Source organism: Gossypium hirsutum, chromosome D09 (genome assembly GCF_007990345.1).
Source record: "Gossypium hirsutum isolate 1008001.06 chromosome D09, Gossypium_hirsutum_v2.1, whole genome shotgun sequence".
In the NCBI taxonomy this organism is placed as follows: Eukaryota; Viridiplantae; Streptophyta; class Magnoliopsida; order Malvales; family Malvaceae; genus Gossypium; species Gossypium hirsutum.
In genome coordinates, this window is record NC_053445.1 from 44,494,279 (window position 1) to 44,555,226 (window position 60,948).

General features: G+C 32.4%; 5 protein-coding genes and 2 long non-coding RNA genes across 12 annotated transcripts; 2 read left to right on the forward strand and 5 right to left on the reverse strand.

Moving 5' to 3' along the window:
* Positions 1 to 20,832: 20,832 nt before the first annotated feature.
* On the reverse strand, positions 20,833 to 21,915 carry LOC107908171 (thaumatin-like protein 1b). Its single transcript, XM_016835422.2, has 2 exons — positions 21,826 to 21,915; positions 20,833 to 21,728 (listed from the first exon to the last, which is right to left on the reverse strand). The coding sequence occupies exon 2, from the start codon at positions 21,718 to 21,720 to the stop codon at positions 21,046 to 21,048; it is 675 nt and encodes a 224-aa protein (XP_016690911.1). The 5' UTR covers positions 21,721 to 21,728; positions 21,826 to 21,915; the 3' UTR covers positions 20,833 to 21,045.
* Positions 21,916 to 25,281: 3,366 nt separating this feature from the next.
* LOC107908741 (splicing factor 3A subunit 2) lies at positions 25,282 to 27,844 on the reverse strand. Its single transcript, XM_016836001.2, has 7 exons — positions 27,486 to 27,844; positions 27,221 to 27,390; positions 26,683 to 26,759; positions 26,522 to 26,587; positions 26,243 to 26,317; positions 26,081 to 26,155; positions 25,282 to 25,889 (listed from the first exon to the last, which is right to left on the reverse strand). The coding sequence occupies exons 1-7, from the start codon at positions 27,635 to 27,637 to the stop codon at positions 25,476 to 25,478; spliced, it is 1,029 nt and encodes a 342-aa protein (XP_016691490.2). The 5' UTR covers positions 27,638 to 27,844; the 3' UTR covers positions 25,282 to 25,475.
* A 2,055-nt stretch (positions 27,845 to 29,899) lies between these two features.
* Positions 29,900 to 32,667, forward strand: LOC107908742 (ras-related protein RABC2a). 5 transcript variants are annotated; one of them, XM_041100827.1, is made up of 7 exons: positions 29,900 to 30,118; positions 30,405 to 30,530; positions 30,629 to 30,697; positions 31,207 to 31,272; positions 31,534 to 31,655; positions 32,052 to 32,186; positions 32,320 to 32,667. In XM_041100827.1, exons 2-7 carry the CDS (start codon positions 30,479 to 30,481, stop codon positions 32,425 to 32,427), a joined length of 552 nt encoding a protein of 183 aa, XP_040956761.1. In that variant the 5' UTR covers positions 29,900 to 30,118; positions 30,405 to 30,478; the 3' UTR covers positions 32,428 to 32,667. The 5 variants fall into 5 exon arrangements, with proteins under 5 accessions (XP_040956761.1, XP_040956762.1, XP_040956760.1 ...); XM_041100828.1 differs by having other exon boundaries at positions 29,938 to 30,156; positions 32,058 to 32,186; XM_041100826.1 differs by having other exon boundaries at positions 30,005 to 30,156.
* A 7,766-nt stretch (positions 32,668 to 40,433) lies between these two features.
* LOC107908172 (uncharacterized) lies at positions 40,434 to 41,059 on the forward strand. The gene is made up of 2 exons (XR_001686924.2): positions 40,434 to 40,518; positions 40,816 to 41,059. It is a non-coding gene; the product is annotated as an uncharacterized lncRNA (long non-coding RNA).
* Positions 40,725 to 42,630, reverse strand: LOC121220934 (uncharacterized). The gene is made up of 2 exons (XR_005918204.1): positions 42,261 to 42,630; positions 40,725 to 41,416 (listed from the first exon to the last, which is right to left on the reverse strand). It is a non-coding gene; the product is annotated as an uncharacterized lncRNA (long non-coding RNA).
* An 802-nt stretch (positions 42,631 to 43,432) lies between these two features.
* On the reverse strand, positions 43,433 to 44,956 carry LOC107908743 (zinc finger protein ZAT5). Its single transcript, XM_016836004.2, has one exon. It carries the CDS (start codon positions 44,374 to 44,376, stop codon positions 43,510 to 43,512), a length of 867 nt encoding a protein of 288 aa, XP_016691493.2. The 5' UTR covers positions 44,377 to 44,956; the 3' UTR covers positions 43,433 to 43,509.
* An 8,469-nt stretch (positions 44,957 to 53,425) lies between these two features.
* On the reverse strand, positions 53,426 to 58,722 carry LOC107908745 (serine/threonine protein phosphatase 2A 57 kDa regulatory subunit B' beta isoform). Of its 2 annotated transcripts, none has more exons than XM_016836005.2 (2): positions 57,108 to 58,722; positions 53,426 to 54,229 (listed from the first exon to the last, which is right to left on the reverse strand). In XM_016836005.2, the coding sequence occupies exons 1-2, from the start codon at positions 58,263 to 58,265 to the stop codon at positions 53,909 to 53,911; spliced, it is 1,479 nt and encodes a 492-aa protein (XP_016691494.1). In that variant the 5' UTR covers positions 58,266 to 58,722; the 3' UTR covers positions 53,426 to 53,908. The 2 variants fall into 2 exon arrangements, with proteins under 2 accessions (XP_016691494.1, XP_016691495.1); XM_016836006.2 differs by lacking the exon at positions 53,426 to 54,229 and adding an exon at positions 56,342 to 56,662 and having other exon boundaries at positions 57,108 to 58,711.
* Positions 58,723 to 60,948: the final 2,226 nt, after the last annotated feature.

Genomic DNA, 60,948 nt, shown 5'->3' on the forward strand with positions numbered 1-60,948 from the left:
ATATGTGAATTTTAGTAAGATAGGGTCAGAACTGTTTTTGGAGTCCCCTGTTCTGAGTTTAGAAAATAATTACAAATTGTACAAAAATGGTTATGAGTTGAAATTTACATGCTTAGATTCCTTAATGAGTCTATTTTCTATAGAAACAAGTAAGAACTTTATATGAAAATCCTATAGTGAGAAAACTTATTTTTAGTGACTAGAGGTCAGGGCAGTCTGGTGGTGACACAGGGGAGACTTTAACTAATAAACTGTACTAATTTGCTGAACCAAAAATTCTAAAAATTTTATGGTGAGTATATATACGAGTCTAGTTTCAGGGAAAATTTACGGGATTAAATTTCGAGTTCTGTAGCTCAAGTTATAATTAATTTAGTAACTGCTGCGCGATTAGACAGATTTGCTGCGAATAATGAAATAAATTTTCAAACCTAGTTTTTATGCTCCGAAATGGTAAGATAAGCTAAGTAATGCCTCGTGCTCGACTCCGGAAACGGTATCGGGTAAGGGGTGTTACAAACTCGGCTGCCTGCGCCGCTGTAATACCCCCTACTCGTATTCGTCGTCAAAATAGGGTATGAGGTATTACCAGATTTTATCAAATAAATTTTTCATATTACGAGTTAAATATTATTCATTTATCGAAACATGTCATGACGTCCCTTAGATGGGCCTCCGAAGCCCAAAACATACATCGGGACCAAACCGAGATTAAATCGAAACCATAAGAAATTTTTCGCAAAATCTCAAAGTTTTTTTTTGAACTCAATATAACCCCTTTATAAATATCTAATCTTCCCTGCAATTTTAAATCGATACCAATCCAACACAACCAATCCATTTCAACATATTTTCAAGATAGATTTAACGTATTCATAAGATAACCTCATCACATATCAAAACCAAAATTTGTTAGCCATACCAATGGCTAACCATACATTCATTTCACATTAACATTTACTTTACTAGCTTATACATGCCATTAATTTTCAAAATAAAGTTTCTTTATATACCGAGATCTTGAGGTTGATAGTGTGATGCGTCTCCGACCAAATCCGACCTCTGAGCTCTTAACATTACAAAACAGGGGAAAAGGAAACAAGGTAAGCACTTTGTGCTTAGTAAGCTCATGTAACAAGAATTATACTTACCTAATATTTTCAATATAATGCAATAAACGTTCATACATCCATTCAATGAATTATTCTCTTAACATGCACAAACTCAACATTTAAGTTAGTTCAATAATTTCCATGTATCAATAATATATATACCATGATTGATGAGCTCATCAATTCCATGATTTCCATTCCCTTGTTATTTTTCCATATTTATCCCGTTGAATTTCTCAGAATTTCGATGGATTTTCAGAGGTACACTTTAGTGTACAAATCCGGGTCCGTCAATTCATATTCATGTGCGCACATTTCCATTTCAGAGAGCACACTCTCGCGAACCTCATCCTTACAGCGGGATTACCAGTCCAGGCTAAATCCCCTGTAATATAAACTCATCGAGTATTTGTAACACCCCAAACCCGGTCTAAATGTTATGACTGAATCTAGCGATGTCACATTGTAACACCCCTTACCTGTATTCGACGCCGGAATAGGGTACGAGGCATTACTAGAAGACATACATTTGCATACGTATTAAACCGAGTTACAAAATTTCATCCGAATTAAAACTTTTAAATTTTTAATGTGCTTTTATAATTCTTTACAACATATCCTTGAAATATTATATTCATAACAAATAGGGCCTACGAGACCCGATATTTACTCATGTAATTCAAAGATTCATTTCCATTTCATTCAATTCACAATTTCTCATGTTCACAATTCAAATCAATTTCTCAATCCAATATATATTTCAATCATCTAAGAATATAATTCAAGTTACACGAACTTACCAGGCTAAATTGGAGAAATACCAAAATTCAGGGACATTTTGATAATTTTCTATTTTCCTCAAATTTTCACCCAATCTTGATATAAAATAATATTTCATTCAATTTATTAATTTAAATAATAAAAAAATTCATTTCATGCAATTTGGTAACTTTTTGACATCTATACCAATTTACCCTTAAAATATTACTTTTATTCAATTTAGTCCTTGAATCTAAAACATGCAAATTGGCCATTTTTGATGAGAACTCATGCTAGTTGAATAATCATTTATTTTCCTCCTCATCCTCTCCATTCCACATCCTTAATGTATAATATGCTTATATGTAACATTATCTATAATTCCACCATTTATTTATATATTAATTCAAAGCTGTCCACTTGAGTCAAGTCACTAAATTATTTATATCTTGAGCTACGGAACTCGAAATTAAGATCCGATAATTTTCCCTGAAACTAGACTCACATATATTCTTACCATAAAATTTTCAGAATTTTTGTTTAGCCAATAAGTACAGTTTATTCTTTAAATTTCCCCTGTTTCACTATTCGACAGTTCCGACCCCTCTTTACTAAAAATTAATTATCTCATTGTAAAGAATTCGAATGATGTTATTGTTTGTTTCTTTTGGAAATAGACTCATTAATTATTTAAACATATAAATTTACGCCCCTAATTATTATTTTTCCAAATTTTTATGATTTTCCAAAGTCAGAACAGGGGAACCCGAATTCATTCTGACCTTATCTCACAAAATCAATTATATCTCATGATTTACAATTCCATTACTTACACAATTTCTTCTATGAGAAACTAGACTTAATAATATTTAATTACATATTTTATTCATACTCTAATTCAATTTAAAAAATTTATGGTGATTTTTCAAAGTTAACCTACTACTGCTGTCCAAAACTGTTTTAGTGCAAAATGTTGATTACTAGGTGTATAACTCCCTTATTCCCTTTCTCTATAATATTTCTCATCACTTTCACTTATTTCTCTTCACTAATATATCAAGAACTTAAGACCTTATATAAGAAAACTCTACTATAAAATTATTTCCAAGCTTTTTCAATAATATCAAACTTAAAAATATATTGAAATCTTGATGTTCTTACCTTGTGCTATTGATTTCAATCTTTAACTTGATTTTCTCTCTCCTCCAGCTTCTATTTCTTGAATCTAACTTGATATTCTAGCTTCCCATTGCCTCCTTATCAATTTTCTCTCTTGGTGGCTATGGAAATTTCTTTGATTTCTAAGTGAAAATGGTAAATTTTTTGTGAGAGGACCAAATTGTAAAGAAAGGAAAACTTCTTTCTTTTCCTCTCTTCTCACGTTGGTTGCATGGAAAAGATGATGATTTTTTCATCATCTTTCCTCCCTTTTATATTAATCATTTAATAATAAAATAATACTAAAAATCTTAATAAAATATTAATTAAATAACATTTATCTAATTAATTAATTAAAATATCACAAACATCATCATTACCTTCTAGAATTTTCTCTCTCTCTATTTGACCATTTTTCCCTTTATAATCTTTTGAAATTCCATCCTTGAGTCATCATTTAATTTGGTAAAATTGTAATTTAGTCCCTCAAAATTCTTCACCTTTTCAATTTGGTCCTAATCCATCCATTTTCCTTAGCTTCTAGATTATTCCACTCTTAAAATATTTACACTATTGGTCCTTCAAATTTTTTGTATTTACACTTTAACCCTTCAAATTTTGAGTATTTACTCTTGGGCAACAAACTTTTCTCACTTTTGCAATTTAATCCTTTCTTAAATTAATATGTCATAATATACTACCCAATATTGACATAACTCAATATTACCCTTTTTATCACTTTATTTCCTTATTTTACTATATCAAGGATATTATCTTACTTTCTTACTGTAGTAATTTTCGGGGTATTACAGTATTGTCAGGATTACCAGTCCAGGCTAAATCCCCTGCAATGACAATTACTCTAATGAGCTTGAATCTAAATTACCAATCTAGGCTAAATTCAGACCCTAATTCGGATTACCCGTTCGGGCTAAATCCATTTTTCACATATTCTTTGGAAGGGCTATATCAGGATAGGATCACCTGTCAGGGCTAGATCCTTTTTACCGTCAATTCCTTTTCAAAGATCCATCAAATTTTCCTTCCATTCAATCGGGATTTCTTCCCCTTTTTATCAAATATATCAGTGTTTCATCAATTTTCATACAATGAACATTCAAATCATATTCACATCAATAACAAACATTTCAAGCATTTAAGAATATAATTCAAGTTACACGAACTTACCTCGATACTTGTTCGTAAACAAAAATCTACTAATCCCGAACTTTTTCTTTCCCTCGATCTAGCTTCGTATTTGAATTTTCTGGATTTAAATAAATAAATTTAATCATTAATCTACTACTTTCATGTTCATATGTAACATTCTCTATAATTCCATTATTATTTATAGTGCATTCAAAGCTGTCTCACTGCGTCATAGTCACTAAATTATTTATATCTTGAGCTATGGAACTAAAAATTAAGATCCGCTAATTTTCTCTGAAACTAGACTCACATATATTCTTACCATAAAATTTTCAGAATTTTTTGTTTAGCCAATAAGTACAGTTGATTCTTTAAAGTTCCCCTGTTTCACTGTTTCACTGTTCGACAGTTTCGACCCCTCTTCACTAAAAATTAATTATCTCATTGTAAAGAATTCAGATGATGTTCTTGTTTATTTCTTTTGAAAAATAGACTCATTAATTATTTTAAAAATATAAATTTAAGCCCCTAATTAGTTTTTTCCAATTTTTTATGATTTTCCAAAGTCAGAACAGGGGAACCCAAATTCATTTTGATCTTATCTCACAAAATCGATTATATCTCATGATTTACAATTCCATTGCTTACATTGTTTCTTTTATAAGAAACTAGACTCAATAAGATTTAATTTCATATTTTATTCATCCTCTAATTTGATCTCTAAAATTTTTGGTGATTTTTCAAAGTTAGACTACTGCTGCTGTCCAAAATTGTTTTAGTGCATGATGTTAATTACCATTTTTCCCTAAGCTTTCAATAAATGATAATTTCATCCCTACTCAATTAACCTCTCAATTGAGCTGGTTTTTCTCAATTAACACTTTATCCCATCACTTTAAACTACTTTATAACCTTTGGAAATCAGAATTTTAGCACCAGACTTTAATTCCAAACCTTTTCACAATTAGATCCTACAAATAAATTTCTATTGAAATTACCTAATAAAATCATATCATAAACAAATTAAAGCTTCAATTTCATGCTATTTCATCATAAAATTCCAGCACATATTCATAGAAACTTTCAATTTCATTCATAAAATCAAAAACTAATGAATTTAGTAATATGACCTAGTTGTAAAAGTCTTAGAAACACAAAAATTACAAGAAAAAGGCAAGGATGAACTCACTTGGTGAAAAAATTATGAAAAAAACAGCTTGAATAAACCCTTAGGACATTTTTGGCTGATGAGAATGCAGAAAAATAAAGAGAATTCTAGATATTCCAATTTGGTTCCATTTTTATGTTAGTAAAATTTGTTATTTTCCCATTTTACTCTTATTTCACCAATTCTCCTGATTTTTCTCAGCTTATGCAGCCAAAAATATCTCCTTTTGGGCTTATTTTCAATTTATGTCCCTCATTTAACAATTGAGCTATTTAATCCTTCTAGTAACTTTTACACTTTTTTCAATTTTGTCCTTTTCACTTAATTGACTACCCAAACATTAAAATTTTCTAACGAAATTTTAATACCATATTACTAACATTTCATAAATATTTATAAAAATATTTTTGACTCAGTTTTACGAGATCGAGGTCTCGATACCTTGTTTTTACCCAATTTCTTCAATAATTTCATTTTCTAACTAACCACTAAATCGGTAAAAATTTTCTATCTATATTTTCATCCGATTTTCCTATCATATCAATATTCATGCAAAAATATTAAAATAAATTTATTTTTAAATCGGATTTGTGGCTACGAAACCACTATTCCGATAACCTTGAATTTAGGCCATTACAGCCGCATCGGGGTTTATCCGAGACATGTGTGCCCCAGGATTATTGTGTATCACAATACGACGAATCTGGTTTTCGACTGAAGACGCGTTAACGTTTCCATCCTTATTCATGCCTTCATTGTCAATATCATCCGGGACCTCGTCCACGTCAGGATCACTCTCACTATCGACTTCATGATCAGCAGGATCACTACTATAGTATACATCATCACCAACCACATCAGTCTCGGGTGCAGCATTAAGATCAATATCGATCACGTGTATAGTTGATTGACTATCAACATACGATATCAGAACCGCCATACACAGCTCTTGAACTCTATCTTCTTCACCTAATGGAGTAGGATCTTCAGTTGCCTCCACACCAGCTAACTCAGTAAATAACTGAATCGATGCATTTTGGTTGCTCCGAGTCCCACAATAAAGAGCGACCATTGTCTCCACGTCTTCATCGTCTACAAGTTCCATTTCGGTAAATTTTATTGGATCCGTCAAAACTGGAAACTTATAGAAAAGTTTTGATATTTTTCTCCCACAACGTCTATAAATTTTTTCACTAATTTTTTCCTTCATATCATCAAACGAGATATTTCTATTAAATCTCATTGCTACTTATTTGCGACATTCAAATATACATCCCATGATTGTCAAAATTTCTCCATCGAAATAAACGCATACAAAAAACTAATTCTCCATCTTCAATACTAGATCTGTTAAAAAAATTTTCAAAATTCTTAAAACAGTTTCGAAATGCAAAAAAATTACATAAAATTTTTAATGCAAAATTTTTCATTCAGAAGCTAACAAAATTAATAGTCTAACAAAATAACTTTCAAATAATAAAATTACTAACAAGACTCTACATTCTATTTAAAAAGAAATAAACCAAAATACCTTATCCTTCTTGTTTTCCTTTCTTTTTTTCTTCTCCCTATCTTCTTATTTCCATTTTGCTAAATTTTGTGTCTGTTCCTCTGCTAAATTTTATGTCTGTGCTCATTTGATTTTCAGGGGTATATATAAGGGAAAAAATTAAGCAGTAGTGGGCCCCACCATTCGCACCTCTGAGTTAGGCACAACTAGTCGCGCCTATCAGATAGGCTCAACCTGTATTTTGTATCTATACCCGGGTTATATACTGATCTGGGAAGAAATTAATAATATTTTATTAAACGAGAAAAAAATATTTTAATATAAAAAATTGATTCATGCTTGTCAAGTAGGTACGATTAAAGAAAACGTACCATTTCGGTAATTAATCTAGCTGACAACTTATTTAGGTATTTAATTTTTTTAATATATTTGGGTAAAAAACCCTTATAGATAGTTAAGATAAAACATAAAAAAATTAATTCTATAAGAACTTTGACTATTACAGTGAAATATTGTTAAAGCGGGTGGCTGTTATAGAAAGGGCTAATTGTAGTACAAATTGTTATTACACTGTTATATAATTTATTTATATATTTTTAAAAATTAATTATTATAAAAATTATCAATACTATAACAAAATTTTAGAGTAACAAAAATTAAAATCAAATAATCATATGTAATATATTAGTCCAAGAAAATAATTGATAATACGATTACATCATATTCAAGTTTATCTAATTACTCTAGCATTTCACATTTGTTGCGATATTCCCTCTTTCACATTTAATATACACTCATTATCATCATCTTTTGGTCCTTAACTGAGTTATTCATCAAAATTTGTATCCTTAAGACTATAAAGATATTCTTCCATGGATCATCTCAATTCTACCTACGAATAAAGTTATGAAGTATGCAACATATGCTAATACGATCTAACCTTTTTTTTTTATGCTTTGAATGTCCCACATTAAAAAGTTCACGAGCCATCTCTAGTGCTCGTGTCTACCTCCATTCTCTTAAATTGTATCATATCCCATGATATGGCGCAAAAAAACACATTGTTTTTGAATTACCATCTACTGTATAATATTTGAGTTTATAGTACAAAGAGTCTATAGTTTTGATTATAAAATTTTATATAAACTCAACTTAGAGAAAAACTTAAGCTAAGTTATAACCCTTTTTATAATACCTAAATTAGGTTTAAATTAATATAAAATTTATCAAAACTTTTTTATAAAGTGTCCAATAATTTTCAGTACACTCCTTATAAATAATATAATATTTTACTATAACTTTAAAAAATTAATTTTAAAAAATAAGTAATGGCAAAAAATATATATAACTTTTTTTATATAAATAAATAAATTATTTTTTATAACATATAACATCGTATATAAGTTATGTTGATATTTTTTTTCCATAACTTTTTTACATATAAATATATTATAATATTTTTATAATTGTAAATTATTTTTTATAATATAATCTGTTGTCATAACTTTAGAATTTTTTTAAGATTTAAATAATATAATATTTTAGCTATAACTTTATAAAATACACTTAAATTATTTTTATAATATTTTTTTAGGATTTGTAATATAATTTTAGAATTTTTTTTATCATGATCATCCCAAACACTGATACATAGTCATACTTATAATATAATTTTTATAACTTAAAATTGTATAAAAAATATATTTTTTAAAATTTATGAGTGTTTGGAGGGTAAATGGGTTTGTCTCTCCATAAGAATTGGAAAATATAATTAAAATACTTCAATGACACCCAATTCAGTGAGACCCACTAATTACAATGTTTACCCAAATAAGTCACCATTGTGTAATTACAAGCAACTACACTCAAATCCAATTATCGAGTGGTTTTCCAAACACTAGAAAAATTTGTTTTAATATTTGTTAAAACAATCATAACTTCGAAGTAAAAAGCAAATCATCACTGTCCATAATTAATCTATGGAGGGCTCTCTCTAAGATTTGGCATGTATTGCACGAGAATATCTTCTAATTTGTGGGAATGGGAATAAGATTAAATGTTTGAGTGATAATTGGATTTCGGGTGTTGAACCTTTAGTTAATCAGATTTCTTCATATGATAATTAGATTTCTTAAGAATCTCGTAAATGCAAATGGCTCTTGGAATTTGGACATGTTTCGAATATGGATTCCACAGAAGACTATTAATCGATTGTTAGTATACCCCTTCCGCAACTGTCATCGGGACCTAATAGAATTGCCTGGATGAGTACCTCAACAGGATCCTTTTCTGTTAATAGTGTTTACCGGAGAATAAATGAGCGGTCTTGGGATCCAAAGGATGCTTCTCGGAGTATCTCGTGGAAGTACAAAGGGACCCAAAGAGTTAAGTTCTTCATTTGGCTTGCATTTAAACAAAAGCTACTCGCTAACATGAAACAAGTAAGACGTGAGATTGGGAATGGCAATTTGTGTGCAATATGTGGGTACGACTCAAAGGACATTCTTCACGCCATTAGAGATTGTTCTAGGGCAAAGGAAGTTTGGAATCAAGTAATTTCGGTGGATAGGAGCGGTATCTTTTCTAGAAGTTTGAAGGAATGGCTTGAAGACAATTTGTAGAACCATCATAAAATAGTGTCAACTGGTGTGGAGTGGAATAGCCTTTTCAGTTTGATTGCATGGCGTATCTAGAAGAACAGGAGTCTCTTTATATTTCAAGGCATGCAATGGCATGCTAGTAAGGTTATCAAAATTTTGCATAGTTGGGCCAAGCAGTATGTTTCTTATCACAATGAAGGTTTGGCAAAGTGACAACAAGTTAGAAGGGCAATCCCGTGGATGAATAATTGGGTTCAATTAAATTTTGATGGTGCTGTTAAAATAGATTCTGGTAAAACTGCTTCAGGAGGTGTCTTGCGAGATTGGGAAGGTAAGTGGATCTCTGGCTATAATAGATGTTTGGGTAAATGCTCAGTTTTTTTATGCTGAACTATGGTGAATTCTGGATTGTTTGACTATTATGCTGAGGAGGAACTTTGAGAATATTTTGATCCAGACTAACAGTATGGAAGCAGCAAAAGCTATTCATGATTGTTTTGTCATCCTTGAATTCTACATTGATTAGGCACATACGTCAAATGTTGGAGGTTGGTAATTGGTTTTTGCACACTACACCAGAATAGGCTTTTAGCAGCACTTTTTGTGGCGTTTGGAACAAAAGCGCCACAAAAAATCGAGCATTAGCGGCGATTTAGCCAAAGCGTCGCTAAAGGTAGAGCATCAGCGGCGATTTTCCGGAAGCGCCGCCTAGAAATAGGAATTAGCGGCGTTTTATATAAAGCGCCACAAAAAACCTAAGAACAACGACGTTCGTTTTTGCGATCTTTTAAACCTTTAGCGGCGCTTTTATCTAAGCGCGCTAATACTTGGGTCTTTAGCGGCGTTTTTATCTGAACGCCGCTAATGCTCTGGCCTTTGGCGGCGTTTTTATATAAGCGCCGCTAATGCTCGGATCTTTAGCGGCGTTTTTAACTGAGCGCCACTAATTCTCTTGTCTTCAACGGCGTTTGTAGCTAAGCGCCACTAATGTATTTACCTTTAGCGGCGTTTTTGTTGAAGCGCCGCTAATAGTAACAAAAATCTTATAAGTTGAAATAATTAATATATTGTTCTATTTATTATATAGTGGTACAATTTACATTTAAATTATAATTAACAAATAATATTGATTAATATAAAAAGTTTTTATTAAAGAGAAATCGTATATATATAACAGCTAACTATTTATTACTAATTTTCAATTACAGTTGATTTAAACTACTTTACGAGAGAAAATATATTAAATTATGAATAAAATAAAATATAATAAAACTTAAATTGTTGTATTGTAAAGAATAAATTAAAAATAGAATTAACTTTTCATAAGAGTAATAAATTTTGGTAGTATTGTTCGACTAAATAAATCAAAGGAATTAATATAATACACCAATTTATACAAAATATATATATTTTAACAATTAATTATTGACTATATTTTATGATTATATATATTAAAGATTTAGGGAATTTTTTTTATGGACGGTATTTTAAGGAGTACGGGTATAGATTTAAGGTTTGGGATTTAAGGTTAATTTAGGGGTTAAAGGTTTAGGGGTTTGAGATTTAGGGTTTCAACGGTCATGTTAGGGTTTAATTTAGATTTGTTTTTGATTATTTTTTATGGTAAATATATACGTTCTTATATATTTGTAAAATAGATCCAGAATAAATTTAATATATTGAATATTATAATAGGTAGATCATGATCACTTTATGCATGTCGATTGATAATTTATAATTTGAGATTTGTTAAATGATACAATTAATTATCTTGTATATTTAAAAACATTTAACCCAAATATTTAACGGCCATTTGATATTTTTGATATATATGGATATATATATAGTTATTAATTATTTAATTTGTATATATAGGACCAAAATAATCTTGGTATAAATAAATAAACAAATAAATAAGTAGGTAATTATGTATTTGTTAAATAAATAGGTAATTAATTATTTAAATGTAAGACACAAAAAAAGAGAAATTTAGCGGCGTTTCTATATAAAAACGCCGCAAAAGGTAGCCTTTACCGGCATTTTAGTCAAAAACGCCACAAATATTGCAATATACGACGTCGTTACGTGTTAGGGAATCAGTTTCTATTGTGGCGTTTTATAGGTAAGCGCCGCTAATATTCTTGAAACTCTATCAGAACGGCGTCGTTTCAGTTGAATGATGTACTCTATTACTGGCGTTTTTCGGGAAAACGCCGCAAATATGTCTACAATTTTGTGAAAACATCACCGTTTGTTTGTGTAATTGAAAATTTAATGTTTAGGGGTTAGGGGAATTTAGGGGTTAAGGGTTATGCTTTAGGGGTTAGGGGGGTATGGATTTGGGATTTAGGGTTTCAACGGTTATGTTAGAGTTTAAGTTTAGATTAATTAGTTTTATTAATTTTTATATTAAATATGTTCTTATATATTTCTAAAATATATAATAATAAATTTAATATATTGAAATTATGAGTACATAGTTTAAATTTATTTATTTATCAATAAAATTAAATATTATAAATTTCAAACTTTATACAAAAAAATAAATATTATAAAGATAATATTACAAAAAGTTTTTACTATTAATTATTGTTTAATCAATTATAACTATTTTATGATTATTAAAGATTTAGGGATTATTTTGGATGGCCATGCTATTTTAAGGATTAGGGGGTATGGATTTAAGGTTTGGGATATAAGGGTTAGGGGTTTAGGGGTTACGAGTTACGGGCTAAGGGTTAGTGGTTTAAAATTTAGGATTTAAGGTTTCAGGGGTCGGATAAGGGTTTTAGGTTAGTTTAGATTAATTTCTTTAAATAATATTTTAAAAAATCAATTTAAAGTACCAATTGATATATTTAAATATTATTTTAAATAGAATTAAGTTTAATAATTTAAAAAATAGTTTGATATATTTTATATGGATGGATATGTTTAGGACCAAATACATAAGAAATGAAATAAAAAAACAAAAAATGATAAAAAAAAATCTAAAATTTACAAAACGGCGCCGTTTTCGAATAGTTAAACTTTTAGTGGCGTTTTAGGGGTTAAACGCCGTAACTGTGGGAAGCAGTAGTGGCGTTTGTTCAAGAAACGCTGCAAAAGTGTCTTTAAAATTTGAGTAAATGACGCCGTCTGTCTACACGATTTTTAACTTATAAAAAGTTTAGAATTAATTACTTGAAACGTCACCGTTTGGCTTGTTGTACATTAAGTAGTAGTGGCGTTTTGGTGATAGCGCCGGAAATTTTGGAATCAATAGCGGCGTGTTTTCAGTAAACGCCGCAAAAGGGTATTAAAACAATGTCTAAACGGCGCTGTTTCTGTATTCGAATTTTAACTTAGCATTTTCTGTATATTAATTCAACGGTGCCGTTTCTGTTAATTTCTAGTGGCATTTTCGCGGGAAACGCCGCAAAAGTGACTTAAAATATTAGCTAAACGACAGCGTTTAGCTTAAGCAAATTATTTTTTAATGGCGTTTTTTTTATAGAAAATGCCAGAAATATGCATTAAAGCTTTATTAAACGGCACCGTTTCAGATTATAACTTCAACTTTTAGTGGCGTTTTTTGAAAAAGCCGCAAATATACAAGCAATAATGGCGTTTTCCTAAGAAACGCCGAATGGTGTCTTAAAATTTTGGCAAAACGACGCTGTTTCTGTTCATCGTGTTTTAACTTATCATTTTATCTCTCTATAAGGTAGAACACAAACAGAAACAGAAGCAGAGAGGACAAAACGAAAGCGATAGAAACGAAAGAGAAAATACAAAGGAAAAAAGGGAGAGGAGAACTCATAAATCATTAGAAACGATGCAACAGTTGAGTCAATCTTGACAGGATACTATCAAAGTTACGGAATTTGTGGTTAAAAGGTAAGCTTTTTTTCTTTTAAAATATTGTATCTTGATTTAGGGTTTGGGTTTAGTGGAATTTGGGAATTTGGGGTTTAGAGTCCAAGTTCAATCACCAAGCTTTGGCCAGTTTGTTTGGGAATTCGGGGAATTTGGGAATTTTTGCGTGTCTAGGGTTTGGGAAGAAGTACCGATCCTGTGCTTCCTTTCTAGTTTGTTATTCTCATTGTTGAAGAGTTAAAAATAACAGTTGTTCTTATGTTCAAGTTTTGTTCCCCAGAATTAACACTGAATTTGGCCAACTGTTAAAGAAAGGAGAACTCAAAATTATGGATTAACCATTTGTTACTGCCTTATTGATCAGTTCGTATTTATGTAAGTTTCCTGATATTATTTTAATCAAAATATTCAAGTTATTCGCTCGATTGATTCACACAGGACAACAATTGATTGATGAGCTGTATGTATTTTCTTCTCAAGTCAAACAAGTTTTTTACTCAAAAGATCCAACTGATGGGGGTTGGTACGTTGTACTCCGTAACATCCCCAAAGACTTGTTTGACATGGGCAGTGGAAGTAGAGATGACATTGACGATAGAACACAAAGTTTGCCATTTCCAGAACAGAACTTAAACGAAAACATCCCTAGTACTAGTACACAATTTCAATGGGTCCGCCAGGATACGGATGAAGATATTTACGAATTATAATGTAGTAAGCTTTTACGATTATCTAATTATATTTACGAATGATGATATTTCAACTATTTTATATGTGATATTATTGTTGTAATTGTATACTATGTTTTCAACTAGTTTATTTGTATTGCAGATAAAATGCCTAGAAAAAAAGTGCGATCGCACCGCATTGTTCAAGGTACTCCAAACTCGGCGGAAACAAACAGCACTGAACAATAGACTGCTATTGGATCTTCGAATGTTCCGGTTACACCTGAGGAACCTATAGAAGTTCAAAGTAATTTAACATTTAATTTATATGTGTGTTGACTTCTTGTTTATTTTTTTTAAATTTCGTATATTACAATACTTTTATTTTTCAGATGAAACTGGTGGGACACGGAGAGTTCGCGGACGTACGGTACTAAGCGATTTATACGAGCTAGATCCAGTCGAGCGTGTCCAAGTATCCAGTAATAGCTTTGGTCAGCCTGTTGGATCAGAAGCTCGCCTTTTAGCAGGATACATGGGCATTCTAGCACGGAATGCAAATATGTTGCCAATTAACTTCGAGTCATGGCATAAAGTGCCCGAGAGTAACAAGAACCAAGCTCTCGATAACATTAAGGTAACAAAACGTGTATGTCATTTATAATACTTGGGTTTAAGTTTCGTTTACATTTACTTTCTTAAGTTGTGTTTTTTGTAGGCGAGATTTGCTCTAGATGTCTCCGATGCTTATGTAAAGAAGGCATTGGGAAAAATATAGAGAGACCATAAGAGCACTTTAAAGAAAGACTATTTGAAGACAAAAACAACACTCGACGAGAGATTACAAAATGTCCTACCGGGAATGTTGAGGTACCAGTGGGAAGAGGTCGTTAGATTTTGGACTTCGAAGAAAGGAGAGGTATGTGTAACTTATAAAATTTTGTAATTATTTTAGTGTATAGTATTTCCTAATTAACGTTCTAATAATTTCATAATGTAGGATCGTGAACGAGTTGGAAAAAATAGTATGCAGCAACAAAAATTCACTCACACAGTTGGGTCGAAAAGTTTTGCGTGTGTAGCTCATGCAGAGGTTGTAACAGCCCGATTCTAGGCCTAGTCGGAATAGTGGTTTCGGGACCACAAATCCGACGAGGGAAAATATGATTATTATTATATTTTTATGATCTACAATTTCACGGAAAATTTTCGTAAAAATTTCGTTCGAAAATTTCGACGTTTGGGCACTCAATTTAGTCAAAAGGACTAAATTGTAAATAGTGCAAAAGTTGAGTTCTACATCTTAGAGGTGTCTAATTGTTATGAAATTTTAAATTGGAGGTCTTTATGTGGTAATTAGACCATTAGTTAGTTGATGGACAAAAATAGACATAAGAAATGGGTGAAATAGATTTTTTTCTAAATGGGGGCATTTTAGTCATTTGGTTATTAAATAGAATTAAATGGGAAAAAGATGGCAAAATATGCTCATCTTCTTCATGGTGAACGAAATCAGCAAGGGGGAAGCCATATTTAGGGTTTTTAAGCTTTCAAGCTCCATAGTAAGTGATTCTAAGCCCCGTTTTTAATGTTCTTCGTATTTTTGGAGTCCCGGTAACTTGGTTTAGCTTATTCTACCATTAATTCATGTTAGGGTTCATATTTGGAAAAATATCCATAGGTGAAATGTGTTTATTTTGCTGTTTTATGGTGGAATATGAAGCTAGAGATTATGTTAAACAACTTTTGCTAAGCAATTTTAAGCGAAAACGGGTAAATAGACATAATCGGTAAAAATAATTAATATTCAAAAGTATGTGTTGGAGTGGGAATTTGATGTTTCCATAGAAGGGAAAAATGTTCAGCATGTTATAAAACTTAAGAATAAGTGATGAAGTTTAATTTCCGAGCTTGGGGACAAAAGTGTAATTATGCAAAAGTTTGGGGGCAAAATTGTAATTTTCAAAAAGTTGGGTGGTGGATTATTTTAATAAATGTGGACTTTAAACGAGTTACATTTGCTATTATAGATCAAGAAAGACGTGAAGAGTATATCAAACGAGGAAAAGAAAAGATAGTGGAGTAAAGTGCAAAATTACGATATTTTGCACCGAGGTAAGTAAACACGTGACTTAATGTATTATTTTGATATTATTTGATATATGTTGAGATTTATTTGGAATTAAAATAAATGTTTGGCAATATCCTAAAAATGTTGTTAAATCGGGAAAGGTGATAAAGGGTTGCAATATATGGGTTATGGGTTGAACACTCGGAATAAGCCGTAGTATGTTGTATATAAAAGGGGTTGCTGTGTGCTGATTCCCCGATTTATGGGTGGTGCTATGTGCGTGATCCACCATATCTTTGAAATGTGAAAGGGGGTTGCTATGTGCTGATTCCCCCGAGGGGTTGCTAAGTGCTGATTCCCCGGTTCATTGGTGGTGCTAAGTGCGATATCCACCATATCTTTGAAATGTGAAAGGGGGTTGCTATGTGCTGATTCCCCCGAGGGGTTGCTAAGTGCGATATCCATTGTATATTTGAAATGAAAAGGGGGTTGCTATGTGCTGATTCCCCCGAGGGGTTGCTAAGTGATGATTCCCCGATTCAGTGGTGGTGCTAAGTGCGAGATCCACCAATAACGGTTAACATTCCGAGTGTTCAACGAAAAAGTGTGGAAGGTGAATATTGCCATATGGTGGAAAATTTTATGGGGTAAATATTGAGTTGGACACTAAATCGATCCATGTATGAGATGGGAGAAAATATCAAAAACGAAAAAGGAACGATTTAATTATAAACTGTGTTGAACAACAGCAGTTGGGTAACTTTGAAAAATCACCATAAATGGTGGAAAATGAATGGGAAGCTGAATAATATATGAAATTGAAGCTGGATGTGTCTATTTTCATATGAAAGAAATAGAATAAGCAAAAGAGCTGTATTTTTGGAGATATCTGAATTTTACTAAAACAGGGCTGGATTGATTTCGAGATCCCCTGTTCTAACTTTGGAAAATTACCAAAAATTGTAAAAAAATAATTATGGCATGAAATTTATATCCCTGGAATCCTTATTGAGTCTATTTTTATTAGAAACAAGAAAACCCATTTTTCAAATTTTTTACAGAGAGTTAAGTAAATTTTAGTGAGGAAGGGTCAGAACCGTTGGGCAGTGAAACAGGGGAAGGTTTAATGAATAAACTGTACTAATTGGTTGGGTTAAAAATTCTGAAATTTTTATGGTGAAATGGTATATGAGTCTAGTTTCAGGGAAAATTTACGGAACTCAATTTGGAGCCCTGTAGCTCCAGATAAAAATAAATTAGCGACTATGACGCAGAAAAACAGCTTGCTGGAAATTGCCTAAACAATAAAGTTATTCATGAATAAGTTTATATTTTGGTGTAGTTATGGGAGTAATTACTTATTTATCATGTGTTTACTTACTAAGCTATATGCTTACTCGATTTTATTTTTCTCTTGGTTATAGTGACTTCCAACAACTCGGAAATTGGAACGAAGTCAGACAATCATCTACACTATCCTTCACATTTGGGGTATTTTACTACTAGTGTTCCGAAATTTTATGGCATGTATAGACACTTTATGTAATGTGGGATCATCATGTAAATATATGTTATGGTTCCCTTTTAAATGTAGTGTTTATTAATAGTTAAACTATGTGTGTGTTTATACAAATGAAATTGGTTGGTATATTGGAATGTGTTCTAAATTTGCAGGAGGTTTAAGCAAAAATAAGTAGGAATGCTGTCGAAAATTTTTAAAAATTTAGTAATACCTCATACTCTGTTCCGGTAAGGAATACGGGTAAGGGGTGTTACAGAGGTATTTTGAATTTTTTAATATTGGCAGATATTTATTACTTTCTATCAATTAATATTTTTACTATTGTATTGTAGGAACTGTCGTCTGGTCAAAAAGTTGGACGCCTTCAACTTTTTGACATTACACATAGGAAGAAAGATGGAAACCCTATGACTCCTGAAGCGGCAGAAATTATGGTACGTTTGCTTAATACAATTTCACTTGTTTTAATTATTTATAGTGTTTATTTTCTAATGATTTATTTCATTTATTGTAATGCAAATATTTTTAAGTTATGGTGCATTGGGTTTTTTAATATATATTGCGTTCCTAACTATGTGATTTATTTTTTAGGAAAAATTAAAGGATAAAAAGGCGGAGTACGAAGCGATTGCTTCCAGTGATAGTTCTGTTCGTATTGACGACATTGATAACCGGATTATCATTGAAGTTTTGGGTCCTGAAAGGTATGGCCGGGTTCGATTTCAAGGATCTTTTGTTAACCCATCCCAATATTTTGGATCTAGCTCGCAACAATATATGCCTTCGGGGAGTCGAGCTGAAGCTGAAGTTCAGAGATTAAGAGACCAGATGGCTCAGATGCACGCTACAACAACTGAGCAAATTACACAACTTAAAGCGGAGGCAACATCGAGAGAAGCTGAGGTTCAAAAAAGATATGAAGAACTCCAGCTACAACTTAAAGCAGATGCAGCAGCGAGAGAAGCTGAAGTTCAACGAAAGTATGAAGAACTCCAGCAGCAGCTTAAAGCAGATGCGGCAGCAAGAGAAGTAGAGGCGGCAGCGAGAGAAGTACAGGTTGCAGCAAGGGAAGCAGAGGCTATAGCGAGGGAAGTAGAGGCTGCAGCGAGGGAAGCAGAGCAGCGTCAAAAGTTCGATGAACTCCAGCAGCAACTTCAGAGTATGATGAAGATGTTTCAGCAGTCGCAACAGCCGCCGTCTTAGACTATCGTGTAAATATACTTCAATTTTGACTTTTTAACTTTTAACATTTTTGTAAGAATAATACGAATTTTATTTTATTTATTGATATTTATTATAATATTTGTTTAATATATAGATTTATTACTTTTGGCTGGTTTAGATATGATTTCTTCTGATTTATTTTTACAGGAAGGCTGAAAATATAAAAAAATTTATTTTACAAATCTGCCAAATTTAGTGGCGTTTTTCAAAAAAACGCCACTAAAGGTGTTGGCCTTTAGTGGCGTTTTTGGTAAAAGCGCCGCTAAATATAAGGGTCTTTAGCGGCATTTGTGGAAAAAGCGCCACTAAAGATCATGGTCTTTAGCGGCGTTTGTGGTCGAAGCGCCGCTAGAGATCAGGGTCTTTTGCGGCGTTTGTAGGAAAAGCGCCGCTAAAGACCCTAATCTTTAGCGGCGCTTGTCGCAAAAATGCCACTAAAGACCCTGATCTTTAGCAGCGCTTCTAGCAAAAACGCTGCTAAAGACCCTGATCTTTAGCGGCGCTTCCACTAAAGCGCCGCTAAAGGTCTTAGTCTTCAGCGGCGTTTGTGCTAGAAGCGCCGCTATAGACCAACACCTTTAGCGGCGTTTATTTCTAAAAACGCCGCTAAAGTTAGCGGCGCAGTCATTAGCGGCTTATGTTGCGGCTCTTTGAAAAGTATTTGCGGCGCTAAAAAGCACCGCTAAAGGCCTAAAAAAGTGCCGCTAAAAGCCTGTTTTGGTGTAGTGCATATATTCCCAGAGAGAATAATGAGGATGTTGATTGTATAGCTAAGATGGCCTTTGATAGAGAAGAGGAATTGGTTGAGGATCCACCTAGGGGGATTCCTAGAGCCTTAAGTTAATGTAATCTTTATTTTTTTTTCGTTTCACAAAAAAAAAATTCTTTAATATTGAAAATTGAGAAAAGAAAAAAGGATGAAGGGAGAATTCACCACTCATATCAATCAATCAATAAATTCAAATCTGTTTTCATTACTTTCTTTTTAACCTTCTTACCAATCAAACACCAAATGAAGATGGATTAAAACTTTAGAGATTCAATTTAATGATTACTTGAAAACCATAATAGAAAACTAATTACTTGTTGAATTTTGATAAACTGAGTCATTTGCAACTTTTATAGATGTTTCTATTTATAGGCTTTCCAACATAGGTTATGGAGACGTAATTGCATAAAGATGAAATAATTTACTTCTACTAATAAATTCTTAGGGGAGGGTCAATTATGGAGTTTAAAACTAAAGATTATCAAATGAATGAATTTAGACGTTTAAATTCATTTAAATTTGAATATTAATTTTTTCAAATTTATTTTAGATAAAAGTTTTAAAAATTGTAAAAATGCTGTAATTTTTTTAAAAAAATTTCTTGCTATCTCATAACAGTTGTTTTTAAAAAAAAATCTAATTTGTAATTTGTGGTATTGATATCAATTATCAAAGAAACACATTTCAAAATTTTAACAAGTCTAGCAACATCAACAGGACCCAATAACTCTTCAAGACTCTATGCTATTTTTCGCTAACAAATAAATATGGTAAATTTTTTAATAATTACAATATTTTTTTGTATTATAATTATATTTAAATGGTATAAATCATTTCATACAAATTTCATCTTTTATTTTTCGTATTTATGTAACAGTTTAATTATTTATTCGCATGTAAATTGTGCACTACTGTGTATTTATGTATCCTGCGGTTTATGATAACAATTAAAGTATCAAATTGGTCTTGCTGGTCTTGTTTGAAGAGGTGATTAGAAATTTTTGTCCTTGTATAAAAAAACTGAAAATACAGGTAGATTTAAGAGTGTAGCTAGGGAGCTGGTAGGGCACCTACCTACTTAAAATGAAACTTTTTCATTTAGTCCTTTTTTTATTTAGTAAAATTAAAATTACACTTTGACCTCCTAAAAATAACAAAAAATTTAATTTAATCTTTTAAAAATTATAAAAATATAAACTATTTTAATAGTAAAATTATATTTTTATTATTCTGGTTTCGCCGCCACAAAGTATAGAACATAAGTATAGTTGTAAGAAGCTAAAAAAACAAAAATTGAGCTTAGATTAGAACCAACAAGGTTTTTATATATTTGTTTATTCGATAACACATCCCAGCACAGCAGATCAGATCAGATCAGTACTGATGCTTTCTTTATTTTAGGATCGAAAAGAAGAGAAACAAGGGGCTTCTGCATGCATATATAGTTTGTACAATCTATATATACTAATATGGTGGCTCATGGGCAGAAAGTGATAAGGTAACTAGGCCCACCAGTGCAGGAGAAAGTGCTAGTTGCATCATCATAAGCATAACTATAAGCTTCAGGACACTGATCCTTGAATTTCTTTGAGTAATCCGTGGGTTTACAAGTCTCGGGTGAACCATATTGACCTGTGCAACAATACTGAGGCTCATTCAAAGCTGCACATGCGCTTTTGCAACCTATGGTATTCCCATCGGATCCTTTGACAACAAAGTTTGGTGGGCAAGCTGAGTTCACATTCGCCGCACAGCTAGTGCTGGTGCAGTTTGGACCTGAGCCGCCCTGCGGGGTTATCGAAAGCGGCAAGTTAAAACCATCAACAAGGCTGACATCATAGTAATCTTGTCCTCCGTTAGCTGCAATAGTGAACTCGGCCAGGGTTGCCGGAGGGGCTCCACCTTTTCCATTGCAAGCGATCTGGTCGGACCCACAGTCCGCAGTGGCACAAGTGAACCTTCCGCCTGAGGTTGAGCATTGTGTTCGAGCCCAGAGCCTGCCTTTCCATGGGCTAGGAACGTTAAGGGAATCTTGTGCTTGAGGGTCTAACTGGAACCCAGTCTTGGGCAATTGTGGGAAATTAGGATCACCAACAAGGGTTGCAGGCCAGATAGGGTACTGACAGTTGTTTTTTACGGTGAAGGTCGCCATTTGAGCCCCTGAAACATGCAATGCAATATTGTTGAAAAATCAAATAAAAAAGTGTTGAAAACACAATAACAAAAAAACATAGTGGATTAAGTAATTGTTTATTACCTGATGAGGATGGCCAATGTAAGACCAAAGAGCAAATTAAGCTTCATCATTACTTTGCTTAAACAATCGACTGATTAAATTGCTTTGGAATGAATGGTGAAGTTGTGGTACCTAGCAAGGAGGTATATATAGCATTCAAGTTTTTAATGTTTTGCAGTAAAGGTCCTCGCAAAACCAAATTATTTCTTTAATCACCAGACTTTTCAGCATGAAATAAACAAAAAAGACAACAATCTCAAACTTTGAAAATAGGGATGATTATTCAGATTGATTAACTGTCAAACACTTCCTTGACTTGCAAGATCAAATTACGTAAACCTTTTGTTTTTTAAAGTGTGCTGACAGAACAGGTGTTTGTTTTGTATATCTGTTTTTGGTGTTATATTCCAATGGAAACAAGCATTATATCCTAAGGTTATTTGGATTGGGAGTTACTGCAATACTTTTTCCTCTTTATCCACGTACCGAAATTAAAACAAGCACTGTACCCTAAGGTGATAGACTTTTCTCTTTTAGAAATTAAATGGGTTCAAATTAACGTGAAGACTGGGGGTGCAAATACTTTCATGCAATGTGAGTGCAAATTCATGTTCACGGTGGTGTAAAAAAATATGGTTCAGAATTACTCCATAATTCCGATCCTCTCTAAAATACTGTATCATTTGTATCCAAAACCGAACCTCGTGAATTTGGAGCAGTGGGAACAACTTACGTTTTTCCCCTTCACCTGCTCCACACTTGATACCTTTGCAATGTCCTCTAGTGGAGGAGACTCACATCTTCATCATTCCACATCCTCAATTTCCATTTTTTTTTTTAGGTTTTCAACGTATGGTAAGATAGTAAAACTTCAAATATTGGAAAACTATTTTTTATATAACAAATTCAATTCCGTAAAAAATCTCTATTAGGGTGGATTTGAAAAGTTATGATCAACATCAACAAAGGAGTAATAACAAAGAATAAAGTTAAATAGTTACCGCGTACCATTATCTGATTGACCTCTCAATTCTTTTAATGAAGAAAATTATTTAAATAGTTTTATAATTAAAAAAATTATAATCTTAACATTCTTAAAGCAATCTTTTTTATTAATAGATTAAGTTTAATATTACATTTTTTTGGGTAATTACCTTACCACTAATTACTTGCAAAACATTTTAATTAACAATCAAATTAATTATAAAATTTAGAAATTATAAGGCTAAAGGAAAAATAATCCCCTAAACTTTTGGGAAAAAATTAATAAGCCCCTCCACAAAAAGCACACTCAATTAAATTCTTAAATTTTCAAATTGCATCAATTGAGTCCTTTGACCAATGCTTTCCATCTTTGACCATTACAACACTGATGTGGTTGTTAACGGTGCTGACATGGTGCTCTATGTCAGAGACAGTTGTTGACATTAAAGTGTCACAACAGTAAAAATAAAAATTCAATTTTTTTAAAAATTAAAAGAAATATTTTTTAAATTTTTTACTAGAATTGTCCAAGTTGATTCATTTCAAAACTTAATTTTTTAAAATTTTAAAAAATATATTTTTTTAAATTTAACTTTTTTAAAATTTTATAAAATTTTTAAAAAATATATTAAAATTTATAAAAATATTAAATAAAATTCAACAAAGTTCACAAAATTAAAATTAATAAAAAAACTATTTAAAAGTTTAAGTCCAAAATGAATCTAGACATATGATTGTCCAGAATCACATTTCATTAAAGATGACTTTTTAAAATTATATAAAGTATAAAAATTATTAAAAATTATTTTTCTTTAAAAATATGATATGTGTATCAATGTTTTAATTCTATTGGTATCTTTTAGAATATATAAAAAAATAAAAAAAATATTTTACAAAATAAATATATAAATAAAATTTAATTTTATTAATTGTATGTGTAAAGTTTTTTTAAATGTGTATAAATTATTTTATTACATGTGTAGCCTAAAAGGTGTGTCAATTATTTTCTTAAATGTGTAGCCTAGAAGGTTCAAATAATAGGATATATTTACACTTTAGAACAAAAACTATGCACATATGATTAATAAAATTAAATTTTATTTATATTTATTTATTTACTAAAATATTTTTTTATATAGCCTAAAAGGTACCAATAGAATTAAAACATTGATACATATATAATAATTTTAAATAAATATAGTTTATAATATTTTTTAAACTTTATATAATTTAGAAAAATTGTTTTCAATTAATCTGGACAATAATATGTCCAAACTTAACTTTTATATAGTTTTTATTAATTTTTAATTTGTTTTGAACTTTTTGAATAATATTTTTATACATTTTAATAATATTTCTACAAATTTATAATTTTTTAAAAAAATAAATTTTTTAAAAATGTTTTTTTATTAAAAGATTTTAAATTTTCAAATGAACATGTTTATTCTAGTAAAAAATAAAAAAAATATTTCTTTTAATTTTTTATTTAAAAAAAAATAAATTCTTTTTGCTAACATGACACTACCACATCAACAACAATTGTTAACATAAAATGCCATGTCAACATCGTTAATGGTCATGTCAGCGATGTAATGGTCAAAGACGAAAAATATTGATCAAAAAATTTAATTGATAAAAAACATGAGGCTTTGAAAGCTTAATTGAATATATTTTTCGTCAATGAACTTAATTAATTTTTTTTTTAATTTCAAAGGTTTATATACCATTTAGCCAAACTATAATTTGTTCGTTCTTACCACGGAATTGACTAGCTTGTTTTATTCCGCACTTGGAGGAGGCGCATTTTATTCCTCCACTTCCTCATCCAATGATTCTACTTTGGAGCAAACACAAACACCCAAGTCTTCTAGTAGTTTTCCGTGAAAGAAAGCAACAAACCCAAAGTAATCTCCGCAACTGGAGGAGACTCATTTTATTCAATCAATAATATTAAGGTATAATGATTTATTTTGTTCTTTAACCTCACAAAAAATAAAAAATAAATACTACATGTATTATATATCCAATCACCTTAAAATGAATACTACATGTATGTTAACAATTAATTAATTTTTTAAAATGTAAAAATATTTTAAAACATTTTTAAATTTTTTTCTATATTTTTAATAAATTTAAAAACTCTTATTTTTAAAAAAATAATTTTATAAATATTTTTTGAATTTGTTTAATTTTAAAAATTTTAATTATTTTCTTTTGTGACATTCATACAACATATCACATCAATAAAGTTAACTTGGATTAATTTTTTAATTCATTTGGAAATAATTTGACAAACAATACAAATTTAAAACTAAAAATGAAAAAAAGAACTAATTAATTAATTAATTTTTTTATTTTGTAAAATTAAAAGACCAAATAAATTTTTATGCCTAATAATTTTGATCACAGTACTTTGAGATCTATGCGGTGTCATTTCACCTCAGAATTTTCCACATTTCACATACGTTCCGAAAACATACATCCAAACACCCATTTCAAACATTAAGGCCTTTGTTTAAGCAAATTATACTGTTGTTGCTAACATTTAAAACCGAGTACCACAAACTCAAACATACATACATCTTAAGTAGGTTTTTTTGCTCAGGTAATAATAAATCCAATTACCAGTTTAATCTGACCAAAAATGATTCAAACATGACATATCAGCACACCGGAAGCCAGGTGAACTACTGTCCCATGTTAGGAGGCGGAGGCGGCGGGTGCATACCCTGTCCCTGCATCTGATGACCAGGGAAACCTTGTGGAGGAGGGTTGGTTGGAGGCCTAGGAGTGAAATTTCCCATTGTCCCGCTACCCCCAGGAGGTGGTGGTGGGGCTATAGGGTTGCCACCAGGAGGCATAGGCCTAGGACCATTTCCCATAGGAGGCGGCGGCGGCGGTAATGAACCAGGAGCAGGAGGTGGAGGGCCCCTAGGAGGGTTTGGCAGCCCTTGAGGTGGAGGAGGAGGTGGCGGTGCTGGAGCATGAGGTGGTGGAGGCAAAGGCCTTGGAGGAGCACCTGGGGCTGCAGTACCATTGACTGCAGGAGGAGGTGGAGGTTTGTTCACCTCTAGTGGCTTGGTTTTAAAATATACCTGCAACTGCATTTTGATAATAGCCAGAAAAACAGTAAGATATTATCTACAAGATTTTTTAAAAACAAATTAGTGCATTTATGCAAGATTAGCAACTATTAATCCTGCCAAAGAGAGAGTTTAGCCAGCTAATACAGCTTCAATGATAGTCCTCATCTAATGTCAATAGAGGTAAAGCTTGTGCTAAATAAACTAACTGTGAACATTTTCGAGTCAGGATCCCAATGCGAGAAGAACTTAGGAGTGGATTTATCGATCTCAGTGCTTGGGACCTGTAAAGATAAATTAAATATATAAACACAAATGCTAAACAGAATTCAAACGAATCAACAGAATGGTATGTACTATCATTGACTTACCTTGAAAGCTATGATCTCATAGGGTTCTGCAGCAAAAAGGAGATACTGATATCTCCTATCAAATGGTTGCACTCTCTGCATCCGTGAACAATAAACATAGACATTATACTGTGCTACAGAGAAGAGTCTATGATTGAATAGAGATATAAATTCAGGTTTTGGGAAAATATGAAGTTTGAGTTTTATTGCTTTAATGGACCAAAATTACATATGGAATTGGGGGAAGCAATCATGAGAAGCCTATGAAGTCAAGAGGGAAATGAAAATACAGCGAAAAACCTGCTCATAAGACGACATAACACGGTGCCTTGGCTTTGTATTGTCTTCTATTTCAGGATATTCAATCTATATGAAACATCAAACACTAATTTTAATAAGTAAAAGGATTAAAAATAATAATTTTATGATACAATTCAATTGTTGTTGTACATGATATGCACCTGGAAGAGAAGAGATCTCTGCTTTGTCTCCGGATCATATTGCTTTGTCACACGATATCCTGGCCTACCAATTTTGACTGCACAGAATAACAAATGAGCAATCTTTCACAAGTTAAGAAACAAATGATGAGATCCGACAAACAGATATGTAAACTGTTCTTCTTGAACATTCCATTCAGAAATAAAATCATACATCGAATACAACTAGGTGGTGGCTCCCAAACATAAAAATGTAATTGATAGGTGAATGAGAACATGGTTTAAACTTCAATTTCTTCAAAAAAAAAAATTCAAGGCAACAAATAATTAATTGATTTAATCCGTTTCTGCATAATTTCAATTCATCTTGGCCTACAAAAGCAACACTTCAGCTGCTAATAGTACACATAGCATTAGATTCTTAATTCGTAACAGTAAGTCTGTCGATGACACTAAGTCTACATTAACAATTTACTAAAACTAACAAACAGAATTTGCTCAAAAAAAAAAAAACAACGGAACTGCAAAAAGGAACAAGGGGAAGCTGACAGATACGTGCCTGTTTTACGAACAGAAACTTTACGCTTGTGAGGCTGAGGCTGAGCCGGAGCCTCCTTAGCCTCACGCGCCGCTCTCTTTGCTAAGTTGGTCTGGTGCCGCTTCCCTTGCGTATGTGCCAAATAGTTCCCTTCATTGTTGTGTAGCGTCAGACAAAGCTTACACTCATAACTACCCAAAAACATAAAGCATTTTCAATCTTTAAAAAATAATAATAATCGAACTTTTAAGAAGAAAAGAGGGAAATTTCGTAGATAATTTAATACCTGCCGAGGTGGTTGCGCATGAAATAGGGATCTTTGGCGAGATCGATGGTTTCAAGAGCAAGCCGACGGAGCCGCTCGCGGCGGTCCATGGCTTCAGTTTGGGCGGAGGCAGCACCTCCAGAACCGGGTTTGGAGCCCCAGTCTCTGTCCATGGTTCCCGAGATTCTTCCTTCGGTGTTCCCTGGTTCTTTGTTAGGGTTTCAAATTGGGTTTTGTTTTTTCAGTTACAAACAGAAGTGATGGATCTGAAATGGCGAATAGGCGTTCGCAATCGCATGTTGCAGGTTGTAAAAAGCGGTGGCTGGTAAGGATTGGGCTCTCTTTGTTTGGAAATCCAAGCTAGGCCATAAAATAATTGGGCCCCTTAGATGTTTGCTTTTAGGTCAGGGCTTAAAAGGATTTTCTGTTCTTAAAAAATAAATTAAAATTCAAACCCTGATATTTGAATAATAGATTATATAGTAATTCAACTCATAATTTAACTTAGATTTAGATTTGAATATTTAAATATATTATCTACTTATTATCAACTTTATTTTTAAGATTTTTCATTTAAAAATTACTTTTATACTTATTAAATATGAATTTTGGATATCTAAAAATTACAAATATCCCACTTATCACTAACGATTAGCAATTTGGCTATAAATGGGCCATGCACATGATAGTGGGGGGACTGCTATTTTGCTTTAGAATTTGTGAGGATGGCTTCAGCTTTCATCCCAATTCGCTACTATTATAATCCCCACGCTTGTCTCTGAATTTACAACTTTAAAAAATGGGGGCAATTACTTAATCACTTAATCATGACATCTAATGAAACCCATCCCTCCCTGCTTATTCTTGTGTCTGCCTGAACTTAACATGCACCCCCACCTTTTATATAATTTACCTTCTCCTTTTGAAAATTTAGAATTATCAATACAAATATTTTTTTTTTCTGAAAATTTTAAGCAATTATTTCAAATATTTTAATTAATTAAATTTTATAAAATATATACTTTTAAAATTTACATCATTGAAATCTTTTATAATTCATATTTTAAATTTTTTATTTATACAAAATTTAAAAAATAAGAGATTAAAACTAATAAAAAATTGGTTACTAAAAATCAGGATACAAAAAATTAATGAGACGATGATAGAGTATAACATAGATGTTACTGCCATCCCTGCTCTAATATTCCATGTATCCCCTCACCTTCCTCACCATAAATTTACGCTATTATACTTGCTTTTTTTATTGTTAAATAAATGTTAGGGTCCCCTGCTCCATCATATATTTATTTATATGAGTAAAAATGGATTTTTCTCTATACACAGTCAACTATATTTAAAGGGAGATAAAAAAAAAGGGTTGCATATAAAGATAAATGACAAACATAATTTAATCCACGCACACATGTTAGTGCTACTCATAATTATGTTGTTTCGTATGTCAAGGATGTTTTTGCTTCAGAGTTTTACTTTCGTTTTATTTAGTTGTTTTAAAGAATTTTCTTTCTGAATTTTTATTTTTTTAGAGTTAAATGTTACGCGATTTGTAAGATTAAAATTTTAAGTCTGTAATACGTACATTTAATTATAGTTATCTATTAACTTATTATGATGATAGGACACTCAACTTTACTTAGTTATATATAATTTTGTCGATAATAGTTATCTATTAAGGGTTAGCAAAAGGACGGTGAAGAAGAGGGAGAGGGAGAGGGAGAGAGGGAGGGATGGGAAAGCAGTGATAGTGGAAGGGAGACGAGAGAGGAGGGGGGAGAAAAGGATGGAAAAAGATAATTTTGTTAAGTTTGTAACAGAAAATGGCAACTTGTTAATGGTTAGTAGTGACCAATTTATTAGTTTTTAAAAGTTTAGTGGCTAAATTGAAAGTTGAGTGAATGTTGATGTAATTGACTCATTGAATAATTATGTTTATTCCTATCCATTTGATAATTATGTCTCTATGAAAAGACATGAGACTTACTATAAAAAGAATGAAACTTTATTTGTACGACACAAAAAAAAAAATAGAAATGAATTTTTTTTCTATGCTCTCACAATCTTTTATATTCTTAGATTGTTCTATAAAAAAGTACTGCAAAAATTCTTTATAGAAATTGATATCCTTGATATACTCTGCTTAATACTCAGCGGATTATTTTCATCAATGAAAAACATAGACAATTATTTGACTTTATTGTATACTAAAGGTTCATTTGTCAGTAATTCTTTTGCACGTTTTGAAACATTGGTTAATTTTTCATAAGTTCATTTTTATCCTCATACACCATCACTAACAATGTATCAAATATTATTCCATAAAGTTATATCAAATCCATAAAGTTTTATCCCCATAAATGTTTTGCACCTAAAAATTAAAAACAAAATGGCATGCAGGAAGCTCTTACAAAATAATCTCCTCAAATTAAGGATTAATTTGTAGTAGTAATGTATACGCGAAAAACAACCAAATTTAGTTGTTAAAATTTCACAAAAAGTATGATCAACAATATACCAATCATAACAAAGATTTACATTACTTTTATCCATCAAACTTCTTTACCTGTGTAACTTTAATGTTGTGGAAAATTGTTTCAAACAGAAGCATATTGTTGCATTGTTCTCTCCTTCCATTCCTAGTATAAGTTGTCTTCCTTTAGCTTATCTTTCAAACAACGTATTGATTCTCTCTTCTCTTCTCTTCTCTATTATTAAATTTCTTTTTCACTCTACTTTTGAGAGAAAGAAAGAATCCATTCATTTTCAAACCCAAGTTTTCTTTTTCCCTTCTTTTGAAGGGGTGGTTTATTGGATACAACAGAGACTTTGAGAAAGAGAAGAAGATTTATTTTTTTTAAAGGAGAATTTTTTTAAAGTTTGGGCTTTTGTTTTTGGATTAAAAAATTCAAATGGGATCATTTTCAGGGCAAAGTAGTGGAAGCTGTGATCTTTCATTCAAGATCTTGTTGATCGGAGACTCGTCTGTTGGCAAGAGTAGTATGCTTCTTAGCTTTATTTCAGCTTCTGCAGAAGATCTAGCTCCCACTATTGGTTCGTTTTATCAACTTCTTTTTTTCTCTTAATGGATCTTTGATTAGTTTTCTTATGGTAAATATTTATTTGGGTTTGTGTTTGAATCCATGCTGTAGGTGTGGATTTTAAGGTCAAGTTGCTAAGTGTTGGTGGGAAGAGGTTAAAGCTCACTATTTGGGATACTGGTATGAAACACATACAAAAATTTCCATTAGTCTTTCAGTTTCAATTTTAAAGAGTGTCAAAATCTGTCAAGTCTAATTGAAGTCAATTGTCTTGGCTTAAAAAATTACACTTCACTTCTACACAATTATATAAAAAGAAATGTTTTTGTCAATACGTTTTGATATGATTGTCTTTTTGTGGAACCAATTCTGCACTCTGCAGCATCAATTATGAAATCCAATTTTCAGGAAATATACAGTAAATCATGTGTGGTGAAAAGAACTATACTGATGATGATAATATTGATCAATTGAAATGAGTTCGTGGGTTTTAACATTGTTGTTAGTGGCTATGTTTCTACTTTTTAGATGCAAGGAGAAAATGCTTTCTTCACATGGTTAACTGGATGTTGCTTCTTTAATCTTTTATTAGCTGTTCACCTTTTCTGCTTATAAAATTGCATTAAAATAATTGCCTTGGAACATGGAGAAATCATGCTTGACTTTTGAAACCATAATGCTTCTTGTAGCTGGACAGGAAAAGTTCAGAACACTAACAAGCTCTTACTATAGAGGTTCTCAAGGGATCATTCTTGGTAAGTTCATATTTCTGGTGTATGTATGACTTTACTCCACTTCCTTGATTTTGTTCGATGGAGCCTATCACTGGCTTGAAGTTGAAAACTATTTGACAATAAGATATTAGTGCATATTGGTATCATAAGCATTCATGCTTCTTTGTACCCTTTATTCCATAATGTAGTTGTATTCCCAAATAAATGATCAATTGTGATGCTTGTCAGTTCTGCTCAAGGTGTTGAAATTGTTGGACTTATTTCTTGGGTTTGGTTATATAGTTTATGATGTAACGCGGAGAGATACTTTCACAAATTTGACTGATGTTTGGGCCAAAGAAGTGGAGCTCTACTCTACCAACCAGGACTGTGTCAAGATACTTGTTGGAAACAAAGTTGATATGGTAAGTCTAATGTTCTCTTTCTGATCCTTAATATTAATAACTGAAGATACATCTACTCCCCTTCACACCTCACCCTCAAAAGTTAAAAGGATGTATTATTAACTTGTTAATGAGCAATTTCATCATCTTATGCGGCACAGTTTCAAGAAACCTCATGGAATAAATTTGTTAAGGAAAATCACGATTGCATTCACAAATGCTAGTATAAGGTTTTTGCATTTCTCATCATGCAATCAGTGTATATTATGCTTATGTTCTCACCTATGTTGTGTGTTTCTCTGAAGTAACGCTTTTCTTGCATATGAAAGTCGGCTCTTGATTTTCTTACTTTGAGGACTTCTTTTCGAGTTGTTTTCACTTCACTCATATAGCATCATTATAGCCAATTTGTTTAAGTTCCAGGACTCTGAAAGGGCAGTAAGTAGAGAAGAAGGGATTGCGCTTGCAAAAGAGCTTGGATCCATTTTTCTTGAATGCAGTGCTAAAACAAGGAAAAACGTGGAGCAATGCTTTGAGGAGCTTGCATTGAAGGTACATTTTTCATGATAATTGCAATAAGTGATTAGATTATAGAATTTCTTACAATCTGAACTGGTACCATGAGCAAAGAAACTATGGCAATCTATTCTCTCAGTTGTGACAAGCTATGGATTTTCTTACACAGATAATGGAAACTCCTAGTCTTTTGGAAGAAGGGTCTGCTGTAGGAAAGAGGAACATCTTAAAGCAGAAACCAGAGCAGGCTCCTCCTGGAGGCGCCTGTTGCTCTTAATTTGCAGCAAGATCTCGGCCCCGATATGAAAGCATGACTTGCATATCCATAGAAAGCTCAGGCAGCCATGTTGTTGGCTCTAAGCTTTCCCACCTTGAAACAGATTGTGAACAGTCTGCAAAACCTGTATATGATAATTTCTTTCAATTTTCTATACTGCTGCAATTTCCAATTTATCTGTCTATAGTTAATTTTATCATACTCGAATTAACTAATGTAAATTTGTTAGATTTTGATTTCGATTTTGCTTTTGTCTTGATTAATTTTTACAGTTCTCATGTTTATTGTTATTCGCGCATAATCTCTCAGCAATATCAAAAACACCCATCAAAGTGTAAAACATTATATTTTATAATTCAACAACTCTCATCATCAAATCCATTAAAAAGTTCTCATTAACTAGAACGACAATTGAATTAACAATTTTTAGATGTCAAATCAATGAAGAAAAGGTAAAACAAAATCACACTTACAGTGATCCTAGTCTTCGGGCACAAATCTGATATAACATTCACATCCTCACCTCTGGATGCATGATGAAGAGGCCGACAAAAAAGGACCATATAATAGTTGTTGACACCATTTTTTTTATAAAACGGGGTTGATTTGGATTTTAAAAACGAAAACGAAAACGAAAACAGGAGTCGCAACCAATCTTTTTTAATGAGGTGTGATCGGGTCACCTTGAAAAGTGGTTGTTTTTAATAAACGATTTAATTTTATTAAAACAACGATTTTGGTCCATGAAATTCAAAAAAATAGGTTCGGAAGTCGATTACGTACGAGGAAGAATTAACACCCTCGTAACGCCCAAAAATTGGTACCTAATTGATTAGTTAATGTCTTAATATCGAAAATCGAAAACTTTGAAGAATTTTAAAAATACGATCCTAACAACTTTTGAACGATATGGGTTGGAATTTAAGATTCTCTTGTTCCGAAAGAATATCACATTCGGCACATTAGGACACGATACTATAAACTTTCGAAACCAAGATCACCTTTTGGTTTCCAAAACCCATACTTTGAAACTTTAAGAGGGTATTTGGCTGTTTGGCTAAACGAGAAATCGAAACCCAGCACATTAGGGCACGCTTTCTCGAATTTCCAAATGCAAAATACTGTCTTTATTATTTTTTAGAAAAATCCTCATCTCGGGAAAACAACGTGTCATATCTAATGCATTAGGACACAACGTATTGAATCCCCGATAATGAGCTTTTTATTTATGTGTTTTTTTTATTAAAGAGCATTCTCGATTATTTAGATTCAACGAAGAAAATTGGAATCCAATACGTTAGGGCTCAATCCTCTCGAATCTAAACACGAAATTTTGCTTATTCAAAAGTTAAAAATTATGCGTCGAGATAAATTAATCTAATTCAGGATAGTAGAAACGAAACACGAGGTTAATATGCGTACAAAGCAATATTGAATGCGATAGTAAAAAAATAATACAAGCAACAACAATAAAATGAATGGATAAAGAGGACAAATTAATAACATGTAGAATAATAAACATATGAACAAATTAGATTGAGATGTTCTTTTAAAAATAATAATGAAAACGTGAATAAATAACTAAAATGAACATGAACAAAGTAATAAAAATATAAACATATAAATATGTACATATGTATGTATGTGGAAATTATAAAATATAAAAACAAGACAACAACGATATATGTAAATATATATATGTATATGTATATAAATTGTAAAATATATAAATGATGTATGTGTATATAAATTATAAAATAAAAAAATATATAAAAAGGTTTACATTTCAAAATATAGAGAATATATAAATAGGTATATATATATTTATGAAAAAGAAGATGTGTATGTAGATATATATAGTCGTGTGTATAAATTATAAAATATATAAAAATATATAAATATGTATATATGCATGTATATAAAAAATATGTATGGGTATGTATGTAAATATATATAAAGTTATGAAATAAAATATATATAAAGGTAGGTATATATATATATTTATAAAAATTAAAAACGTTTGTAGGTATATATTATGTGCATGTATATATTATAAAAGATATGTATATATAATAAAACTTGGGATTAAAAAGTATACATAAATATTTGGTAATAATAATAATAATAATAATAATACAATATTAGTGAACAACATTAATATAATGTAATAATGAAAAAAACCAAGTATAATAATAATTATATTCGTTACTAAAATAACAAAATAACAACGAAAAGACCAATTTGAATTCTAGAACAAAGATTTGGGGTAAAATAAAAAATAAAATAAAGAATAAGGACCAAACTGTGACGCGCGCGAAAGGATAAGGACCAAAAAGGAAAATAACCCTGGCCTTCAAAACGCTCAACTTCGATGGGGACTAAAATAGAACAAAAATAAAATAGGAGATTAAATTGAAAAGGAAATAACAGGCCTGGATTGAAGTGCGCTTGAAAAAAATAGGGACTGATTGCGAAAATAAACCCTCAAGGCTAAAACACGCGGATCCTGGCCAGTCGGGTCGGGTCGCGAGTTACAGGCCTCATACGACGCCGTTTTAAAGCCACTGAAGCATGCTCTATACGGCGTCGTTTAATCCCCTCAAAATTCACCTCAGAAAACCCTAAATCCTAGCATTTTATTCCCCTCAAACTAAAAACAGATCCTTCTTGTTAACATTAATAGGAGACAACATTAATGGCAAACAATACAAAGTGGTGCAAGTTTAGCACCCTAAAGTTGACTTTGAAAAAGTGGCATGGGATAATTTTTTTTTGGTCCTTGAGATAATGGGCTATTTATTGTTTGGTCCTTAAACCTCAACTATAAATAGGCCTTCTCATTTCTCATTTCAATTCATCCCAACCAATCTTTCTCTCTTAGTTTTCTCTCTTCTCTCATTTGAGAATTCTTAAGGAATTCTATTTGTTTTTAATACTTTGAAGATAGTAAAGTTATCATCTGGTGTTAGTGTCCGAGGACGTAGGTATAATTTACCGAACCTCGTTAAAACTCTTATGTTCTTTTTGTCCTATTTTTCTTTCAATATTTGAAGGTATAATAGTAGTATTTAATTGTGCTATTAAATTACGTTAGAAGGAATATTCTAACTAAGGAAAGACTTGGTATTTAAGAGATCCTTGTGATCCATCTCTCTTCCCTGGGAATTGAACTTTGTGTGATTTTTTAGTACAATAATTTACACGCTTCCGACCCTATTGGAACAACAAGTGGTATCAAGAGCCGAAGGTTAATCGTAGTATGCTCTGTGGTTGCAGTTTAAACTGATCTTCCACATCAGAAAAGATTTCCTTAGGTATATTGAAAGATTATGGAGAAAACGGTCGGTGTAGGAGCTTCAACATCGTCCATGTGGACAAGACCGACAATTGCAAATGCAAGATTGGCCGTGGAGATCTTTGATGGCACGGGCCATTTTGGTATGTGGCAAAGTGAGGTTCTAGATGCCCTTTTTCAGCAGGGTCTAGACATTGCCATTGATGAAGAGAAACCAGATGATGTACAGGAGAAAGATTGGAAGGCGATCAATCGGTTGGCATGTGGCACAATTCGATCATGCCTTTCTCGAGAGCAGAGGTATGCTTTTTCAAAGGAGACTTCTGCAAATAAGTTGTGGGTGGCACTTGAAGAAAATTTTTTGAAGAAAAACAGTCAAAATAAGTTCCACTTGAAGAAAAGACTGTTTCGCTTCACATACGTCCCAAGTACCACAATGAATGATCACATCACCAAATTTAATCAGTTAGTCACTGATTTGCTGAATATGGATGAGACATTCAAAGATGAAGATTTGGCTTTGATGCTGTTGGGGTCACTTCCTGAGGAGTTTGAGTTCCTAGAAACTACTCTACTTCATGGCAGGAGTGATATATCTCTGAGCGAAGTCTGTGCGGCCTTATACAGTTATGAACAGAGAAAGAAGGACAAACAAAAAAACTCAATCAGAGATACAGAAGCTTTAGTAGTCCGAGGTCGTTCATACACTCGGAAGAAAACTTAAAAGGGGAGATCAAAGTCAAAGTCCAGACTCGGGAAAGATGAATGTGCCTTTTGTCATGAGAAAGGCCACTGGAAGAAAAATTGTCCAAAGCTGAAGAATAAGGGAAAAGCTGCTGTAGATGCTTGTGTTGCAAAGCATGATACTAGTGACTCTGAACTATCACTGGTTGCATCATCATCGTCGTTCCATTCAGATGAGTGGATATTGGATTCGGGTTGTACCTTTCATATGTCCCCTAACCGGGAGTGGTTCTCTGATTTAGTAGAACTAAATGGAGGAGTTGTTTATATGGGCAATGACAATGCCTGTAAAACTGTTGGGATAGGTTCAATCCAATTAAAGAATCAAGATGGATCAACCAGAGCTCTGACTGATGTTCGGTACGTGCCCAGTTTGAAGAAAAATCTTATCTCATTGGGAGCCTTGGAATCCAATGGTTCAGTTGTTACTATGAGAGATGGGATTTTGAAAGTGACATCTGGCGCACTTGTGATATTGAAGGGCATCAGGAAAAATAACTTGTATTACTACCAAGGTAGTACAGTTATTGGAGTAGTCGCTACAGCTTCCGGCAACAAAGAATTGGACTCAATACAGTTGTGGCATATGAAGTTGGGACATGCCAGCGAAAAATCCTTGCAAATTCTGGCAAAGCAAGGATCGTTGAAAGGTGCAAAGGCTTGCAAATTAAAATTTTGCAAGCATTGTGTTCTGGGAAAGCAAAAGAGATGAAATTCGGTACTGCTATCCATAATACAAAAGGTATTTTGGAATATGTTCACTCATATGTGTGGGGGCCTTCCAAGACACCTTCATTGGGAGGAAAACACTACTTTGTTACTTTTGTTGATGACTTTTCCAGAAGAGTTTGGGTGTATACCATGAGAACTAAGGATAAAGTGCTTAGAGTTTTTCTTAAATAGAAAACTATGATCGAAAACCAGACTGGCAAGAAAATCAAGCGGCTTAGGACGGACAATGGAGGGGAATATAAAAGTGATCCGTTCTTCGATGTGTGCCAAGAGTATGGTATTGTTCGACACTTCACAGTTAGGGATACACCACAGCAGAATGGATTGGCAGAGCGTATGAATCGAACATTGCTGGAGAAAGTTCGATGTATGTTGTCCAATGCTGGGTTGGGCAAGCAATTTTGGGCTGAGGCTGTGACATACGCTGGCCATCTTGTTAATCGTTTGCCATCATCTGCATTAGAAATAAAAACTCCTATGGAGGTATGGTCTGGAAAACCGGCTACAGATTATGATTCCTTACATGTGTTTGGAACCACTGCATATTACCATGTGAAGGAGTCAAAGTTAGATCCGAGGGCAAAGAAAGCTCTCTTTATGGGAATCACTTCTGGAGTGAAGGGATTTCGACTTTGGTGCTTAAGCACAAAGAAAATGATCTGTAGTAGAGATGTTACCTTTGATGAATCTGCCACATTGAAAAAGGTAGCAGATAAAGATATTCAGATGAGCAATACTCCATAGCAGGTGGAGTGTACTCCAAAACAGGTGGAGTTTGAGTAGATGGGGATTTGCCCAGTTAGTAAGTCTAATTCTCCAGCCACAATGGAGGAATTAGAGGTTGAAAAGGTTCTGACCCAAGAACCACTAAGTACACCAGAACCAGTTGCAGTTGCAAGGCCACGGAGAGAAATTTGTAAACCTGCTCGATTTACTGATATGGTGGCCTACGCCCTTCCCGTTGTTGATGATATTCCTATCACTTATCAAGAAGCAATGTAAAGCTTAGAAAGTGATAAATGGAAAAGCGTCATGGATGAAGAAATGCAGTCTCTCCGGAAGAACAATACTTGGGAGTTGGCGCAATTACCGAAAGGTAAAAGGGCAATCGGATGCAAGTGGGTATTCGCAAAGAAAGATGGATCTCCTAGCAAGAAGGATATTCGCTACAAGGCAAGATTGGTAGCTAAAGGCTACGCTCAGAAGGAGGGAATTGACTACAATGATGTATTTTCCCCTGTTGTGAAGCATTCCTCCATTAGAATTTTGTTAGCCTTGGTAACACAGTTGAATTTGGAGCTAGCTCAACTTGATGTTAAGACGGCTTTCTTGCATGGTGAGTTAGAAGAGGAGATCTATATGACTCAGCCCGAAGGATACACAGATGCTGGTGGTAGAAATTGGGTTTGTAAGCTGAACAAATCGCTATATGGATTGAAGCAATCCCCGAGGCAGTGGTACAAGCGATTTGATAGCTTTATGAGAAGGCAGAAGTACACAAGAAGCAAATATGACAATTGTGTATATTTGCAGAAGCTGCATGACGGATCTTTCATTTATCTACTCTTGTATGTTGATGATATGTTAATCGCTTCGAAGAGCCAAAATGAGATAGATAAGCTGAAGGCTCAGTTGAATCAAGAGTTCGAAATGAAAGATCTAGGTGAGGCCAAGAAGATTCTCGGCATGGAGATAAGTAGAGATAGACCGAGAGGCAAGCTCTGTTTAAATCAGAAGCAATATCTGAAAAAGGTATTACAATGTTTTGGTGTAAATGAAAACACAAAACATGTAAGTACCCCACTTGCTTCTCATTTGAAACTTAGTGCTCAATTATCTCCGAAGACTGAAGATGAAAGAGAATATATGGCGAAAGTCCCATATGCTAATGCAGTTGGGAGTTTGATGTATGCGATGGTGTGTACGAGGCCTGACATTTCACAAGCTGTTGGAGTTGTGAGCAGGTATATGCATGATCCTGGAAAAGGACATTGGCAAACTGTGAAATGGATTCTACGGTATCTTCGAAAAACCGTAGATGTTGGTTTAATTTTTGAACAGGATATAGCACTTGGTCAGTTTGTAGTTGGATATGTTGATTCCGACTTTGATGGTGATTTAGATAAACGTCGTTCAACTACGGGGTATCTGTTTACTCTTGCGAAAGCCCCAGTGAGTTGGAAGTCTACCTTACAGTCTACAGTAGCTGTGTCTACTACAGAGGCAGAATATATGGCAGTTACAGAAGCTGTTAAGGAGGCTATTTGGCTTAATGGATTGTTGAAAGACTTAGGAGTTGTTCAAAGTCACATAAGTTTATATTGTGACAGTCAGAGCGCTATTCATTTAGCGAAAAATCAAGTCTATCATTCAAGAACCAAGCATATCGACGTAAGATATCACTTTGTGCGGGAAGTCTTTGAAAAAGGAAAAATTCTACTTCAGAAGATTCCGACAGCAGATAATCCCGCAGATATGATGACCAAGGTGGTAACAACAATCAAGTTTAATCATTGTTTGAACTTGATTAACATCCTGAGAATTTGAGCACCTTCAGGTGTATGGCGCTCGAGAGTGCATTTGTAGGCACTACAAAAGATAGCTTTATCGAATTTGGGGAGTTGAAGGAAGTGTGTGAAGATGTGATTATCCTAATCAAATCTTCAAGGTGGAGATTGTTAACATTAATGGGAGACAACATTAATGGCAAACAATACAAAGTGGTGCAAGTTTAGCACCCTAAAGTTGACTTTGAAAAAGTGGCATGGGATAATTTTTTTTTGGTCCTTGAAATAATGGGCTATTTATTGTTTGGTCCTTAAACCTCAACTATAAATAGGCCTTCTCATTTCTCATTTCAATTCATCCCAACCAATCTTTCTCTCTTAGTTTTCTCTCTTCTCTCATTTGAGAATTCTTAAGGAATTCTATTTGTTTGTAATACTTTGAAGATAGTAAAGTTATCATCTGGTGTTGGTGCCCGAGGACGTAGGTATAATTTACCGAACCTCGTTAAAACTCTTATGTTCTTTTTGTCCTATTTTTCTTTCAATATTTGAGGGTATAATAGTAGTATTTAATTGTGCTATTAAATTACGTTAGAAGGAATATTCTGACTAAGGAAAGACTTGGTATTTAAGAGATCCTTGTGATCCACCTCTCTTCCCTGGGAATTGAACTTTGTGTGATTTTTTAGTACAATAATTTACACGCTTCCGACCCTATTGGAACAACACTTCTCACCCTCATCCGCCTCAAATTCGGGACCCGTCTTTGACTCCGACGGAGACCGACAAAAAGGATTCCGAGGGCGCGCCCAGGTGAGGTTTCTCTTCATCTTTCCCTCCTTCTGTTTTATGTCTATATTCTTATATATATACATGATTAATAAAAACGAAAAAAAGAAACATGCATTCGAAAATAGAATGAAAAAAAGAGAGAAAAAAATGAAAACCTTCTCTTCCGTTTTGTGTTTTATTTTTGTATTGATTCTCTTCAATATATATTTTTTTACATTCGTTTTCTTCCCCCCCCCTCCTTTTACATTACATTTCATTCGGCTCTTATAGCCGATTACATTGCTATTTTCTACTGTTTGCTTCTGTTGTGTTTTGCAGGGCTGGCGGTCAGAGATGAAGCTTGCCATTTTGGTGCAAGGTGGCCAGTCCTCGGGCGGTGGCTGTGCTGACACCGCACATGGGGCAGCGGCGCAAAGGGGGCACTAGGGTTTCTTTTTTCGCTGAAATATGTTTAGGTTTTGGGCCGTTTGGGCCATTAGTTTTTTTTAATTTTTGGCTTTGTAATGAACTGTTTGTAATTTGGGTTTAAATAGTTGTAAATGGACTGGACAATTATCATTTATTTTTTGTTTGGTTTTTTGGTCTGGGCCCGGACAAATTTGAGCTATTTCAATAGTCATAGACAAGATAGTATATGTAAAACACATTTAGAGTTCACACATATAATATAGCCCCATCTTCATCCTTGGCCTCCAAATTATCCCCCACTTTCTAAAAGTAACTGCAATGGATTAACTCATCAATCATAGAATTTTTGGGCTACAACAAAAAAAGAAAACATCAGAATAAGCAGAGAAAAACAACAATATCAGAATCAGAAAACTGACCTGGAGACAAGGCAGATAAGCATAAAGGCAGGCAAGATGAAGAGTTGTGTCACTATCTTCTACAGGTTTATCGATGTTACCATTCAAGTTATCTGTATGGTAAGGTGAAATTTAAATTGCATCAGTGGGAAACATAATAGACAAGGGCATTTTAATTGCAAGCGAGTCCAACAATAACAATGAGAGAAACAGTATAACAAGTGTTGCATTCTTTGAACTTGTTGACCAACTAAGAAAGAACATAAATCCTTTCAACCGAGACCCACTAATAAGGTTACATTGCCGTCATTGACTGGAACATTGATGAAAAAGAATCAAAACTCAAACTAAAATTCACCATAAGATCTAAGGAAGACATTTAATTAAGCATATAACATGCTGAGAAACAGCTCCATCAAATAAACTCCATTTTGATTCATAAGAAATAACTATTATCATTAACCCAAAGCCCCTACATGCTTGAGATGTCAATAAGAAAGACTATTAACTAATTGGATTATCCTAAAAACACTTTATTGTTAGATTAAAACAACCCCCTCCCTAGAAAGTATTCTTTTTAATAAGATTATTTTCTTTATAATAGTAAAAACAAAGATTCATGTCAAAATATAAAGCAGAGAGAACATCAAAGAATATTATCACAAGAGAGTGTATATAAATAACTTGTTTCACTAATTTCCGGAAAGCAAAAAAGTAACAAGTATAAGATAACAGGGATTTTTCTCTGCCCCACACTGGCCATTTCCATGGAAGCTAATGGAGACATATTTGGGCAGCAAACCACAGAAAAGAGATTCCTAAAAAGTTTCCTAAGTATATTGACATTGCCACTACTAGTGCCTGCTCGAGGGGCCAACTTGGTGGGACAGAGAAGATTCACTGATTCAGGCCTTTTTTGCTTTATTCAAGCAGGCATAATATAACTGGATGACTGACCTTAGCATGCCTGTCGCATCTGCACAAAACTCATCTCCACTTCAAATTCAACACTTTGTATATGCTCCTCTCCTTAATTGAGTGGCCACTGGCTTGGCCGTGCTTTTTGCCTTCAACAACCAACAAATACATTAAATCAATCTTATTTGTACAGCAATGCATATGAAAGAGTTCAGAAATATTGGGATTGGTCTATTGTTTTCTTTAATGTCAGTGAGACCACCATACAAATACCATTGCCAATGGTAAACGAATTGATGCCTTATTTCTCTTGGATTTGAATGCCCTGAAGTCAAGTGGGTTACATGGCGTGGCTTCTCAATACCCACCAAATATGGCCATTAGCCCCATTTAAAAAGAGAGCCGCTATTTGCATCATTGCATGGAAAGTGGAACAAGACAAAAAGGAGTAACTAGGTATATTTATATAGTTTCTAGTCCCTTTTTGTTCTTATTCATGGAGCCCTTATATCCTTATTTACGACAACAACACACGTACGTTCACGTGTTACAATTGTAAGAATATGGATTGATAAGACAGAGATAAGGGCACTTTTTGCAGTGAAAAACCTGTCATCCAATCTCAAACTATTGTAAGGCAAATTATGCAATCATGATTGGGTCTCTCAACATTATACTTTTCATAACACTGCTGGCAACACAACATGATCAGGATCTTTATTAAAAGTTAAGCTACTAAATTAAGCATTATTTAATGAATAAGCTAAGTTAAGTAGCCAATTTGTTTCCCTTCCTCCACATGGGTCACCATATTAGCTATGGTTTTAAAGTTAAGTGTGAGAGTATGCATAGGTAGATCCCTAAAAGGAGGGCAGTTAGGAATCTAGCTAGCTTGATTTCCATCCGTTTAATTTTATTTTATTTTATTTTTTTGTGTGTGTGTCATATTAATGAAAAAGATAAGATACCTATGGAGCTTTAGCTTTCTTGCAATCCAAACAAGAGAACCTAATCCACCACTTTTGGTTGTGGAATTGGTGGTGGTAAACTCAGGGCCAAAAAAAGAAAAGAAAATGTAATTTATCTTTATACGGATCGAATGCTAGTATGAAAAAGAACACAAAAAGTTTATATACTTAACCAAATTAAGAATTTTTTTCCAACTTTGATTAACATGGAACAAAACGTTATATTTAAAATAATTCAAAGAATTAATGAACAATTATGAATGGTATTTCATGAGAAAACAATCCATGTTACTAATACAACATTGATTGAGTTTGCATTTCTAGTAATGGCAATCAACCAAAGAAGAAGCCGAAAAGAGCACTAGTTTGTCCTGCTTGGAAGCAAATGAAAATTTAGTTTCCCTTTGATGATCATCTTCTGGTGCTGGAAGGTTAAGGTCCAATTGCAGAACAGTTCTTGGCTTCTTGGGCTTATCATCTGATTCAGGCCTCACAATTGTTGTTGCAGCAGCAGCATTAGGAATGGTCCTATGCCTCCGCATATGACCCCCAAGAGCTTGTCCGGACGAGAACTCAGCGCCACACATGGAACACTCGTGAACTTTGGGTTTACTGATATGGCATAAAGCAGGCTTATTCGTAATCTGGAGTGAAAGCGTTGTGTTCATGTCACTGAATGGCTGTTGAACGTCCTCTTTCATAAACATCAACCCTTTATTATTCTCTTCAATGTTAGCAACCTTGGGTTTCTTGTGGCTGGCTCTATGTCCACCAAGCGCCTGGAATGAAGGGAAACACCGATTACACGTCTTGCACTGGTGAACATATGTCCCGGTCATCGTCTTGCTTGTTGTCGCTATAGAAACTGGTTCGGGTGCCAACTTTCCTGTTTGACCTCGAGCCAAAAGTATCAGACAATTAGCCATGTCTTCGTCTTCCTTGGTGCTTTCTGCTAACTCAACAGATGTTGTTGGAGAACCAAACCCCCTCCAATCATCGCTGTTTCTTCCACTTTCTGCTCCACTAGAAGTCGTCGCCGTTGTCGTTGGGCTTGAACCCATCGCCAAACTCAGAGGAGACAGCTGCCTTGGGCGTTTGCTACGTTTCCCTTTGATAATCTGCAACTGATCTTTACAAGCAGCAACTTCCTCCTGACTGTCCATCATCATCATCATCATCATCATCATCAACAAGCTCGGAGAGAATGAATATAGAGTGATGAAATCAAGGGAATAAAAAAAACAGGGTTTTATGCAGAAAGTAGAAAAGTTAGTATGAGTGAAAGGGGATGGTACGTATGAGGTAACAAGATCAGAGATTGAAAACTCCTGTAAATAAGAGTTGCCCAGGAATTTGGTGTGCCACTATATTGTTTTCCTAACTTTGAAAGCTACAAATCATATATAGGCCACAACATAAATAGATTTAACAAATACTGTATTTTTATATAGGAAAGAGAAAGATGCAATGGGAGTATGAGAAGGCGAGGAAACGACTGAGATTCGGTTGGCTTTGAAGCAAACCCATTACTTTTTCCCAACGATTCCTACTTGGAGAATTAGTTTACAAGGCTGGAACCACATATTTTGCGCCTCTCCACTTTTATTTTGCCTTTTTCTTGCTTGGATCATGGTTAATATCTGTTAAGTCTTTTAATCACCTGTTTATACTTTTAGTAATCTGGTTTTTTTTTCTTTAACTGAATACAAACTTTAATTAGAGGTTGCTAAACTCTGCCCCAAAGTTGGCATTTTTTGTTTGTCACTTGTTAGGAATAGTAAAGCTCACCTTTTAACTAAATTTAACTAATTGTCAATCAATTAATTAGGTAATAATTCTAGTTTGAGAGGCAACTAAACACAAGCATGCTAATCGCCTATCATCCACTTAACTGCCTTTTACATCCCTCTTGAAATTAGTCATTAGGTAACTAATAGGTCAACACTTCTACTAACATTAGTAAGTAACTCTCTACAAATAAGCATCTCCTTATATTTACTGTTTTCTAAATTCGGGCTTTTTACAAGTAAGAGGATTTTTTTCTTAATTTAAGATATGCTTTTATTTGAAATTTATTTTTCTTATTTTTATTTCAAGAAATTTAGTCTCTCTATTTTTTGAATTTAAAAATACAAGTTCAGTTGTTATCGCGGTCAATTTTTTTTATTAAATTTAAATTCATTAAAAAACCATTTTTTTGTATATATTTCAAAATGCCAAGCTATAAAATTTAATGGAAAAATTTCAACGATGTTAATAAGCGAAAGTAGGGAGATTGAATTCATAATGTACGAAGAGTATAAGGACAAGGACATGGAGCATATTTTAATGTAAGAAAAAGGTAAGACTTATGACTAATAAGAAATTTGTTAATTGCACAAATCAAGTAGTTTCATGTGGTGTTGTGAAATATAAGTTGATGAAATTGTAATCTATTTTATACCCAGAGTTGGCAAAAGGCTTTGCCATCTCTCACATGCAGCAGCAGAATTACATTACATTCTATAAATCCGATTAGTATAGCTTTGGAGTTGAGTGCAGACCATGAGTTTTATTTTATAATACAATAATATAGTGTGAATAGGCATGTCTCATTTGTCTAAAATGGGCCAGTTGACTTTAGCAACATGAATAAACAAAATTATTATTATCATCTAGAAAGCCATCATGCATTATGCATCCATTCATTTCTTAATACTAAACCTAGTGTTAAGTTGGATTATATTATTTGCAACTATTGCACTAGAAATTACGACTTCATAAATGGTAAATATATACTTACATAATTCTTGATACTCTAAAATTTGTTTCAGAAACAGGTAAGGAACATAATTTATTAATGAGGTGGTGTTTTGAAAGAAGAAAAGCATAGTTGGCATATGTTGGAGTGAAGCAAGCAACATGGTTAGCATGAACCCACCAAACACCTAAAATTTATATAAGAAATATGGAGGAAGGACGGCGGTGGAGGTGGAGGTGGTATGTTGATGTCTGCGCTGCGGAGCCAGATTCTTGGCGTAAGGAATTATTGTAGGATTGTGAGAGTCACGTAAGAGCAAACGCCACCCTCACCACTCTATATATATATATTATATATATATAGCCTACCTAAAGTAAAGCATCAAAACTCAAAACCATAATTTTTATTTGGTGTGAATTAAAAATTAAATGGAATTTCTTCCCTTTAAATTTGTTCTTTGCTTTTCCCCTGCTATCTTTTCTTGTTTTCTTCGACCCTTTTTCTTGTATGTTATTTTTTTTTCTTTAATTATGATTCCTCGAATGCATACAAATTAAGTTTGAATATATATATAAATTCATGAAAATGATACTTTTTTTAAAGTTATATATATATAGTCAAGCAAACCAGGTTTTTAAACCAAAAATAAAAAAGCTTTTGATTTTTCAAAAATAAATTTGTGTATGAAATTATAAATTTGCTCTGATTTATATTAACCATAATTTTTAAATATGATTTATATATTTAAATTAAATTTTATAAATAATTTATATTAATTACTTAAAGAATATTTAAAATTTATATTTCATATATCATAATAATAAGAATAAATTATTGTTTTATTATTTTTGTACTATGATTTAAGTTGAATATAATAATAACAACATGACATTATGGAAATAATAATTAAAACATGTGAAAATAAAGATATTTTATATTTGACTCAATTAATTTTTATTATATTTTATGTATCATAATATTAATAAATTTTTCGAATTCTAAAATCGTTGGTAGGTTACTCAGACAAATAGGGATGATTTATGAGAATGATTAAAAGAGAGTATCAGATACAGCCTACTGTTTTTATTAGTATTTGTTAGCACTCTATTATTGATCTAATAAATCATGCAGAGGCATTAATATTGGAGTGAATAATTGATGATAGTGGTGCTGCACTAATAAGGAAGCTCCTTCGTTTAAGGGAAAATTCATGGAATGTGAATCTAAGACACTCCAAAGCTCCTATAACAGAGAGATTTTAATTTATTGTCCCCTCTCTGCTTAGTCTGTGTTTAAGGTCATTAGTTGACAATTTTAATTTGTAATTACCTTATTAATTTTTATTTTTTGTAGGTATAATTTGGTTGCAATTGGAAACTAGATAATTCTAAAGGTTTTTAATGGATGAAGATTGATATTGTTTAAGAGGTAGTGTACAAAAGTTTATAAATTTTAATAGTGTCAGTTTTGAATGACCAACATCCTCTGTTGAAGAACACGATTTGGAGAGAGTACAAATTAATTTATTAGGGAACATTCAATGAGTATATTTTGTTAAACCTTTGAGAGTTTTGATTAAATTAATTTACTAGGTAACATTCAATGAGTGTATTTTGTTAAACCTTTTGAGAGTTGTAGAGATCAAAAGTTGTTTGAAGAGAGTTCACTTAAATTGTATGGATTATGATAATAATACAGTTGATTGGATTGTAATTAATGATTGTATCATTAATTTGTTAATGAATTAATTCTTTAAGCACGTTCGTGTAAATGTAGGTTTGACCATCAATCTATATAAATATATTTGTGTCTTCTCTATTTTATATTGTTTTCTGTCAGTGTTAAATGAAATGTTCCAAATTTCTTAAATTTTTTAAGAGATTTAAACTTTCAAATAAAATAAATCTTAAATAAATACGCAGCATCTGTGTTCAAAAAGCATGCAAAACCAAATGTTGGGGATTAAGTATATTAACCAACAAAGTTAAGTATGGATGAAGGTAGATAATCTCATTATATAGAGGAGAATTGACATGTTATCGTATATATCCTCTACTACCCTTTTGTTAACAACTTAGAATGCAGCCAAGGGATTTTTTTACTGGGATAAATATTAAAATTATATATAAATTTTGATTCAATATGTAAATTTTAATTTTGTGTAATTTTGAATATAAAATTTTGATTTGATTCAATTTTTATAAATTACTAATAATAGTATCCAATTAACACTATTTATGTTGAAACATTGCATAAATAAGCAATTATATTAATCAAATATGAAAATAAATGTATGAATTCATTTCTTTAAAAGGGTACAATTGAATCAAGATCAAAGGTTTATGTATAAATATGGACCATAATTCAAGTTGCACGTTTATAATTGCATCATGTCAAAGTTCATGTGTTAAATTGCATATTAAACCAAAATTTATGTATAAATTTAATATTTGTACAAAGAGGATTTTGAGGTTCAAATCCAAAACTTGTTAGCAAAGCTAGAAACTTTTTTATGGGAAGAATTGAATTATAAAAATTTAGAGGACAAAATCCAATTATACCATAGTCTTAACTTACAATCTTATTCTTTCAAAAGGCTAAACTATAATTTCACCCTTTTTGGGGGAGGCGAAAGCTCTTGTGTATCGCTTGACACTATCCATGAGTGAGTAAGCACCAATTTATACTTGGTGCATGTTGTGTCGATGGATAAAAGAGTAGGGGCTCAAATAGTTTGTTCCTGAAATAAAAACAGGAAAAGAAAGATTGGTTTCTAAGTCGCAGCCAAAAAAATTATATGTGTACAGGTGGGAAACTTGGATCCCACATAAAAATTATGTGATTTATATGACAATTGACACACCAACATCATCAGCATACTTGTAGCTTAATGTTTGAAAACCATGGAAAAGATCTTCTTAGGGTGAGTTTAGATAAGTGGTGCGTTTATCTGTGGTTAGTATAAAAACAACGATAGAGGTAAAATTAGATATTGTAGCGATACTGTAACGTGAGATAAAAAATAGACTAAACGCACTACAGCGCACTCAATCGCCCATCCAAACTCAAAAGACTTGTTGTAAGCCAATGATTGGTCTAATAAGTTAGAAATATATAGTCGCGGTAATGGGGGTAGTGGTGACAGTGTGATGCATTTGCAGCTACAAACACACCACGAAACACCAACTCTCTCTTTCTTCCCCCAAAGATAAGGCCCACCTTTTTATGTTAAGATATTATTAGGATGAGACGTAAAAACAGTCCCCAGCTGTTCAATGTTCTAATTATGTGTAAATAAATTTACCACCCTAGGCCTTGAAAATCTTCTTCTTCTTCTTTTTTTAGTAGAATATGGAAAATTAAACAATACCATTAATTAGAAAAATATATATGATTTTTTTATTAAAGTGTAATAATTCAATTTTTGAATAAATAAATTTAATGTTAAAGTTAAAAAATTATAATAAATGACGTAAAATATAAGATGTATTAAGGCACATCACAAAAAAAGAAATTAATAAAACATTTGATAATACCAAAAATAAAATATACGCAACAAAACTATAATATGTATTAAAATTTATATAAAATCATTTTTAATTAAGTAACTATAACCAACTATACAAAATGTAAAAATTAACATGAATATGACACATATATAATTTAGAAATTATAGGATATTGATGCTTTGATTCTAAAAACAAATATATTGATACTTTGAAATTTAGAAATCAAATTGTTAATATATAAAAATATTATAATAATTTGAACACAAAAAAATAATGTCATCATATATATATATATGGATTAGATTTTAAGTTAGGTTTCTAAACTTGGAAGTATCAATATGGTGTCAAATATGTCATTCTCTTAATCTGTCTATTTGCTTGAGTATTAAATGTTAGTTCAAATTTGATGTGAAAAATATTTAAAAATGTGAATCAAATTGTAAATATGTGTATAACTACCGTATGAATGACTTGAATTTGATGTTTTTAAAATTTTTTTTAAAAAATGGCCCTCCTAAATTTTATTGATATTGGTTGTTTTTCATCTCCAACATATTTATGTGATATATACACACATATTTACAAGTTGTTCCACAAATTTTAAATATGCTCTATGTCAAATTCAAACTGGCATTCAACGTCTAACATAATAGCATGATTGAAATAATGATGATGCTTTAAGGATTCAATCCCAACAACCTCTTAGTCTAGTGACAAGAATATTATGTTATAGGCATGAAAGCTTGGGATTAATCTCATTCCCCACTCGCGATTATTAAAAAATGTAAATATATTTAAATATATCGTTTCTAGTATAAAAAATTATTAAGCTCAAACCTAATCCATCCCTAGAGAAAAACCATAAAATGTTATGAAATTTTGTTCGAACTCGCTCAACATTGCCTTATCACTCAACATTATATGGAGATGTTTTCATCATTTTAAATCATATAAATTCAAGAAAAACACATTTGATGAGATTCAAACTGAATACACCATATTTTCAATATTTTTACTATTTGAATTGGCAAATCAGTTTTTATAAATATATCATATAAAAATTTTCACTCTTCTAACGTAAACTAAAGAATGCGATGGTGGTGTAAGCTGCTACCTCAGTCCAAATATTTGATGGGGTTAACCCATTACGGGAGATATGGGCTTTTTCTCCAAAGACTGAATTAGTTTTGGACAAACTATGTCCCTCCTAAGCCTTATAGCAGTCGTCTTTGACTGTTTTAGGCCCCGGCTTGATTTGGTCGAAAGAGGTGGAATTAGTTGTGAATTTCATCGCTTCGATTCATGAAATTACGAGTTAGTCCTTCTACTTTTAATTTATTAAAATTGAGTCCTTATATTTTACAAAATTTGACAAGTTAATTCAGTTGTTAGTAAACACGAATTGTTAATTTATTTTTCTGATTTGTTGCATATAAGTAGTTGAACTACTGCTTTTTACTAATTTCATGCATATAAATTGTTGAACTAATGATTTAACAGAAGATTTAATAGTGTTACCCAATGAAATTAACTTGTTAGTTTTAATAAAGTACAAATTAGACAAATAATTTTTTTTTTTTGTGAAATAAAGGGATAAATTTACAATTGGACCTAAAAATGTACATGCTACAGTGGTAACTAGGCGAAATTCTAGGTATTATTTGGACAAAGACCCATCTCTCACTTGTTCTTCCTTGATAGGTAAGTTTGATTAATGGAAAACTTTTGACTTTATAATTTGAAATAACATCAATTTAGATTGGTACATGATTTCTGATAGCATTAAATAAACCTTGTCTATAACCAGGCCAGCATAAGATAGGAGGACATAGGAGCCTTCCTAATCCTAATCATGGAAAATGCCCCTTTATTCCAAAAGGCCCCCCCTTGGGTGGCTATCTTAGCCGCCTATCTTAGTGATAATGTATTAAACGGAGATTGACTGATGAGGCGGTTCTATGGATGAAGCCAACAATATTGGCCGACCAATAAATACTTGAACACATTCACCACATTAATTATATGTTGAAAATAGAGGGTGGCAGCATCTTAGTCACCATAGCCATAGGCCTCTCACACAAACCCCTTTAGGACGGTGGCCAACCTTTTACCTCCACTCACTTCATATTTGTTCAAACTGATCATGCAATGTCATACACATTACTCTCTGGGTATCTAAAACTATGGTTTTTCACCTTTCCAAGCAGCTTTACTTATTTATTGACTGGTTCCAAATATTTCATGTTAACCTCAATCGGCAAACCTGCCAGAAACATAAAGAGTAACAAATCAACAAGCCATAAGAAAAATGTGATCTTTTTTGTATAGCAGAGACGATGCCTTTGAGCAGATAAAGAGAAGTAAGAGTTTTCTGAGTTTCAGATTGAAGCTGAACCAGTAAAGCACACTTTTCGAGTTTATGTTGTCATCTTGAAAATGCATAATATCCAGAATATTACTTCGAATGGCATTAATGCTTAGACCAAACTTTGGAATTAGACTTTGTTAAACCCTTCTAATATATGAACTTGTAATGTTCAAAGTAAGAATTTAATGCAATGGGTTGCATTTAAAAATAGATATATCTAGAGAGAGTGGCAGCTGAATGAAGATAAAGGACGATCCAACCAAGGTTGCAAACAGTACACAAGTGTTCCGTGCAAAAGTTAAATGCAACAGGCAACGTTCTAGAAATGTCTTCCACCCTCAACTAGATGACTACTACTTATGAAGTAAATAAGCTAAACTTTGCAACTACTCCATAATTCCCTATGATCCTACGTAAGCTACTTGTTAAGAATTGTGAGAATAAATTAGAAACTTGAGAAAAAAGCAACTAAAAACACATCATTTGCATTCATGAAGTCATACCATATTTTCTATTAAATTAATGAAACCAACTAAACTGAAAATTCCAGGGAAAAAAAAATCATATTTTCCCAAAAGAGTGAAATACCTTGAGACCAAGTAATCTAATAGGTGTAATCAGGGCTGGCGCAATGCGTTCGGGTCCTGCCGCTTCCACAATGGCCTCTATGGATTTTAGGAATTGTTTTTCCAGCTGAGGTTCTCCATGGACCTTTCTTCAACATGCCTTCCTCTGTTAACAAAACTTTGGGTTTTGGGTTATAATCATGAAGACAAGATCTAGCAAACCAAATGACTGTTTTGAAAATAGAGAAGCTACGGAAAATGTGAATAGCTTTTTCTCCACCTTTTTAAGCTGACGCTTTTCGAAGCTGTTTTTCTTTGGTGGATATGATTATATTTTTGTTTTTCCTTTTATTTTAGATCTCCCACTATTCCTTTCACTAGACCTGTTTTTTTTTCTTTGTTTTTCCCTTCGGAAAGACTTATTATTTCTTTCTCAAATATAATAAGGAAAAAAAAATGTCAATGGCATTTTGAATAGTTTTTGCAATACTGTTTCGTTTTTTACAAAATTGCAAATGCATGTAATTGCACGAAATACAAAATATAGTAAAAATAAAATACCTATACACAACTTGTCAACTTTAGATATACCGGTATTCTAGTTTTAGTAATTACAATGCCCAATTCGAACAAAAAGAAAAACAATATCCAATATGAAACTAGTATATATCAATTAAGTGGGGGAAATATAAAAATAAAATAAAAACAGATGGACAATCTATAAGAAGACATAACAGAGAGTGTGGAACATGTGAAATTTTCAGTTCCATAATTGGTTTCTTATTGGACGCCTTGATGACAGCTACCTCAACGTTATTATTTTCAGAAAATGAAGAAAACCTATATAACCTGAATATCTGATGCACAAAAAAAATCAAGTACGACATCTCAGCTTCTACCCAACCTGTCTCCCAAATGCTTAACTGTGTACAAATTATTGCACTCTTCATCTTCCAAGAAGCATCCATAACCACATATTTTTTATGTCTGGATAAAGATATGATCCTCCAAACACTTTAAAAATATGTAAAAGGATCTTTAAAAATAAACATATCAAAATCAAACACACATCCATACATAACACATCTAAATCCGAGTAGCATAAGTTACAAACTTGCACACTTGCAACGGGAATGTCTGTCTGTCCAATTTTAGCAACAGTAATGAATAAACCAACCAAACCAAGGCATGTTGAGATATCCAGCCACATGAGTTTCAATAATTTGATCCTAATTTTATCTCAAAGAATGAAATTTCATGTAATACTATGAATACAAACTAAAAGTCTGATACTTCTTTTGTAGGAAGAACAAAGAGTGACAAGGAAAAAAAATACAAGTCGTTCCTCACAGATGGTTCTTAATCTTCAGCATGAACTAACAAACTCCATGAATTTTAAATGTCTTCATTGATCAGATTGACAACAAAAATAAAATAGAAATGAAGTTAGGGGGCAAAAGAAAAAGAATACCACCAAAATGGAGAAGGGAACTGCAGCAGAGCCACTATCCCAAAACGAATTACTTCATTAATCAGTTACACTGTTAACATATTGTCTCCTCTCTCCGCTGCCACATCTGCCAGTTTTTTCCATGTCATTTCTCTTTGCTCTTCCACCTCTTGAGCTCTGGCTTCTTTCTCTGCAAACTCTCTCTGACACTCATCAAACAAATCAGCATCCATTTCCATGAACATCTTCCGCACATTCATGGTCAACCCATGAACTGCCTGATTCCAATGACCATGGATATTCCTCTCCAATGCCTCAAATATGATTGGTAATATCACCTGCCGATTCAGGGCAATTAAGTTCACAATGTGTTCATTATTCCACAAGAAGAGGGCTCTTTCTGCAACCTGCAATACAATAGGGTCTTAGCAAGAATCCTGGAGAAACTTCTATCTTACTACTAAGATCAAAAGCAAGTTATAAAGAAACCAAAAACAATTGTAAGAACCGTCTCCCTCCACCATTTCTAAACTGTAAGCAGTGCAGTAGAAAGCTTACTAATAAAGTAAACACCTAACGACTTAGCTCAACAAGACCAGTTTAGAACCATCCAAGGATACAGATACAGTACATTGTATCTTATCCTCCTTTAAAAAAGCTGGTCCATCATGGGTGAAATTTAGCTCAACCAGCCCAGTTAAGAACCATCCAACCATATGGAACTTAAGGTAAAATGCCATCTACAAGACAGAACACTATGTTTGGTAGGAAGGAAGACGGAGAGACGGAAGGGAAATAGACGAGGAAAGAAAAAAATGGAGATGAAGGAAAGTTATCTTTTCTATCAATCTTCAGAATCAACGACAGAAAATAAAAGGAAAGAAAGAGGCAAGGGGCAAAATTTCAAATAACATTGTTGATTTAAATGTGTATTTTCCTCCCACATTTGGAAGGATGGGATTTGGAGAGAAAGAGAGGTATATGTCTACCCATTTCCCTTCTCTTTCTTTACCCTCCTACAAAACAAAGAAAAGGATGGAAGAAGGTATCTTTTCCTTCCTTTTCCCCTCCAAGCAAAACAATGTAAAGGAAAATTGAACAAGTAAAAAGATATGGGACAATAAATCAATAAAGGAGCACAAGACTGAAGATTTATAATAGACGGAGTCATGATGAAATGCAAAGCAATCTATGGAACTAAGCAATTACTATGCTATCTGGAAACCAACATATATACTTAAAATGAAAATTTGTTGAGAAGAAATTGAATTCCAATTTTAGTGAAATTATATCATTATGAGCAGCTATCCAAGAAATCTAAAGAATGCACCTAAAATGAAAACAGAAAGAACTTCCTAAGCAACCACAAGTTGAAGTTTGGATCATTGGATATCCATTCATACGCTCTAAAATAGCAATACAAACAAAGAGGACAACTATAGAAAATCAATGATGCAAGACATTACACAAAGCAGCAATTGATGCTTGCCTGAATCTCAGCCATACCCAGGACAGAGTAGCTCACTCCAACAAGCACAGATAAACTACACCATGGGAGAAAGCTGAGACTAGTGGGTTAGTGAATAGGGCAATGAGCTACTATACATACCTTTTTGCGACTTTTCTGCTTGATGCAGAAAGATTGAAGGTGGCGTTTGGTATGATGGAAAGTAGCCACTTTCCTAGGAATTTAATAAGTTAGAAAGTGATTCCAAAGTTTGGTATGTCAAATTTTATTTACTTTCCTTGGAATCTAACTTTCCCTTGGGAGTTACTTTCCCATGAACATGGTAATGTGATTCCCATGATAAAAAGTGGGAAGTTACTTTCCCATGTAGATTGAAAGTTTTAAAAAATATCAAGAAAATTTAACCTTATTTTATATTAGTTTAGGATAGCAGTCTATTAATAAATGTAAAAAATAAAAAAGCTAGTGCCTCCTTCCTCCTTTCTACTACTTGATTTTCTCTACTACTTTGACGTAATCTTCGTAAGTAAGTTTTTTTTTCCCTGATTTTATTTTTTATATGAATATTTAATCATCTACATATTATATCATTTACTTATTATATTTATATTCTATTGTTTGTTCTCTTTCTTTTCGGTATAGTAATTGAAAATTCAATTTTATTATAGTATTATGAATTTTTACGAGCAAAAGAAAAAAAAATTAAAGTTTATGCTCAACTCTAAGACTGATTTCATCATAACCTTTTTCCATGATTTACCTTTGAATTATGGTTTGTTGTATGTGATTGAGAATTCTACTGGAATGATTTTCAAGAATGAGTAAATGATTGACAGCCCATTTAGAAGTAAAATAGATAAGTCAAACGATCAATCAAATTTCAAAGCAGTTATGTATTATATTCGAGTAAATTATGTTTTTTTTCAATATTCAAAGTAAATTAGGTTACATTGGGGTTGTGAAAAAATAATATAAAAATTATCAATTAAATTTTAATATTAAATATTTAATCCGAATATTTGTTAAGAATAAATTTTATGATAAAATTAAATACATGAATATTATATTTTATTTAATAAGGGTAAATCATAAAATTATCATTACATTCCTAGGAAAGTACTTAGTAAACCAAACCTAGTCATGTAACTTTCCTGGGATTTTAATCAATAGCTTCCCATGTATACCAAACATTGTAAAGTAACTTTCTTAGCAATCACATTCCATTAGAATGATAACATGGGAAAGCACCAAATGCTACCAAAGTGAAACAAACACAAATATAATGCTAAAAACAAGAAAACACTTGGCACAACTTCCCAAAAACAAATCAGAAATGAGAAAAGAGGTGTATCCCACAAATTGCAGCAGTTTCCTAAAGAGCCAAATGTTATTCTTCATGAATCAGTATCAGTTCAACAGTCAGAATCACAAGAAATTATGAAGTACCATAAATTTATAAATGATAAACATCATAAGCTAACAACAACTGGCAGCATTGCATCAAAATTAATTATTATCATATGGTTTAATTTCACATCCTAGTAACAATTCAACATTGGTGATTTACTACTCAAGCAATTAAAATTAGCAGAGTCATAGTGACATATTCAAAAGACAAAAGCCCTTGAAAGTTATCTGAAAAGTAATCATATGATTTATTCTAAGTTCTTAACATCCTAGCAACAGTTCAACATTCCACAATTCACAATTCACAATTAACAATACTATTGTTTCCCAGAGGTGATTGACTACTCATGCTACTGGAATTTGCATGCTCTCAGTCAAATATTCAAAAGAAAGAAGGCCTTAAAAGTTACCTGGAAATGTAAGCTATTGAGGCAACGTGCAATCTGTCTGAAAAGCGGAACCATACATCGTTGGAACTCTGCAAACTGTGTTGCTTCAAGTACTTCCTCAAGTTCCCCGAGGAAGAGAACTTCCTTCTGACAATTAGTCAAAGGCCAATACTTCAACAACCCTCTAATAACCGTATCAGCTAGCTTATAATCCTTCTCAACAAACTGTATAATACAATAAGACAACTGCTGATGATACATGGCAATAGGTTTCGGCTTATGCAAAGGAATCAACGCTCTCACAAGGAACAACTTATGTTCCTCTTTCATAGGCAATGCGAACCCATTAATGATGCTCCCTAGAATCTCCAGAAGCTCCCCGGTCCCACTATGCCTCTCTGTTTCATATATAAACCTATAGAAGATATTATTTATCGCCTTCCTAATGAATGGTCGATGCACCATGAATTTACCATAAATCCTATGAAGAATCGTTTTCAAAAACTCCCTTTCCCTGGGATCCTCCGAATCAAACAAATCAAGCAACTTCAAAATGAAGGAATGATCAATATATTTCTTTGCAACTTTAGTATCTGTATCCGAGGACACAACATATCTCAAGAGAAGCTCGTATACTATCTGTAAATGTGGCCACGTGGGATCCAAATAGGGTTCCTCTTCTTCAGGATCCGAGGCACCTTGCCCTGTATTTTCGTGAGACGCCGGAGGTAGGGACCGAAAAATGTTGATTCCGACCATTTTAATCATCTCTTCCTGGCAAATCTCCGTGATTTTGCCAGACCCGGACTGAATATAATCAACGAGTTCCAGCAACGTTAGCCGCTTGATTTCTTTTTCTCGGGCCGATTTCAAGACATCGGTGAAATCAAATAGGAAGCAACAAATCTGTAATTTTCGCATGAATAGGTTTTGTCTCTCCGAAACGGGGGTGTCTCGTAATAACGGCAAGGGTTCGACGGCGCACATCGGTGGAGGGACCATAGGGCTGCTGGAATTTGTGCTTGGTGGTGCCCCCTGCCCGGGCCGGGAAGCGTGGTTGACGACCAAATTAGGGTTTAGATCCGACCCGGTATTGCCGGAACGTGGTGGACGGGAACTAGCATCCGTTGAGTCCGATTTAGAATGCTTCCGGCTTCCTTTGATAATTTTCTTGAACATTCTGACCCCAAAAATTAAAAAAAAATTAAAACCTAACAAGGATTAGGTTGACTACTCGAGCTAGGGATTAGGAACTCGACAGCTGTGATTTTGAGGTTTCAATGGATCGGAATGCATGGAATAATTGCCCCTACGAAACAAATTCAAAAAATATAAATGGATATGGAATGAGGTACAAAATTTAGATTAGAGAAGGGGAACGGGGATTTCTAAAATGATTTTTTTGAAATTTTTTTCCGGAAATGATTGGATTCTTGTCACCATTAATTGATCGAAAATTCGGAATCAACCGTCAGAAAAAGCAGATAGCCGGAATGTTGGCAGCTGCTCTAACGGCGGTGGATTTCCGGCGATCAACTGGACGGACCAATCTAATGGGAAAAAGATAAAAATAGAGAGAGAGAGAGAGAGAATAGAGTGACGAGGAAACTTTTTGAATGAAAGGAATGATTGCAATAAACGCCTTTATAAACAGTATCTTTATATAAATTTAATTAAATTTGTAGATTATTTTCAAAAAAAAAATGTAGTTTTTTTAAAAAATTTTGAACATTCTTTTGACGTCGTTTTTTATGTACGTGGAGGAATCCCCAAAATCTGGACCCCACGACGGACAATCTACGTGGAAAATTAAAATTTCTACTTTTTTACTACAAATAATAAAAATTCTAATGTTTCTATTTTGGGTAATCCGAAATTTAAGCATCTGCAAGAATTTTGGATCCTATTAAATAATTTCTTTTCTTCTCTAATAAAATTTATGAATAAAAAGACAATTAAAAAATAAAATGGTAATCTTTTAATTAGGTTTGGTTAATTTGGGAAATTAGGCGAAGTTGAGGTTATCCTTGTAATCACGAATCAAGCAATTATTGTGAATAATTTGAGATTATTGAAGAAAAAGAGAGAGGTTGATGGGGTCAACCCTGTCTCCTTGACCAGATTGAATTGGTTAAGTAAACTGGGTCATTTGACAACTTAGTCAAACTTTCAAAGTTGGACTAGTCTCACTTTGGTTACACGAAATTAATATTATATTTATGTCACTTCATTTAAATTTATATTCAAAGTGTTTATCCCCTTCATTGGCTTAATATGTGAATCCGTCTCTAAGTTTTATATATAAAGAATTTGGACAACATTCATAATAACAATTTTAATCTTCATTTTTTAATTTTTTTTTCAAATTAACCCCAATTATATATAAAAATATAAAAAAAAACTCATAATTATTTTTAACAAATTAGAAATTTCTATATAAAATTTCAGGTTATTGCAACAACAAATCTTTAGCACTAGTCATAAAATCATGAAAATGAATAAAAACAGATCAATTTCAATCTCTTAACATAATATTTTGTAAAGTTTAAATATGATTAAAAACTAATGTTCGTAAAAAAAATTCTACATTTTATTGCAATAAAGTTTAAAATTGTCCAATATTGAGATATAAGAACAAAAAATATTATTCAATAGACTCCGATAATAAATTAAATAGAACAAAATAAAATTAATAATATTTTCAAGTTGAGTTTCATGACTTTTAGTATGGATATTACAAAGATTTATGAAATTTACTATGATAAAATTTTTTTAGAGAAAAAAAACACAAAATTTTCTTCAAAATTTTATTTTTCAAACTTACGCCCAAAATTCAATTCATTTAAATTATTTTTCAAAACTCAAATCGTAACAATAAATTATATAAAAAATTATATTCTGAATTTTTTTTTTCCTTTCCTTTTCTTACAATGAAAAATAATTTTACTTCATTTTCTCCAACATTACCTATTTTTGAATTTTTTATCTATTTTATTTAAAATTTTAGTCTTTAATGTTCTTTTTAGAATTTTTATGTGGAATTTTCTACATTTTTAAAAAGAATTCCAATCTTTAATTATTTTCAATAGAATTAAGGTTAGATTAATAGAAAGTATAAAAATTAAGGACTAAAATTATTATTATACCAGTTAAAAAGTGCCACCATCGTAAACTTAACTCGTTGAGTGACAAAAAATTTTAAAATATTAATGACCGTATTATAATATTTTTTAATTAAATAACCAAAATAAAAATTTAACCATAATTATATAACTATGTAGCTATTTATGTAGTTTATAAAAAAAAAACTCTTCACAAACTTTCATTAGGCTGACATTGCTATGTTAAGAAATTTTCAAATATATATAAATGCAAAATATCTAAAATATAAAAAATTATAAAAATATTTTTAAATTAAGAAAATGTTTAACTTTTTGAAATTTGAATGGTGAAAAAAAATGTAAAAGATTTTTCTAAATTAATTAAAGTATAAGAAAATTCTAAAAAGTTAAAAAATTCCAAAAACTTTAAAAGATTATTTATTATAAATCTCAAAAACTCTTAAATATAAACCATTTGAAATGATAGTATTTTTATTTTACTTGAATATTATTGCAAATTGATAAGTTAAAAAATTTATAAAAGAAGAATAATGATATTAAAAACAAATAATATAAAAAATATGAAATATGGATATCATTAAATTTATAATAATATATAAAATTCGACTGATCTATTAATAGGGAAAATTTAAAAAAATACAAATTCTTAAAAAAAACATTGTGCCTCCTAATCCTACCAATTGTCACTAAGCCAGTGCTTCGTGTGGGCGGTGCCTCCATGCTGCAATTTCCTAAAGCTT

What these genes read in the sequence shown, in the direction of transcription:
- LOC107908171 (XM_016835422.2), bottom strand. Translation starts at nt 21,720, where the DNA reads ATGGCGACCTTCACCGTAAAAAACAACTGTCAGTACCCTATCTGGCCT.
- LOC107908741 (XM_016836001.2), bottom strand. Translation starts at nt 27,637, where the DNA reads ATGGACAGAGACTGGGGCTCCAAACCCGGTTCTGGAGGTGCTGCCTCC. An exon ending in TTATGTCGTCTTATGAGCAG is followed by an intron (nt 26,318 to 26,521) that starts GTTTTTCGCTGT and finishes TCACGGATGCAG; the next exon opens with AGAGTGCAACCATTTGATAG. An exon ending in CTGACTCGAAAATGTTCACA is followed by an intron (nt 25,890 to 26,080) that starts GTTAGTTTATTT and finishes ATCAAAATGCAG; the next exon opens with TTGCAGGTATATTTTAAAAC.
- LOC107908742 (XM_016836002.2), top strand. Translation starts at nt 30,389, where the DNA reads ATGGGATCATTTTCAGGGCAAAGTAGTGGAAGCTGTGATCTTTCATTC. An exon ending in GCTCACTATTTGGGATACTG is followed by an intron (nt 30,698 to 31,206) that starts GTATGAAACACA and finishes TGCTTCTTGTAG; the next exon opens with CTGGACAGGAAAAGTTCAGA. An exon ending in TTGGAAACAAAGTTGATATG is followed by an intron (nt 31,656 to 32,051) that starts GTAAGTCTAATG and finishes AATTTGTTTAAG; the next exon opens with TTCCAGGACTCTGAAAGGGC.
- LOC107908743 (XM_016836004.2), bottom strand. Translation starts at nt 44,376, where the DNA reads ATGATGATGATGATGATGATGATGATGGACAGTCAGGAGGAAGTTGCT.
- LOC107908745 (XM_016836005.2), bottom strand. Translation starts at nt 58,265, where the DNA reads ATGTTCAAGAAAATTATCAAAGGAAGCCGGAAGCATTCTAAATCGGAC. An exon ending in TCAATAGCTTACATTTCCAG is followed by an intron (nt 54,230 to 57,107) that starts GTAACTTTTAAG and finishes ATTGTATTGCAG; the next exon opens with GTTGCAGAAAGAGCCCTCTT.